This window comes from Metopolophium dirhodum, chromosome 1, assembly GCF_019925205.1.
Source record: "Metopolophium dirhodum isolate CAU chromosome 1, ASM1992520v1, whole genome shotgun sequence".
Classification (NCBI taxonomy): Eukaryota; Metazoa; Arthropoda; class Insecta; order Hemiptera; family Aphididae; genus Metopolophium; species Metopolophium dirhodum.
The window spans coordinates 54,748,705-54,820,793 of record NC_083560.1 but is presented as its reverse complement, the minus strand read 5'-3'; the positions used below and the strand labels follow the sequence as shown (position 1 = coordinate 54,820,793).

Genomic DNA, 72,089 nt, shown 5'->3' with positions numbered 1-72,089 from the left:
AATATCCAGTTCTTTAGCATTTTACAAGCGTCAACTCTGGACGTACAACTTGACAATTCACGATTGTGACAATGGCCAAGGACATGGTTTTTTGTGGAATGAAACAGTAGGAAATAGAGGTGCAAATGATGTAGGATCGTGTGTTTATAAGTATTTATTAAATTTACCTTCAAATATATACTTTGCATGTTGTTAAAAGTTAATATATTATTTTATACTTCAACATTCTGTTTTTGGTGACATAACCCTTTCATCACGTTTAATCACATCGTGAAATCAGTGCAAAAAGAGTTAAGTCAGTTTTTTTTAAGTTTGTACAATATTAGGACTTAAAACAAATTTTAAGCAATACAAAAGTTCATTTTGTAGTACAGAACTTATAGATTTTAATGGTGTCATGAACTACGTTAACTGTTGAATACCTGATCTTGCATATTTAATTTAACTTTGTTTTTGCTCTCCTGAAAAATTTGATTTTAATGACTTAACCCCTTTTTCACACGCAACCGCGAAGTGTTTTGCCATTAAGACAATTGTGTATGCAAATTATTGTTTGTATGGTTTTTTAATACATTTTTTAGATGCTGCGTGTATGACTTTCTTAAATCTGTATATTATATATGTCATATAATAGAAAGAACGGTCGAACTCCGGTTTTCTTGCAATATAAACGGCTCCTTTTATCTATCCCCGGATTGCACTATTTTTTTCCTTTTTCTCAAACTGTATTATATCCGACGAACCTTTCAAAACAAAATCGTTGTTTTTATTCCTTTTTTTTAGACTTTTTATTATTATTATTATTATTCCTCGTCGTATCTTTCATGTTCGTTTGGATTGATTTTACGTACGTAAAGGGGATACTATTCTATATACTATTTCGCGCTCGCCTCATCGCACAACTGATATTTCACCGTCCAACACACGGATAAAAAGTACATGCTTTTTGGTTTAACCGTACTTCCACACATATAATGTTACACTGTCGTCCTATACATCTTTGAAAACGATTTTCCAGTCCGGTGAATCCCGCTTAATTCTCTCGCCAGCTAGTCAAAGGCCAAAGGCGTCAGGTATATATAGTCGCATATACCGCAACGTCTGTGGCTATAACCTACAGCACTGACCGACCATAAATCGTATAGGTAAGGTAAGCGCGTGACAGCAGCCGTGAGGGCTGAACACTAATGATGATGATTAGGGGTGTCTTATTACTCAAACGTGATACAATGTCAATGTAAATATAATTATTACAGGGGATATCTTACATTATTATAATTATTTATGTCTACGACGTCAATGAGGAGCGATACACCATATTATAGTGAGTAACGGGTTAGGTTCTGGTTCTAAATATTTTGACAATTTATTGGCAAGAAAAAAAAATAGAAATCAAAATAGGGGAGTTATGTCAACGCAACCAATTATTATGAAATTTGAAATTCTATTTTAATAAGAAAGTATTAATTTAATAATATGGAATTTATTTTATTCATCATTAAAACTCAAAAAGAGCGTCGTGGTTTTTGTTCAGCACTCCAAAATTTTTTATTATCTTTCATAATCAATACATGTGTGTATTTTTGACTTCTGTACACATTTTAAGATTCGTTAAACAATTACAATCATAGTATTAATATTAGAAATTTGAAAGACGCATCCTCAACAGTGAAACATCAAAATAATCAATTCAATGTCGATCAAAAACTTTTTCCTACGATTCACACAGGTTGTGATGGGGTTTTAGGGTTTTCTGAAATGACTTCCTCAAAAAACCGTTGAAACCATCTAAATTTAAACATTTTATTTAATAGCCACTAATAATGAAATAGATAGATTGTAGTCATTTATTAGAAAGACTTAATTATATCAACCATGCGCGGGGGGTTTGTGGGGGTCTAATCCAACAAACACTAAGTTATTTTAAGAAAACTTACGTTTTAATTACTCAATCGACTCACCATGCAGCAAATATGCAAATGTCATAAGTAAATTATTCTGCTAATTTAAGTATATTAATTATATTAGACAAATATGTGGTTTGATTTTATTTTTTAATGTTCCCAAATTATATAGGTACTGTGTATTGTTATTATTGTTATTATTATTATTATTATTATTAATTATTCTATTTGCTTGTATTATATACAAATTTAATTTATATTTTATATTTTAAACATACCAGATTGCAACTTTCTTCTTATACTGTACACACACATTCATTAATTTATAATGTACCTACAACAGTTATATTTATACACGGTTGTTGTAATTGGAGTATCTTTTCTCCATAAATAAATAAATAAAACGACACTTGAATATAATTTTTATTAGAACTCATTAAAAAAAAATCACATTAATCATAATGTGTTACTGGAAAAATGGATTCAGTTCAACGGTAATACAAAACTAAATCGAAAACTCAAAGTACGATTTGAATATAAAATGCAAATATGCAAGGGATATTATTATGACAATTTAATATAATAATATGTATTAAAAAAAATGAATTATAATGCAACTTTTTGCAGAGCACCTAAAGAAAGCTAACTAAATCATATAACTTTTTTTTCTGGGTGTACATTTATTCAGCGGTCCCAAGTAATATGTATTTGTATATTCATTGTTTATAGGCTTTATTATTTTTTTTACTGTGGTAATCACACCACTTCCGAGTAGGAATGGCCCGCTCAAAGGACATCAAGTTTACCATATCACAGAAAGATTTAACAGTCGTTAACTTTCAATTTAAAATTTAAAAGTTTTTTTTCAGTAACTAATGCACTGTGAATTACTACATATGATTAACTAGTGAAGAAAAATTGATTAAATACCTAACTAGTAATTTTGTCCAAATTTGAACTTGAAATATCTAATAAAAAAACTATATTTATACAATTTTTATATTTTTAATTACAGTATGAAATATTTATGAAAAATCTTGTTTTAAATTGCAATAGCTTAAAAAATTTAACATTTTATACATTTTTAACTACAAAGTAATTTGCACATTTCCGTGATTTTGATGAATTTTGTCAAAGTTTGAACTTTGAATGCTCATACAAATAAAATCATACTTCTAGATTTTTAGAATTATCATACTGCTATTATTTAACTTTCGAGGAACCTAGCTATAAATTTTCAAAATTGTTAACAAACAAAATTTTTTTTAAATAATTATTTTTTTAATAGTTTAAAGAAATCTAATAAAATTATTTTGCCCATAAATATTTAATTGTATGGTGCGTAGAGAATTCCGATATAAATATTCGATGAATCATGACGTATCTACGGTTGTTTTCTTTTTTAAGCAATGAAACAAAAAAAAACTCATAGGTATATTGCGGATCACCAAAATTTAAACATTTTCCAAAATGGGTTGTACCATGAAAAGTTTGAGAACATCTGATTTAGAGTATGTATAATGCAACTAAAATAATTAAATAACAACTATACAAATACCTGAAATTTCCATTTAGAATTTTATTGTTTGAAGTTTATGAACTTCTTTGTAGTTAATTTAATTATATTAATTTGAATGTTAGGTAACATTTTGTTCAATTGAATTGGTAAAACTTAGTTAAACAATACGCTTTTAGAATCATATGTATATTCGCTTTTGACCTGCCCACAATAAAACATTGCAGCACGCAGGCACGCTATTACATATATTTACTGTTATCAAAATGCAATTAATTTAAACAAAAACAAAATGTCATACATTGACATAAATATATAATAGTCATTAGATAATAATAATAGCTTTTTCTGTTTTAATGTTCCAAAAAAAAAAAATTATTAACAATGGTGTGTAACATGTCTGTGATTCGAGTGTTCAAATTATATCGACATATAAATTCAAAAAATAATAAATAACCTAGCTTTAATACTTTTAAGTATAAAATGTTTTATACTTTAACAGTATTATAGTGTACTACAGTGCGCATAGAAACAATGTTAAATAACGATATAAATATCTAATATGAAAAAAAAAACGCAGTTCTTTGAATTACCATTTCAGTATCTAAAGATATCATTCAATGTATAAATTATAAACTTCATTGACTAAGACTTTTATTTTTTATTTATATAAAAGTTTACAAGCTTCCACTGTTAAGGTTATTAGCCAACATTTTAAAAGTTATACCCAACAGCACCATCGACAAAATATCATCCTATGATATTTTCACTAAGACTTTTATTGGAATAATGTAACAACGATATCAATAAACATTCATTTGTTTAAAATATACCTAGGGAGGTACCTATATTATACATATACCTACTGGTAAAATTATTTGAACAAATATTATAATTTATAATATTCTAAAGGTTTATTACCAGAAAAATCTGGTAGCAAATAGCCAGACCGATATTACTTCGTGAATATTATAAATGCTTTATTCGTAATTTAATGTGTTTTTTTTTTTTTATAGGGAATAAAAAAAATAATAATTTATTTCAAGTTAATTTCACAGAGCCGGACATTATGTCCATATGGTACAACAACAATAATAATAATAATAAATTATGCACACAATTCATTTATTATCTGATGCGCGTATAGGTACTTTCATTATTTGATCACCAGTAGGTGGTATTCGATGCGACTTCGCCGGTATCTATCTGTTATTTAAATCGATTCGATTATCGATGTTAATCCATGGGCTTTTTTTTTAATCTTCATGGGCATTCATGTAATATGAACCGTTTAACCGTTTATACAATTTTTGTTCGTGGGTTTTACTACCTACAACCTTCGCATTTTCTATATAAATAAGGCTCGATGTGAAAAGATCAAAGTAAATACTATTATCTCGATACCACATAAACAGTGGAAGAACTTTTAATGTTTAAAAAATAATAAGAAAATCGACGTATTTATTGTGTATTATGACTAGTGTATAATAGGTAGAATATTATTACTTTATCAATACAATTATAAAATTCCCATGATGTTGTAGGTACCTATATGCCTATACCTAAACTCAGCGTGATGGTAACATTACAAACGTAAATATTTAAACAGCCAATAGCACTTTATATTATCACCGATGCCTTGTTAATATAATATAATTATGTACTCGATAGTTGGATATTATGTTAATAAATCAGTGAAAAATATCGATATTCGACGGATACCTATTAGCTCCACCAAGTTATTGAGTTAGAAAGTGTCATGGATTTAATAGTTATTGTAATATTTATATACAAAAAGGGGACGGTTCATTGTTAATTTATCAACTACTTTACACCAACCATAAATATTTAGGTATACTTATTGGTATACTAGTTGTACCTACCATTTAATCAAAAGTTATTTTAATGCCTAAACCATTTTTACGTTGCCTGTTTACAACAATAAATTGTGAATAACACTCAGCTAAGACTTAAACTGTTTTTTTTTTTTTTTTAACAACAATATCAGTAGTTAGCGTTTTTTAATTACCTATATATTATTTATTAATGGTTTTATTATTATTGTCACTAGATATTTGTTTCTTTTGTACCACAAACTTAAAAAAATAATATGCATAATCAATATTGATTCCAAATATGACATAATTATAACACGCACAACAATTTAAATGGATATTTTTCACAATGTATATGATATAATAATAGTACCTATGTTGCATATTATTATAGCACTCATAACATCAAACGACGATTACTAGTCGATAATATATTATGTAAAAAAAAATTTAAATACCGACACGATCGGTTGAACGAGTACCTATTTCGATTGAAAAACATCATTGTAGTGTCGTGTTAAGTACCTATATAATACATGTCATATTATGACGTTGGTAAATCATTATTACTTATTATTGTAGCCTCCGCATATGTGTTATTATTATTATTAATACGAAATAATTTTGAGGCGTTTGGCGGAGTTAGTGACTATCTCCTGGTCACCACCGTTTTCCGTTGCAGATGTAGTTTGAATTTTCGTAATATTACTACAACAGCCCAGTGGCGTAATTAGGAATTTTTCATGGAGGGTCCAGCTAATTTTCTAAACACATTAAGTTGGGGGCTCCGCTACAGAATATATTATTAATATATACGTTAGATGTTTATAGATAGGTATTTACGGGGCCAATGGCTGAGGTCCGAACCCCATATACCCCCCCCCCCCGTAAATACGCCCCTGTGACAGCCGACGGACGATCGGAGTTGTTAGAAACATCATACACGCTGGTGGTTTTCGACTTCAATTGGTTATACAACCCGACACTAATTTTTATACTTCCAAACAATACTCACGTCTGGATATTGATAGTATATCATGAATGATTAAAGACGTATTGATTTGATTTTATCACATATCTTACAGATATATATTATATTTTAGTTGATTGAGAAAAAAAAATAATTTGAAAATGTAGAATCAAGGTATAATTGTTATTGGGGATAAGTGGAGGGAGGGGTGGAAACCACCGACATGCTTAATAAGCTGTGGTAAACTTCTACACACCCTGGGGTGAACTTCTGAATACCAGGGTATGATTGCCCAGTGCCACCTGTATGGATATTATTATATGCCTGCAGAGTTTTTCATCTGAAACTATTGGTAAATAATAACAAATTATCGTCGCATCACTCAACTACAATATAAACATAAATCGTAGGCGTTTCTTTTGTTGTATACAAAAATAACTCTCCATAATATCTGCATATGGTCGAACACGTGAAAAATACTCGAATATATTTCCCCATAATCATATTATTACAATATTACGTAACTATAATACGGTCATCTATGTAGATATATTTTACATTTTATACAACGCCTTATGAGTTATGATATATTATTCGGACGCAGCAGCCGTAAATCCGAGATTCGAGAACGAGAAGACCCGCTGGAGATGTTTCGCGTCGGGTCCAACAATAATTACAATGTATTATAATGTTATGCTGTTATATATAGAAGTACAACACTCGTTTATTATCATCATAACAATACTCGTATGTCAGATTTTCGCAATGTGACACATCGTAACTCGCACGTCCACGCTTCAACAACAGCCGTGGTGTTTGAATGTAAATTAATCGACGCGGGGAGGGCGCTACCGACGTCGTCTAATTCGGTAAGCACAGTATGATAAAATACGCGTGTAAACGTTTAAGTAAGGGTAACGTATATATCCGATCTGCAGTGAACGATTTTCGGAAAACTTCGTTCTCTAAGCATTGTGAGATCTATATATCTATCGGTCAGCGTTACTCAGCCTGTGGTCCGCGTACCACTAGTGGTATGCTCGGAAAGCTCATAGGTAGTACCCGAGGAAAATCTCACTTTATAAAAGAATGGAAGCGATCATTATTTAGATCAAACATTATTTGGGTTATTTGATATTATAATAAGAATATAAATAATAATTGTACATATTTAAATTGCTTTTTGTGCATTAAATCCTTATATTGTCATAATTTTGTAATTCCCAGTAAAACAAAATTACACGCGTGTAAAAATAACGTATACATTTTTGATAATAAAAAAAAATGTTATTTGGTCAAGTGGTGCATGACAATTTTCAAACTGCGTAGTTAATACGTGGATATAAAAAGTTTGAGAGCCGCTATATCTATAGGTACATTGTTATTTGCGCACACGATTATTTTACTACCCGAGATCAGGGGAGCCTTTTGGGACGATGAAAAGCCAGGAAGTCCTAATCACCCCTGTATTTTTCTACGTCTTATTGGCATGTAAACATTATACAAATGCGAGAATGGCCGATGAATAAAAGTTAAAATATACATATTATGAAAACCATAATATAGTTATCATTCCAATACTATAATATGTTTTATTTAATATTTTTTAATTTTTTTATTTAAATTATATATATTATTGGTATGTATGACAAAAGGTTTTTCCAACTTCTAACTTTACAATTTTTTAATTCATTAAAATTTAAAAAATATAAGCCTTCACTCTAAACACACATAAAATGAGTTTAATATGGTATAGTGAGAAAAAATTGGCCTGATTAAATTTTAGCGTCCCTATTCAAAAACTCAAATGGTACCACTGCTAGATCTATAGTGATTTAATAGCAAACAAAATATTTACAATAGACAATATAAATATATTACCAACTAGATCCAATTTTCTACCAGAAAGCAATCTATCAAAGTTAAAATCAAAGTTTTACTACTCCAAAAGGTAATGACAGATAAAATAAAATAAAAGACAAATCATTGTAAACCCAAAACATTCATCGCTCCACTCAGAATTAGAATTAATTTTATTTAGCCATATCACATGGTATTTCAGTATGACAGTATGCATATTTTTTCGTTTTTAAACATATATTAATATTATGGTTTTTTAAGTGCATAACCACTTGCGTATACATTAGGAATTTAGGTATATATTATTAGATATACTAAATTGTTTTCATCTTTGTCGCTTTGAAAATATACTGAGAAATAATAAATCTTAATATAATTACACACAAAGAAAATATTTTAAAAAAATTCACAAACGCCTACCTATTTATAAACTATTTTATATAGGTAAGAACCTTTGTTTTGTGACTTCAATCAGCGTTAAGTATAGTAAAGGGAAGTAAACTGAGGAAAATGGGTAGATACAAACGCCGTAGGTATTAATATTACATATTAATAATGTCAGCTCTCTTTTTTCACGTTCTACCTACTACGAGCAGTGAGCAATCACAATTAACAATAATTCCAATTAAGAGCAGTTATTGCTATAGATTTTCTGAACATTTTCCCAAGATAAAAAAAACGTCTATATGAGCAAACACAAGAACTGCACTAATTGGTGTAATGTAAGTATGTTAATTATACAAAGTACATATTTCTGCGCATTGTACAACAATAAATTATTCATTTTGAAATAATTAAATACTAACAATATAATTTGCTTTTTTAATAGATTACAAGAGCACTTGCTATCAATGTTTATGATAGTAATCAAAAATATATTCTACAGCCAACTCCGAGTACATTATATTACATTATTGAGCTCTCTATATTTATTTTAATCAAATCGTTCAACCATTGTATTATTAAAATTATCGATGAATATTATATTAAAGGAATTGAATGACACAATATTATACTTATTAATTTATTAATTATTAACAGTTACAAAAAAAAATCAATTTTTCTATATTTTTTAATGAAATTCGAGAAACATATATTAACATTATATTTATGATTACATTTCTGCATGCAAGTATGCAACAATAATAATAATTCATACTAAAATCGTCTTTGGACTTTAAATAGGTACTAATTTATACATATTGTCATATCTCAGCCCCATTTTTAGTGTACCTTAACATAAAGTGTATAGTATTATAGTCCAAAATTGGAAATGTGAAGTATGTATCTGAAAGTGTGTACTAGTAAACAAGTATACGTAGAAATTAGATACATACCCATATATGGGTATACCCATAATAAAATGTAGCTATAAAACGACATTGTTATGAACTAGAAGGTATTTTCCTATAGAAGCAAGTCCTAGCTGCAAGACCGATAGAGTTGTTCGCATTGATTTGTATTTAAGTCATGGATCAATTGATAAAATTTGTTCATTATTGTTTGTATTTCACAAGTATGTGTATTATGTGTACATATTTTCTGTGTTGGAATAATACAATAAAGTATTTACTAAACTGCTAATTGATAAAAAATGAAAAGATTTTAATATTCAGTAAAAAATTGTAGGCAATTTTTTCCCATTATAATAATATTTAAAAGTGGTATAATAGGACCTAATGTAATATTATATGGGCCACCATAATATATATTATAATCTCAACGTACAAAAATGAAGTAAGTATAAGAATATTTTCATATAAAAAAAAATAAATAAATAGTGGCTGACGTATACTGTGTATATAGACAACTAGTATAGGACCTGGCTGCTGCTGTAGATATTTTAAGCGTACCTGTAACTAGTGTTGGTGGTCGAAAAGACAGGTGTTAATCTTAATTCAATAAATAAAAGCCTGCAGGCGGGTATATCGAATACCTGCGATATATCAACCGTTTAGGAGGGAAAAGACCGTAAAATAATGATCTACTCCGACTTTTGACGTTATTTATTTATATTTATTCGTTTGTTTCCCGACCTCCCGGGTAAGTCGTTAATCGTCGTTTACCCATCGACCGTTACCTTCACATGTAGGTATACATACACACACACACACACATAGGTATTATATACACGTGTACCAGGGGAGAGGGGAGGGGGGGGGGGTAGTGTCCATGTATATAGGTAGTTTACACACACAGCGTGTTTGTATTTTCACGTCCTTTCTTTTAATTCGAGTATCGGTCCACCCACGCACCGTCGCACACACACACTCTCGCAGTGAAAACTTTTTTCTCTTTGCGGGAACGCGAGAAACAGCGGCGTAAAATATACTGCGGAGAACTTTGTGTCGGCCGCTCCAGTCGATCAGCACCGCGAATCGATCGGCGTGACACAATGCCGCCCGACAAAACTCATGTCGAAACGGTTTTTTGTTTTTTTTTTTTTTTTTTGAGAAGGCAGACGAAATTTTATCAGTCGGTCAGACGACGACGACGACGACGACGAATAATATTATACAAAACACAACGCACATCGCCTGCACAGGTACGAGGAGAGACGAAGGTATAGACGATGATAATACATCGGTAGAGCACGATTGCGCACTGTTTGCCCGAAAACCACGCAGCACTATAAATAAGCCACAAAAATATTTACGCACTTAGAAAATATCGGTTCCGAAAAATTCAAAGCAATAATATAACTTATTAAAAAAATGTAATTCAAAATCAAAAATAGGTAGGTATTTGGTTAAAATATTTTTTCTCACTTCTATAATCTTTTATCCGAAAATATATTCGACGATACCTTTTGGTGGTAAATTAAAAATGCTCCTTCCGATTAGATTTCTCTAAATTAGACATTATTATCAACCTAAATATACCCCAATCTATTGCATATAATGTCCTAATATTTTATTATGATAATTAATAAAGAAGGTAGGCAAGGTGGACAAGGTGGCGCTCTGCTGTACAGTAGGTTACAAGTGGGACGTGGGTCACTGTGATGGATGGTGTTAAATTTGAATTCAATGCTATAATACCATTGGATATGAAAAACGATACATAGCGAAGACTCAAATATTACTAAGTATATTTGATGATATTATTGTGAATAAACTGTATAGTATTTTATTTACCAATTTACGCGGAACCTTCTTTTTAATTGTCAATCCTTAGCTATAAAAGTTGAACATTTTATAAATTTTTAACTATTAGATCATTTGTAAATTTTAAATTTGATAAATTTGATCAAAATTCAAACTTTAAATTCTTATAAAAAAAATCGTGATTATGTATTTTTAATATTCAGTGAACATTTTATGTATCTGCGGTCATTTGTTTTAGAGTTACACAAAAAAATCAAAATCGAATTTGTCAAAAATCTATTTTATTTAAAAATTCCCATTTTTCCTTAATTTTGTTTTTTATTCTTTTTCCTCGCGCGTTTGAAGACGACAGGGAATTTTTTACTTTTGTCCCCCAAAGTACTTACTAGATTCCTGTCAAAAAATATGCTGTTGAAAAAAATCTAAGAGCATTTTTTCTGTCTTAAAAGGTGACGACAGACACAAATAAAAAAAATCACACACATTACAGTAAAACTAATACATTCATCGCTCCGCTCAGAATCTAAAATTGGAATTTTAAATATGCCTAATATATATACATATATATTAATATATAAGACTAAAAAGAGAGGGAAAGTAATTAACTCTGTTGTAGAGTTGGAGTCATGTGTACTTCACATTGAGTGGGTCACTGTAATATCATATGGATTTGTTAAATTTTAATTCAATTATAAATCTTTGCATACGAAAATCGATTCTGAGTGGATTCGGTCTGTCAGACTGTTATCAATATCAATATATTGTTATCATATTAATGATTAGGTGTAGTAATAATGTATTGAACTAAAAGTAATACGGTACCTATAAACTATAAATAGTATAATATCAATCTATAATAGTTTTGAAATTTACAGCTAATGGCCATAGTTGCCGAAGCTTAAGATCAATAAAAAAAAAAAAAAATAAATAGTTTTGAAAATTTCATTGTGAATATAAAATACTAGCTGATCCTGTGCACTTCGTTGCCCGTTAAATGTACCAACTCTATATGACTCAAACTTTGTTCAATTCGTTATTTAATATTCGGTGTACAGTGTTCAAAATTTATCTTAACTTTTCTGATGCCTGGAATAAAAATTCTGATTCGCAGCAGTATATTATCAGGTAGGCAATCTACCTGCGGTAGATTGCGGACCCAGTGCGGTTTACGTAAGTGTATGATTTAACTCTAAAGTATCAAAGTTATACCAAGTTTATTTTGATATAATACGGCAGATTAATGTGATCAATTAATACATAGTCCTAACCTAACCTAAACGTACTAAATTCCGACGAATAAAAACCAAATTTAACTCTTTTTAAATTAGCCTTTCTTCTTCACAGAGATCTGCACACAAACGTATATATTTTAATATAGGCTATAGCTGATCCTGCACACTTTGTGGCCCGTAAAAAATGACAACTCTTAAACAAATTGTGATTGTTCAACTCCTTTTTGGTGTAACTCACTGCAGTAAGTGCATGCTTGTACCTGATCTGCCCGATTAACCAATAGCAACCAATAATAAATAAATACTATTTCTATTAATTATTTCTCCTATAACCAATATCAATCATTTATAAACAAATATTTCTATCATAAATCTCAAAATCTCTGTTTGAGCACTTCTATTAATTGAATGTAGCGTGATTTTATATAGCCTATGACCTTCCTCAATGAATGGACTATCCAACAAAAAAATAATTTTTCAATTCGAACCAATATAGCCCCTTACAGCCCCTTTAAGCCCATTTCAGCCCCTTACAGCCCTTTTTTAGTAATACAAAGTAGCCTATGTTTTTTCTCAGTGTCTAAACTATCTATGTATCAAATTTCATTTAAATCGGTTCTGTAGTTCGGAGCCTATTCAATACAAACAATCAAATCTTTCCTCTTTATAATATTAGTATAGATAATAAAATAATTAAAAGTTTCAAATCCCCCAAAAAATATTTTCGAACTACATCAAAGTTATTACTAAAATCATTATCCTTTGTTTAAAAATCGAGTTTCGTCCAAATCGAACTTTAAATGTCTATAAAAAAAATAAAGTCTATATATTTTTTTAGATCTTATGGTTCCGAATGAACTACTTATAAGGAACATTTTATTAGCATTCCGTCTCTCAACCGCCATATCACACTCATCGGATATTCTGATATTATTAAATTATATTATATTGCGTACCAAATACCAATACAAAACGATGGCATTCTCCTAAAATGCTTAACCTATACAATACGTATCTTACCCTATAGTGGTTCCCAGTCACTGTATACGCACACAAAGTCTGAGTTGTGAATTTTCCGGCTGATTAATTCGCGAAATCGTGTAGGTATACAAGTTAGGTACTTTCAAATAATGTATATATATAATATTATAAAGTGCATTTTCACTGGAAACCCGACAGACCTAAGAGCAGACCGCCCTCGACCCCGGACGACGAACTAAGCGATTTGTTGGTAGACGAGAGAGGAATCAAACCTTAGGGTCATAAATCATTTCGTGACCACAGTTGTTTTAATATACTTATATATACCGTGGACCATCGTCATACGTATATGCCGACGTAGCAACTTTGTTGGGCACGCATCTGACGTCCGTTTACGAGTGGTGGAAGCCCAGATCGGGGGAGGAGGTGCGTCGTCGGTGTGAAAAGAGTGGTCACTGAGAGAAAAGAGTGGTCAAGTGAGGGGTGTGTACTGTGTAGAGGGTGTTTGAAGAGAGGACGGTTGAGAGAGAAAGAGAGAGAACGATAAGCAAGCAAAAATAATATTATATTATATTATGTGTTTATTACAACTTTGTATATATTATATGATACGTACTTTCTCGTAGACTACGAATAATATAATATATACGTGAGTAAGTGGTGTAGGAGGGGATGGCTTAGATGGATGAAAGTCTAACACATTGAAATTTAATAAAGACCGATTATGACACATAACTTGTGTTTTGTAAAAGTATAAAGGTGTAAGGTTTTAATGATTTTATAGTTCGTCTTTCTTCCCTCACTGAAATTTGGAGATTTTCTCCCCAATCAAAGCAATATAATAAAATATGGCCAAACTCGTAGAAGACATAGTAAGTATATAATAAATAAATCGAATTATATTATATGAAAGATTGATATTCTCTGATAAGTTCAAAAATATGTAAATTCTGTTCAAAAATATAATAATGTGCAATAGGTGTACGTCATGGTTTTCAAGGTCCAGAAGTGTCTCATTAAAAGATTAACTACCTACTGAAACTATAGGATTCTAAAATGTCCATTGACGATCGTATAATGAATAACGGATGTGCGTTTCACTAATTATTACTTGCTGTATGCATTTTTTAAGTAAAACATAAATTCATTATTTTGCGATTACTTTATCCACAGCACCATAATATACTGATAAAATGTTGATTAATACAAAAATCAAACAGTTAATTTTGTAATTAAATAATCAATAATTTATAAAATCAAATTAAAACGTCTGGTCTGACTCGAAGACATCACTTGTCAGTAATATAGTGTGGTAAAACTATGGTAAGTAAATTATTGATAGTTGTTAAAATATGACAGTTGCAAGTATATGTACCTACCTACCTATACCTACCTATTTAAATTCTCGATTGACATGACATTAATTTGATTGAACGGTCAATCGAGTTACATGGCGAAAGGTATTTACACTTGAGTTATAACCACATGCGCAGTGAATTGAAATGTATAACAAAAATCTACAAACATCGTTATTTCTCAACAACATTGTATATCAATAATTATCATATATTATTATTATTTTGTTTATTTTTTGATAAGTATCGACGCAATCTTATACTTAAAAAAGTATTTTTTTAAAGCTATATTAATATAATATAGCACATTATACTCGTTATTATTATTTATTAAAGTATTTACAAATTGGCAATAAATATATTATATAATATTATGTACATATTGATTATCTGCAACATTATAGTGACATGCATTTTTAAATCGATATCAATTTAGGCTGAATATAGCACACTAGTTAATCTAAACTCATACAAACATCAAAACCACGTATAGGTAATTAAATCTGTCTATAATTATTAGCTTCTCTTTTTTAATGGACACACTGACATCAGTACAATATTGACAATGTTTGCTACATTTTCCACATAATATCTCCTCTCTGACCTACGTAACCATCGATCTTATTAAATATATTATATATATATATTTATATATATATTTTTTTTAAGTATACAAAGTATTGTGTGTTGGGCACATAATACTACAGATAAAGGGAAAAATTTCCAACGTCATTATTTTTGACATAAAATAGTCAACAGACGAGGACACGGGTTTTGATTTAAGCGTCACACTAATTGCGGACCAGAAGTCAATATAAGTTATATTTTAATCGTTTTTTTTTTCGTTTGATATCGACAATTTATTCAGGCCGTTATTCGAAAACTGTTGCCAAAAATCTATTTATTATTATTTGTTAAAAATATTGTAAAAATGGTTTTCACCAACTACTAACTTAAGTACCTACCTACTGAGGATTAGGACTGCTTTTTTCCGCGAGCCGGTAATATTCTTGACCTAACCCATCAATTCAGTACAATTTAAGTACTACTCGGGCGGGTAGCTTAGCCCTGAAACAGCGGTGAAGACGTGCCCGCAATTCGCATGTCACATTATGTTGGTCACGTCCGCAACTCGCATGGTTTTCATTACCTACTCTGTCCTCGACTAGAAAACATGGTGTTCACTATTCGACGACGAGACTTCAAATCGGATCTATGCCGCAGACAATATGTCGTACAACCCCTAAACTACGTGTTTGCATTCCACTCAAACATGTCCTTTTATCCTATCCGAACGTCTTTGTAAGTGTGCAGTAATCTTACTTGAAAATCATCCAAATAATTTCCGAACGGTTTGATATTAATTAGTTTGGTGGATTCTAAACATACTTTGTTGTATGTAAGTACTGCATTGAACACTTTTTTACATACTTGTTTTTTTTTATATATATATAAATAACCATTAAATAGATAACGTGAATCGTTTTCTTTATTTAAAATTGTGTGCGTCGGTCGGTTTGTGTGAACTATATATCCGGGCCAAACTTAATCGAAGACTTCAGTTAATTTTTTTCGATGAATAATAATTTACGCAATTGATTGACCAACAGTGTTGTAGGCGGTCGATCTATACAAATTACCTAACGTAAAATAACCACTCGTTATGTGTTTTGATTTATTTATGTTTTCGCATTGAAGATGTATAAAAGTATAGGCAAAGATTATGGAAAAAAATACCATGATTTATTTATTTTTTTTTACATTGAAAACTTTTATTTTCAAACTTGTATTATAAAATAGCCATTCAAACGTATGACAGTCACTGTGAAGTTGACTTTTTAACTACAACCATGTCTTCCGCATACTCGTGTCGTCGTGTGTATCGTGTATAATAGCTCTTAACATGAATGACTGAATATTTTAGCTACAAGTAAGTACTATTGTGGTTGTGCGGTGGACGATGGTTGAAACACTAAAATATATTTTAAGAGTGGGAGGAGGAGATAGAGCGATAAAGTTGAACTGTTGAAGAAATATTTTATTTTGCTTTTATGCGGTTTCCGGCGACAATAATATTATCACCAAGAATGAGCGAAATACCTACTCGTTTTATGTGTTATTTATTGAATACTAGGCGGGCAGGTACCTACATTTAGTCGTGAAATATTAATATTACAATATTGTGATGACTCTCCAATTTTAGGAACTGCCTACGTATTTATTTTTTTATCGCTTTATACGCAATTCAAAAACATTTATTGTAATATAAAGTATAAGTGCCTATATTTATCATATTATTTGAATTTTTATCCAGACCGAACGATTGTTCGGATTCACACGTGATGTTGCGTCAAAGACCACAGTATATTATTTAATATTTATATGTCTAGGTTCTAACGCACATCATATTATTATGAAAGTGTGTGTCTATTATTGCGACTTTTGTTACCTACCAACACGGCCATAGTCAATTCAATAAAAATATTATTTAATTTTCGGCCAGCACCCTTGCACAACGTTTCACCAATATCGTTGTTTTTAATACCATCATAATATATGTCATCATATGAAACAAAAAATAACATCGAATTCCTCCATCACTCAGTATTATAGGACAATATATGAGATAACCGAAAAGCAAGTACTAAAACTCATATTAAGAAATTATAGTATAGATCATTTATTGTAATAATATCAAACATGAATAATATCATAATATAATAATAATTGTAGGTATTAAATAGTATATAAAAAAAAAAACATTTTTAACTTTGATATATAAGTAAATAATTATCAGCCTACATTATATAAAAATAAAATAATAAAAAGTGGTCAAGTTATTAACCGCTCTGCTGTACAGTAGGTGGTATGGAACGGACCTCGTCATTGATTGGATCACTGCAATAGATATTTTTTTTTACACTCTGTAAACTCTCGAATTTTTTTCACCAAACCTCAATATATAACTGAAATAATATTTATTGTAATGACATTTTCATTCATTAATTGATAATTTGCTATCAAATCGATAAGAAAAATTAAATTACAGTGTTACAACCAACATGAATGGCAATGTGAATACAGTAAATATTATTTCAGTTTTGTACTAAGGTTTGGAGAAAAAAAATCGAGAGTTTACAGAGGATAAAAAAATTGTTTGCGTACACTGTAAAAATTATCGAGTAAAGCCGTAAGGGGCAAAACCCTTTCCAATCTCCCTGTAATTTTAAAATACGGTAAATATGTGTAAGGGACGAATTCGTGGACCAAAATCGTGAAATCTCCCTGATGATTAATGTAATAGGGTAAATATTTTCGTGTGAGGCATAAATAGGTGGACAACGACTGTGTAAATCTCCCTGTGATGTCTAATAAGGTAAACTCGGTGTCCTCTGAGCGGAACATTCCCCCTTGGACATGGTGTAATTACCGCGGAGAAAAAACGGATTGGCTCAGAATATACAAATATATTAAACTACTATCTGATTTATATGATAAACTCTAACATCCGGACATTTCAAACGAAGTTTTTCATTAGGGTATTAGCGGTGAAAACAAGAGTACCTATATAAAACTAGTTAGGTATAGGTATACATTTTGTACGTTCGATTGGCGCGAATATACCTACCATTTGATTATACGACTACACAACCGAATGGGTTTTACTGTTTGAGTTTGCCACTTTGGACGGAAGTTATTGAACTCGAAACTAAGAAAAGATAACCAAATTAATAACTGTATTATGAGTTTTTCTAATTCAGTTAAAAGTTTGAAGCCATCGACATAGTAACAATATGAAATTAATTAGTTTATGAAACAATTATCCAATGTCAATAAAGGTCAATAAATAACGTACCTAGTGCTGTGGAAAGTGGAGTTCATATTATATTCATTTAATCAAAATTAATTATTCTCATTTAGAAATATTATTATTTATTAATATATACACTCGCCACCAGGACTATACAACCCTAATGTTGTTTTTTAATATGATGAGGGACGTGTGGCCAGCAAGCTGAACCTACAGTGGCCCCTCAGAACATAACTGACCTCCGGGAAGCTGAGCGGCGCGTCTGTAAAAAACTCCAAAACAAAAATCAATTAATAAATTGTGTTTCAGTAGGTTAATGTAGTTCAAATCAATTTTGTGAATACGATTTGCACGGCTGAAACTCAATCCATACGTCTCTATAACCATTCACAAAATCACATCTGCTTAAACTATGCGCTCCTCGATCGACTGACAAAGCTGTTTCAAAACTATACATACGATACTCCAATTCTGATGACGAGAGACATAGACGCAACTAGACTGGAAGTGCTTAGCCTGCATAAATTATATTTTAACTCCTCCCCTCCCCCTCACAATGAAAATAGTAGAAAATAGAATCGTCGTGCCTGCGAAAAACTTAAGTTTAGGTAAGTAGTATAATTATTATCTGATTAAGAAAAAACAATTTTTTCAATATAACAGTTATATTACTATAGGTAGGTTAGGTACCTACTAAAGTTAATTCGTTCTAATGTTATATACCTATTCTTAAAATGTTATCATTAATTTTAAACTTTATAGGGTAAACATTTTAATAAATAAATATTATCTATTAACATTTGCCCAGATACAACCAAACATTGAACAATAGTTTAAGAATGATTTTCTGGCAATAAAAATAATATTAACCATTTGACCATAGAAATAGCGGTCGCTAAAAATTTTTTATACCTACGTGCGATCATTTTAACTGCAGGGTGGGCTAAATTATTATTCCTATACCTACTATAATTAACATTTTCAATAACAATACGCCCGTAAATTTATATCAACTTGTCAAAAGTAGCTTGGGTCTAGTAAAAAAAAAAGCAGCCTATCTTTCAACTATTTTGTTATGATACTTATAGTATGTATTATAATATTATGCTATTGTAATTAGTCCATTGTAAAAGCCCCGAATGATGTTAGCTATTGTGGTATCTCAAAATATACATAGCACAACATTTTGGAATAAGCGTATAATAATAGGTATTTAACATTAGAATAATATATAGTTTTAAAAAATATTTATTTTGAAATATGATGTGTGTAACGAAATTAAATTAAATTAAGGTAAGTACCATGTATTTATAATGGTCTATATTTCAGCCCGGTCACAAATAAAACTCCAGTAGCGCCTATGTCAAAAGCCGGCTATTATTAAAAAACGAAAAACAACTAAAGACTCAGAAACGTACAACCGTAAAAATCTGTTTACAAGCCACGGAGAGAGACAGAATTTTCAAATTTCGAACGCATCGACTATTACTGGAACGGAACAGTCTTCATTTTCCAAGTAATACACAGACTTTAGAATAAAAGTATATGTACAACACCGATGTCTTCCTTATTATTTGTAACCAATTAAGCGATAGTGACGCACAAAGGGACAAGCGTCTTATGATAATGAAATATTTTGTACGTCATTGTATAGTTTGTTGTACATTTACATTATAATGTCATTATATTCATGTTTTGTATAACAAAGTGGTTTTCTTACAAAATGTTTAGTATAATATGTACTATGTACCTATCTGTAGATGCGCAATAATAAGATATTATATTATAATTAATATGAAAGTCATAATGAGTTATATAGCTGCATTGAATATTGTAAATAATAAGTCATAATTTTTAAATTCTACAATGTAGAACAACGACGCACAGACACCAATAATAATGATACAGGTATAATAACTCGTAATTAATATGGGAGTATTTAAGGAGTCGGTTTATTTTCGAATTTTTAACAAAAATTAAATACCTTTACTATTTCATTGCAAGTTGAAGCAAATAAACTATATGAGATTGAAAAACCCTAGATACACCTATAGGTATAACCTATAAGTGAAATGTATTAAATACATACTAAATTTTAATCTCGTCAATATTTCGACAATAGTAATATTATTTTACGAAAAAAACAACGCTGAGACTAAAAGAACACTACTAAAGTGTTAATTAAATTGTCAAAAACATCAATGAGTACACTACTCGTGTATACGAAAACCGTAAAAGTTTATAAAAACGGTCGTTCCCGTAGCTTTCTCCTGCAAGACTCGCTGAGATTGGGTTAATTTTTTTTTTCTACTTGACCTTTGAGAATTGCACAACATTTTAAAAGCCTTTCATTTGAATAAGTTTTAAGTTTTGTTTCGGTCTCCGAGCAAAGTTTTAAGGTCGGTTTTGTAATGGCAGGGCGAGTGAGTTTAGCAGAAATCAGGGCAACGAAAAATTCTAAATACGGGCTTAATCGTAAAATAATCAGTATACGGGGATACGAGAATGGCTTATTATTGATAATAACTCCGAATGGTGAATATAATACCGACTAGGCGAGCGATGATTTCATCTCTGTCCCGAAAGAGGAACGTAAAAGATTATTATAACTTGTGTAAAACTATAAAAAAAAAACTCAAAATATGTCTTGGGCGTTTAAAATACGGCGACGATTGAATTTATCAAATTAATAATATTTTATAGGTACCAGATATAGTAGGTGTATACTATAATCTACTTTCTACACTCTACAGTATAAACCTAAATCTACGTCAATAATAATTCTTCTGAAATGCGACTTATTCTGACCTATGTATATCCTAACCTATGGGCAATAAAGTTGTCAATTCAAAATATATACCGTAATTCATATTTAAATATTAAACCAAAAGGCGTTTTAGATAGCGGAGTGCACGTCCTAAACTTAAACAGCTATTTTTCCGAGCATTTTAGATTTTAATATATTGGTGTTCACAATATGTTCAATCAGTATTTGTTTTAATTTTATTTATTTTTACTTATTGATAATCAACTTTTATACATACATAATATTGCAATATATTTCATATTCACGTTGATACCTATACTCACTATAAGAAAAGCTTGTGGCGGGAGCTGGGAGTCTGTTACATAGTTATTTATTACATTTAAACAAGCATTAACAAGTGTATACTTTATTTATTTTCCAACATGATAATAATGACTTTAACAATAAGAAGTATAATTTATAATAATAAGACACTAGTCAAACGACCGCATGAATATATTTTTTATCATTAATTTAAACTTATTAATATTATAAATTTGTTTAATATCAGCAGGCAAGTGATTAAATAATTTTATATTCCTATTTATATAATAATTTGCCATCAACGTATGGTATTTGGTTTAACTGATCTTAGGTTATCACTATTCTCTCCACGTGTATTATATGTATTTTGGTATTCATATTCAGTTTTATTCATTAACACTTTAGTGGTTGATAATTTGTCATACAATTGTTCTAATGTCAATATTTTTATTTTATTAAATAAATCATTTGTACTACAATTTTTATTAACATTGTCATTTTTCATTAGTACTCCTATTCTATGAGTTATATTTAATGGTTCCAATAAATTTTTATAAGTTGTTCCCCATACAATTAAACTATACATTAATATAGATTGTACTAATGCAAAATACACAATTTTTTTCTTATATTATTTCAATATGAGGTTTACACTTTAAATGCTCATCAAATATTACATTTAAGTATTTAGTTGAACTTACTCTGGATAAATACCTACAATTTAAGTTACATACATCAATTATATTATTTATTTTTTTACAGTTGTCATTATATAATTCTTACTAGTTCTGGTGTGTTAGCACTGGACAAGGCAAGTTCAGTACCTATACATTTTAATTAAGATACGAGTTTATTATAATATCATCACACAAACAGTATTTGAGTACCTACCTACATTAGGTATTTTACCTAATGTATCGAATTGAAAATTGACTTATAAGTTTTATTTTACTAAAATATGTAATAATATATATCAGCTAGGTAACTATATCGTCGGATTTACTCTATTACAATAAAAAAATTGAAAAGCTATCATTTTTCTATATTAAAATAATATATTATGTTCATAACGGCTATACGACAATAATATACCAATCGTGACTTGGCACGGCGCAGTGGCTGAAATTAATCACGCGACGTGATTAAGAGTAAGCAACGGCCGCTGCCACTCGTTCTCGGATGGGTGACCATCTGGGTTCGTTGTGCGCAAAAACCTTGTCACACATACACGTGTTCCTAACCGACCGTACCAACAGTCCCAACCCTACCAACCTTACAGGCTAATGACCTCAGTCGTTAAAGCCTTAAAATCTAATAAAAAAAAAAAAAAAAATATACCAATCCCGTAATTTTGGATTTTCATTACAGTTGTGTAGACGTATGTCTTGTGTTATTAATTATGCTGTTCTATACTACGCACAGGCGCACAGTCGAACACATGTTTATTACGTGTTTACCATTTCATTGATTCCTATTTAACGATCGGTTAAATTCAAATACTTTATAGGACAGACAATTTATTAATATAGTAATGCATTGTGCACATTTTACTCTATTACCCATAAAACATGTGATCGCAGTACACAATGAATTAAATCATTAAATACGCGTGATTTAACCGCTCGGTATCGTGCGGGGTACATAATATACCACCTATCTATACACATTATTAACGGTGTTGTTTTCATTTTCAATTCGATTGTAATAGCGACGCGTGTACCTATGTGTTCTGTAATTATTATACATTCATAATCCTCAATAATGGCCCCGGACTCCAAGACGTGGGTGGCCGACACACAAATAACATTACTGTGAAAACAGACAAATCATATTGAACGGGACATACACTGCGAGCGGTGTGACTTAATAAGTTACCATTGTCGCTTGACCGTGTTAAATTCCGTTTTTTTACGGTCGTTAACCGGTCGACTGTCGAATAAAACCGTTTCAATTACCTACCTGCCTAAATATACTAATTGCTATACAACATTAAACTCGGGTTTTGCGTTCGATTTTATACACGATTTATACGGTGATATTTTCACGTATATATTATTCTCGATGATAATATAATACGGCATATAAAATCGGACATAGACTCGTCATAAATAATCAACAAAATTAGATGTACAAATTCAACGAACGAACACTGCTGAACCGTATAACTAATTAAATCCAAATCGGTATACGTTTTATTGCGACGACTCTATAACGATATGAGTTAAGTGTTATTTTTAATTACCTACATTATTTGTCATTCTAAATTAAACTCATAAAGTAAACAGACACCTACCTATAATAGCAGTAGTCAGGTTAAAATTTAGTAGGCAAGTGTTGCAAAGTATTTGTGTAAAATTAATTAGTACATTATACCTAATATCTACGCATTTAACTATTGATATGTATTGAACACTTTATCTTATTATTTCGTAATTGTTCTGACGATCGTAATAACAAGTTTAAATTTAACAGAAAATGATCGTGTTAATGTGTAATTTATGATGTTGAAACAACGAAATGTAATTCCATAGAATTATTAGTTACCTACCTACCTATATTGTATTTACGAATATATAGCTAATATTATAGAGACGGTTCCTATATATACAGCTGTGTAGTTGCCCATAACATCATTAAATAAAATATATTGTTGCCTGTAAGATGATGGATGAACATTTCAAACAAATAAATATCGTAATTAAAAAAAATAAACATAATAAATTTGAATTTAATTCATTTTCAAATAGGTACGTTGTACTTACATAATATTATAATATATTGATCAAAATAGTATTCATCCAGTATTTTAATTACATTTTAAAATATATTTTACAACCTATATATTATGTTTGTTTTACGTATATTACGTATAATACGATTATAATAGTCTACACGAGTCACACCATCATATTCAAAGTCATAACTACAATGATATGACTTATGTCATATCAAATGTAAGTTGTAATTCATTGTGTCGTATGTATCATGTAAGTCGCATTAAAAATATTATAGCACAAGATACAACCGTCAACAAAATAATAAAATAGCGACTAGACAATTTATACTTGATTTAGGTACCTATCTTCTCGAATATTATTTTCATTAATTATGGCTTTTCAATGTTGTGAAAAATAATTTGTGGTAGGTAATAAAACTAATTGTAAAGAAATATTTACTCTCTCTGATACTGTTATTATAGTCTGTAATCACGATATACAAATACGTAATTATTCACATGACCTATTATTATTTATTATATTATTTTATTTTATTATGAAGTGCTATAATTCTATAACCTATAGGTTTAGAAAGGTCCAAAATAGGTGCCCAATATCATCAATGTTTACATTGTACCAATCAAAGTTTTTCTCTAGTCTACAGGACAGAACCGGTACTACCTACTGTACTTTTTTTAAGGTCTTACTACGTTATGATTTATAAAAGTTAAAATAAAAAAGATTGTACTACATATAATATACTATTACAAGTATAATTTATTTATATTTTGTATCACTTTAGCTGTATAGTTACGCTATATTCACGTTTACTCGTATTTCCTTAAAGTATACCTACTGCAGTGTTATTTAATAACATATTTTGCACCATGGCTAATTCTAAGTAAACCATTCGTGTATGTCTGGGTGACTGCGTATAATTTTGATGGGGATAAACTTGCTCAACAACTTTTTCTAGCGATCCATACGAAATACACTTAAAAATTTAGTCGTGCGCTAAATTATTTTCAATTAATTTATAACTAATTGCATGGTTATATTAAAAATAATCATAATTAAGTGCAATGTATGTCACATAAGTAACAATATTTAAAAAAAGTTTAAAAATTAAATAGGTACAATAAAAATCCATATTTTTTTATAGTTTGTATAGTAGGTAGTATTTAAAAAAAATATTAAACATAACTGTACAGTTTGTGTTAATAATGTATTATAATATGTATTGTATTATGTTATACTACAAATAATAAATAAATAATAAATAAAAATAATAATAATGACTACCTAGTACTAGTGTAGCAGTGCGTAGAGATATCAATACACAAATAATTAATATTCAAACCCATAAATGTGAATGGTTCGCTAAGCACAAATGTGTACCTACATAATTTAATAATAAGTTTATTAGTACTTAGTAGTATCGAATTAAATATTTGTATTTGTTTAAAATCTTTAGGTACATGTTTTTAAAATAAATTATATTTAAGTTATATGTTCAATATTGTTTATGTTGTAATTTATAACCTGCATTTACACAGAAAACGTGTTTAATCTGCTGTTCATAAAATAATATTATTTATTTATTTAGCTGTAATTAAATTTGAATGATACACAAAGTAAGTCAACAACTTAGTGAAAATCGTTTGCAAATAAGACAATATTTTATGAATCCTTATTTCGTAATTTAATATTTAATGGCATGATATTTGTTTGAAGAATGTTAGTGAGGAAACTTAAATAATATTCAAACGATAAATCTATATAATATTTTAAGTTTTTATATCTCTAGGTCATAAATAATAACATTTCTCTATTCCCGAACAACATATAGCTTAAATATTATTAGGTACCTTAAACATAGTGCATATATTGTTTGCAAATCAAAGTTTTGGAAACCAATGACATTAATATATAATAATAACAGGTAGCTAAACCTGGTACCTAACCTACCAATTAATACAAATTTTAAAAAGATAACCTATACATACAGTCTGTAAGGACAATTTTTATTTTTACCTGTACACTTGTTATAAGACTAATAGATTTTATTACTTAAGCTGCTTAACCGTGTGTATATTATGTATCAGGTATTTCGCAGAAGGTATTTATACCAATCGAAACAGTTTTCTAAATGGTTAATTTTACAGAACAAATACGTCATACTTTTTTGTAATGGTTTTTATAATATTTGGATATTTGTTATACGTATATAGGTACTATTGTCTATTTAGCTCCAATGAGTGCGACAATGCCCGTATATAGTCTTTATTCATACATTATATAAATATAGACCTATTGAAGTATAATTTATTACAAGTTCTGTTACTATCACCAAATATGTATAGGTATTAAGATTCTAAACTTTTTTCATCAACATTTTTATAATCATATATATATTTTATTAAAAAAACTTTTCAGATCAAAAACCAAACATAACGAGTTTCCTTATAATTGATTACAAGTTCAATGTGTTATAGTGTGTGGCTACCTATTACAAAATATCGTTCTATGATACAAAATGTATTATTATTATTATTATTATTATTATTATTATTATTATCATCATCATCATCGCCATTCATTGGCATTATATCAACGTTAGGTAATCGACTGTTTTATTGTTTGATATTTATGTGAAAAATAAAATTTAATCTAAACTCAAAACTTAGAACAAAAAAATACTTTTAATCGAACACTTTTAGGCAAATTGCTTTCACAAACTTTTAAACATTTACAGAGGCTATTAACATTTGCTATACCGTTGAAAAAATTAATTCCATTTCTATGTTTTTCCTCTAAAAATCAAATTTATATAATTATAAAGGATAAATACAACTTTTTTACCAGTGTAAGTAGGTACATGATATATAATATCAAGTGCACTCAAACCCGGTGTAAATGTAATTTCTTATAAACAAATTTCTAATAAGCTACGCACAGTTTGAATTTTACCCTACAATTAGCACGCTTTGCTCATTACATTGCATAGTAAAGATAGGACAAAATTACATAAAAAAAACGTATTAGAAGGATTTCTAAAAGGTTACTATATGCAGAAATAGTTTCAGAAATAAATGTTCCCAAATACTTTATACATTCATACAATACCTTACAACTCTTTCATTAATCAACGAGTATCTACCTATCAATACAAATAGGATAAACAAGTAATTATTTATTTTTAGATAAATTATGAATCAATTAACATAAAATGTCCATGTTATCTAATTAATACTGCTACGCGTGTGTGTGTTGCAGTAATAATGTCATGTGTAGTGCTTATACACTAAAAACTAAGAAGTATATTTTATACAAACTAAAAAGTATAAACTATTATATCAATAATCTACAGTGAAAATATTAAGTTAACATTATTTTATACCATCAACCCTACAGATTTTTCTATTGTATAGCAATTTATATCATTAATATGTCATCAAATAAATAATTTAATTAATTGTATATACATACTATAACGTTTTATAATACTATTTTTACGTATTTTATTTTAATTTGGCAATATTTCCGTATTTTCTATATGATAATTTCCAACTATCATTGCAATTTTTAATGACTGTTTCGACGACAATACGTCTTCTGAAAACTTTATTAGTAAAAACGATAATAATATAACAAAATACTCAAACGGCACATATTCTGAAATGTTCTTATGTTTTCACTTGAAAACTTAAAAAATATACACAAATACAACGATATAATACATATTATTATACAGGCGATAAAAGTTAACGAAACAATAAATTCTAAAAGCTTGGCATAACTTTGTCAATTTTATTATTCTATAAGGCGACTATATTCTATATACCTATTACTGTGTGAGATCCCGGAACATTACTCTTCCGACGAAAACGTGAGTTGAATAATATGGGAATCTATGTAATCAACCCATCTCGGGATAAAGGACGTGGATTAAAAAATAAATGAATAGATATTTACAAGAATAATAATTATTATTATTATCATTATCGGTTTAACTCGACTCCAGTGATCTCAACGAGAGCGTACCTATACCTATAATATATATTAAGTTCCCGCGTTTGATCGTATACATAATATTTTAATAGCGTCACCAACATAATAGATATTATTATACATACTGGAAGTTATAGAGATAGATGCCTATATACTTAAAGACAGCGGGGGGTACCATATCGAAAACAAACTTGTGATCGGCAATTATTAAGTATCTACCTATTCAAGTGCAACATTAACGGATTGACGTCATATTATATTATTATTTAGTGGTTCGTATAATATGATATTATTCTATAGGTAACAATAATTTTACGACCCTGCAGCAGCCGTTATGGACCGAACAACCAGCAGGATAACAACGCATACATACCTACAATATAAGTGGGCACATACAATCATTTAAACGCCACCGCGCGCAGTTATTTATCATTTTACGTGAAATGTATAATACACGCAATTTGTTCAGTTGTTCGTAAAATTGAAATACCCATGGCTGTGCATTACCATAATAATGGACGGATCGTTATTTCCATAATATAAGACTATTTATCTGCTTTGCATATTACATCCGATTATCCAAGACAATCAATATTTTCGATTCAGAACACGATAATATTAAAATAATATGATTAAGACATAATACTATCGTTCTATTGTTTGTACCTACATTTATAATACACTTATTATACCTACCTATATAATGATTACTGACCACCTATGTATCTATTTTGGTAGTCATAGAATTAATGTTAATTCAGTTTAGTACCCCTAATTAGGGGCTTCAATATTATATTTAAAACTTCCAATTTTTTCTTTTAACCACTATAGTTATTTAAGGTATGCTTATCACCATTTATGGTGCTAAATTACATTAAAAAGGGTACCTTATATTACCTACCTATAGAACTTACAAGTTATACAATATTCGTTCACGATTTCCTTAAAAAAAAAATTTATTCTTATAGGTACATCTCTAATAGGTAACTATATCATAATATTATATACCTAGCAAACTATGCCTACATTATAATTAACGCTTGAAGTTAAACATAGGTACATGGCTAGCCATTACATCTTATAAGTCAAGTTAAAATAAAAAGTTGGTTTGAATAGATTTCACTTAATTCGGTATTGTTTAGTTTTTTAGTGGTATCGACCTACCTATAATGGTAACATATTTTATTTGATGATTGATTTAAAAACTGTAAAATCAAATATAACATTACCTACAACGACAGTTGCACCCATTGATGTATTATAAAAATCATACATTTATGTCTACCTAAGTATCCTCATAGACTTAAAGTAGTTGAGTTTCACTCCTATTTTTTTAGTTTTTCTACACAGATAAAGATAACACTTATTTGACGATAAGACAATTTTCTATTTATTCAAAATTCAATACACTCATCGTTGACTTTAGATTAGGTATAGTTTAATTATAATATGTATACGAACTTAAAAATAGTATAGCCAATATTATGAAGTCCATAATAACAATTTGTTTTTTGTCGGACTGTTCATTCATTTTTATTCAATACCGACCTACCTAATACAACAAAGTGGAAACACCTAATCAAAATATAAATTCGTTTGAATAACGTCATTATGTGTCTATGTTGGAGAAGTGTTAGTATTATGCGAATGTTAATGCCAAATAATAATAATAATCGAAATAATATCAACTCGGAACTGTTGCCGAAAAATACTCAGCTCACGCACTGCTGCATACATTCAAACGCACCCCCAAAGTTCTATTCGAACCATATCGATCAAACGAGATTCGTGTGCGGACAGTGGTAGGGTGTGTGGATGGGATGGACTTTAAACTTGTTAAAACGCAACAACGAGAGATTGATTGACGGGATGGGCGGCGGCGAGTGTTTTTGAAAATAACCGATTATCTATCAATCGGCGGCGTTATACGTTTCCAACTTCAGAATATTATCCTCTGCGTATACAATAAACAACAACAAAGTAAATTTAAACTTTTTCGGCCACAGCTCTATTAAAAGTTTCGTCCTTTTTTTCCTCTCTGCTTTATCAAATCAGTTTATATTTAATTTTCGAGGAGGCAAGAAAAAAAAATCATTCGACTTCAGCTATATACGCATAATATGCTATTATACACTCACGCATTATTTATGTACACAGAGATTTCGCTCACAGCCTATATAATGTTTTTGTCGTGACAGTGAGTTACCGTTAACGTAAATTCTAAAACCTTTTAAATAGTATTATCAGCTGAGTAGACCTTAATCTCCAAATTGTTGACCGTAAAAATATCAAACTGTAAATTCACAAGTCTGGGATCGACACTATCTAAAAATCATAGACATTGAATTACCTTAGGTATAGGTACTACCCATACGTTTGGGTAAATAAATAAATATGTTTTTACTTTTTACCCTATAATATATAATAATAAAAAATATCGGTACCATCTACCGTGCCTAATATACCGGGCGCAATAATTTCCACTCGAACCACGCTTACACACACACACACACACACACACACACACACGATGCACATAACATGGCAGTAATGATAATAATATATTCATACCGTATTCGAGACGTTTTAAGAATATTATAGTGTGGTGTTTACCTATATTATAATATTATTATTATTATTACGTTTATGCACAAGCCAGGCTTACACTGCGTATTGATGAACGACGAATATCATTATTAAATTCCATTGTCGGATACCGAGGTAGAACCCGCCGAGTCGACATCGCGCATAATATATAATATGCACGGCTGTGTATTGTATAGATGTACAACAGATATGTTCTGCAAGACAACCACCGGGCGCAAACTATAAGAGCGCCAAAATCACGGGACTTGCACGTCAAAAGTTTCAAAATTAATCCGTATAACTAACCTAGAGCCCGTCACACGTGTTTATGCGCTCATGATACAATATGTAAGGCGCACATTGCACACACACACACACACAGACAGACTTGGGGTGTGTGTCGATATGATGGTGTATTGAATAAATCATTTATTGTAAATATGAATACCCCGCCGCAATGTCGGATTAATTTGCGCGTGTATAATTATCATATAATAATGCGTATAAAATACACGACTAAAACTATCTAATACACCATCGCGAACTTTCAATAGGTATACATCGCGCGCGCATCACACACGGTATTATCATAACATATTATAATTAACTGCGTTTTACAATTCATTACCTCTGCTGTGATCGGTACACGCGCAATATGTGCACTGTATATGCGAGCAAACTTTAAGACGCCATTCGTAATATTTCAATTCGTCCTTATTCTGCCTATTGTTGTTTAATGACACTGCACGACCCGCCGGGTTGTTACGTTATATCACCCAAAAAGTGATTAAATGAACGCGCGGGGTTTTAAAACTTTTAAAACGACGGTACGTTCCCGACATGATATATAATATACAATGAAACTTCATGGTATATAATATTATTGTTGTGTACAAACTCGTAAACCGTTTTTAACACAATGGTTTGGGAGTAGGAATAGTTTACATTTAATTTGTTTCCATAAATGCACTAAAATATGTAATAAATAGCGCATAAAAATGATTGGATAGTATGCGTAAAATAAAATAATACAACTGCACCTAACATGTACGTGTAGTTTAATTTATTATACTTTTATCTATATATTATTACACTATACACGCAAATGATGTAAAAAATAAAAAATATACGCACATTGGTGAATTACAAAAATATAAATAAATAGTTATAATATTATAATAATGAAATAGTGGAAAGAAAAGAAATATAATGAAGATAAAATAGTAATAAAAAGAAAAAATAATAATGTAATATGGATGCAACGTTAAAACATTTTTATGGATCTACAAAATATCAAAATGTTATTTTCATGATGTTGTTTTAACACAGAAAATGAACTAAGAGTAGAAGACTGAAGAATACACTAAAACGTTTCTTTGGTAGTGCTACTATACATTTCACGTGAAAATAAATTAATACGAGTATATACATTTTCAATAGTGGTCATACAAATAAGAGGATAATTTGAAAACTCGAATAAATAATGGAAGCAAAAATCCAAACAAGTGTAATGAAACTCAATACGAGATGGAAATGTAAAATACCTACTGAACAAAATTTAATAATAGGTTGGTAAATATTGCTAAATAATTACATAAATAAGTAAAAAAACTAATAAATTAATGAACTACAATACATATTATTATTCATGTATATACATAATGACGGCGCATAGCGTACATCAACAAGTGCAATAACACTAGCCATTTACCTATATAATATTTAATACTTGAAAACTTTTTGTGATCCGGACGATACGTTATGATTAATTTGTTTTGCTTACAATAAATGTAATAATATGACGATCTTTGTTCTATATTAATATTTTATCTCAACTATAAATAATAATAATATCAAATTAACACTAAAATATATACAATTTGAAAACTTTCTTTCAGTAAACCCAAATTATCCTGTAAGAACACTGCTATAATATAATGATAAAAAGTAAATGGTGATTTTTTTTTATAATCTATAATGTTACCATATATTTTTAATTCGACTCTTATAATAATATACTTATTTTAAATTTTAATCGTATCTATAAAAGTAACATAATATTAAACTTTGGTTTTAATACTCAATCCATAGCTATATATTATTTTACTCTCTCATTTCTCAATTATTACAATATAAAAATTAAACAATAATGATGATATGACGCCGGGACAGCATAACAATAAGTAATTTAAAATTAAAATCACAATATCCTATTTTTGAACATTATTTTACGTACCTGTTTAATATAAATATTTGTTAATAATAAATAAAACTACAGTATGACATACAAAACTGAAATATTATTATTCCCTGCAATTGTTACTACCTAGTTAAATTAGTTCATATAGTCATATTAATATAATAGTTAAATCCATATTTAAGCTCTACTTGTGCGGATAGTTATCAATGTTCAATTTTAATGTCGTTTAATCGCTTAGTTTTACTACCTACCACAGGCTACAGTAAAGACAAACAGTTACCTACGCCTAACATGACTTGGGACAAAGTAACAACACATGGTAATAAATTAGCTCCACAATATCAGATATCTCCTACCTATCAACTATCTAAGAGCCCATAGTCCTACAGCGAAACGATATGGATATAATAATATTATAATAAACGTATAATATAAATAATAATACACAAGATTACAAGTCAATATATATTTTAAGAAAAACAATTACTATTTTTTATAAATATTTTAAGACATATTTTATTTTGAAATACATAAAATATTTTGAATGATACTATTTAAAATGTAAGTACCAATCTCATATAATACACCAAATACAACCGCATGCTTATCACGATATTAGTTCACGACAATTTGCACGTTTACCAACGATATACGGCAATGATATTGTTTTTAAAATAAACGACATAAAAAAATAAATCAATATAATACGTTCGAGATACACTCGACCAGAGTGAACTTCAAACCCAATATATTATTATGTTAATTAATCTGGTATACACTACATAATATACCTAGTGTACATTTTTAAGATAATAATTGTTTGCCGTACGAGTCTCGCTGTAATTTATACATTTTCAAACTGATTGCATTAAAAGTGTACCGTTAGGTAGGTACTGAACAAAGTGCAAGCGCGCAAAGGTAAACATGCAAATTTGTCGTATAAATATTAATTGTTATCAAAACAGTTTTATAAAAGTTGTTGCCCTTACATTACACACCAAAGCATTGTACTTTCATCGATCGAAAAATAAACACTGGTGGTCGAACTTTTCGACCCCTGGGAATATTTTCTCCTCGCCAATCACTGTGAACTTTTAGATTAATCACATAGGTAATATTATAATGTATAGAACATAACAAAGTCACATTCTAAATTTGTATTTATTTTTTTAAATAAAATTAAAACAAACATCACTTGAACGAGACCTGTACAATGTCAAATAGGTAATTTCAGCATATTCGAAACACATAGGTACATCCTGCAGAAGTTTGTCACCAATAAAAGCCAAGTAAAACTGTACCTCTCTATATACAATATAAAGAGGTGTTTATAAGATGACACATTCATGATTATTCATCCAAGAACATTCTCCGCTTTGGCTTCTCTACTTCTAAGGTTTTGCTGAGAGTCAATTTAACGTATACGTATACTAAAAGCAATATATGTTTCTAGCATCAATTTTGACGAGGTCTGCAGGAAACGTTTAATTACGTGTGCAATCCTATAAAAACAAGTGAATTGGGACATTTTTTTTTCATAGTCTATTTTCATACAAATACATTTTATATACTTTCTACAAGTACATTACTATCATCAATATTATTATTTAAAAAATATATATATATATAATTTAGTATAATAAACCTCACGGAGCGTATGATTTTTTTAGTCACAAAAAACTTGATAAGCTGCGTCAATTTTCTAACTTTTAGACACATTGGTGGTTTATCAGATCGAACTAATCAGTATTCCGCATGTATTTTTTTTTATATCATAAATATTTGTCCACTTATCATGATTATAGACTTTCATAGAACAATTATTTTACCCCAGTCGTGATAAACATTGATGAGAATATATCTAAAACAAATTTAAAAAAACAAACATTTATAATCATTTATTGTCACTTGTATATCAAATCAGTGGCACCGAACTTTGAACCTGTACAATTTCAAAATACCTATTACATTTTGAATCTCTTTTAAAGTAAATAATAATTTATATAATGAACAGAAATAATACTTGTTTTATGGCAACATGTGTACCATTTATCGTTTTTCGTGGGATCTTCACTAAACCGTAGTAATTAAATTAAAAAATTAAGTTGTAATAGTCTAACATAAAAAATGATTGGTACTTTTATAAAATTATCATAATACTATGCTCCAAGTATCCAATAAATTATTTAAGTAATTTAATTTTAAATCTAAGGCAGAATTCGGCTCCACTGAAAATTATTATTATCTTAATAAAATAATTGTACTAAATATACGATATAAAACATTGCTAGTTATTTAACTAAAAACTAAACAATACATGCCAGTGTATTATATGAGTTGGTAATAATATTGATTGATTGTATGACTAGTATTACATAATTAATAATATGGTGTATTTCAATATTCATAAAATATCTTTTTTTTATAAAAAATAAACCTTAAGTACCTACTTATAAAATAGCTGATTTTTACTAATTGTCTAAAATGCGACGTCCTAAACGTATTCAATAACTGTGTAACGAATATCTAATTATCTAAGAACAAATATAAAATTGTAAATATCTAAATACATAGTAACGAATTAAATGTATTTTTAATATCAATTAAGAATAAATTCTATATATTATAATATCGGTGTCTCCATTTTTATATGTCATTGTAAATATTGTCATCGTTCTTAACGGACTTTAGGTATAACATTTCAGTGATTTCTAAGTAGTCACTATTTATAAACATCCCTAGTTTTTGTTTGTCGGTGAGATAAAAAAAAAACATTTTCCTTCAAAATCGAGACATTGCTTTTTGCACAAAAATAGTTCAATTTTAATTAAAAACTATAATCATTAAATTTAAACCTGTCTGATTGTTTGGAAAAAATATATTATTATTTTTTTTTTTCATTTATATTAATGAAAATTTAATATTTAAATACAATTTAATTTTTATCTCTTATATTAACTCTAATATAAAATACTTTTGTACGAACTTATTTTTGTATTTATTCTTTAAAAAATAATGTGAGCATATAATATCAATAAAAGTAGGTATTTAGTTTCAAAAAATATCATAATATTTTGCATACGTTCCCCATATTATATTAATCGAGTCTTATTCAACCATAAACTCGGTAATTGTTTTACACATTGTAACATATAAAATGTTAAACACAAAAATAAACAGTTAATATCTTATAATTTTCAGTACTTCCTACAAACTTCGTTATAGGTATTCATAATCATAATAATATTACGTGCCTACCTATAATATTGTTTTGATTTTTTTCAATTTGAAAAAAAAAGAATCCTGGCAGCGTGGCCATTGGGAATTGTTTCACCTAAATTGCACATTTTATTTTCTAAATCAAAATCAGTATTATATTATGTAACAACCATTTTTACCAGTTTTACTTATATACATCAGCAAGCATACAATATACTTATTATTTTATCAGTGAACGTAGTTCTGTAAAGAGAAACTCTAAATAATTATTTCAATTGAAAAATAGAATATTTAATAAAAAAAAAAAAATGTTTTAAACATTTCGTTAGATGGGCAATTAGCTTTGATATTTGTATTAGCTAGGTTATAACATTGTTTTTTAAATAAATATATAGTTTAAATGTTTTAAACTACTTTTTAGATTAATACAGATAGAATCTTTATTCACAAAACATATTTTAATATAGGCACTTACGTATTTTTTTTATCTAAAATTTCATTTGATTTATTTGTGTCGTTTTTTTGTTTGTTTATTAAAGAATTTATAAATTTTTTTTTTATAAGTTACATTATTTATAGTACATAATAACCTATTACAGGAAATTATAGTTTACTCATGTTATTTATATTATTTATGTTTTGTTTTTCGTAATTAAAAATAACTTTAATGCATGTTTCTATTAAATTTAAAATTTGAGTAGAAGTTAAATCTCTCATGCCAACTATTTTCAATTGTAATAATAATCCCTCTTTTTTTAATATTGTTGTGGTTGGAATTGTATTCAATAAATAAATGAATAAATAAAACTTAGTCTTTTATTATTAATATTTAAAACTACCTAACAATATACATAATATTTTGTAATCATAGTTAATTAATAGTAGTGTAAGGTATAATTGTATTTTGTATTACCCATCTAAAAACATTTTTTCATAAAAAAATATGCTGTGATCACGAACACAATATAATATAAACCATTGTTCCTTTGTTTATTGACGTGTCAGTCTTCCTTTGAATATATTATAATTATAAGGTAAGTACTAATAGACAATTTAAGTAAAGATTAAAATATATATATTTTATGTTTTATTTGTACACACCAATTATTTATACTTATTCGTCGAACGAGAGTGTCCAAATGATAAATATTTAGACGATCCATATATTTTTAATACGAACTAAATGAGACAATATTTTAATATCAATATTACCTAATATGGAGAAATATTATACTCTTAAAAGTTAAAAGAAGCATCGTTTTATATTTTGTACAGAACAATATTATTTATTTGCGTAACCTCTTTTATTTTGAATTCGTACATTTTTATCATCAGCACAAATCAATCGGTTCTGAGATGTTTTCGCTAAAAACGACGAAACGATTAGTACTGATTTACTTCCTACCTACATGATTATTGTGTGTATATAGTTAACATTTATGACGGAAAATAATATTCATATTAAGTCTATCAAAAAATCTATTAATCGATATCTTAATATAATATTACCTAGTTAACTAAATTAATTTAAAAATATGTACGATAACTTGAAAACAATAACGTGAATAATAAATTATTTTTTATTAATATTATTAATTTTAACTGTCTAAGTAACAAATAATCCATTTATAAATTTAAGCTTATATATTTGTATGGTATATCCTGCGTATCTATTATTTATATCACATGACCATTATTTTTAAATGTATACTAAATATTTAATATTTTTTACTGTCAATTTCGCTTTTATTTAAAGCAATTATATAAATAATTTCTGTCGTTTATAGTAATTTAGGTACATTAACAATTATATCGTGCATAGGTATCTACTATAAAAACTCAACTTTACAGTGTGATTTTTACTAGCGTAAACTCTAAACTTATAAATGTGTAATACCTATGTACCTACCAAATATACATAATTATAAAAAATATCTAACAATCAGTGATATTATGTAAAATCGATTTGATCCTCCTAGAAGTAATACCAATAACTATTATTACACTAATGTGATCATACTCTTGCCCTAATGTTCTGCTTATCACGTCTAAAATAGTCAACTTTTGTTATATATTATATATTTTAAATTATAGTACAATGTTTATTTGTAACATGTTCAAATTGTATGATTTATACCCAGTCATCATGACGTTTGTTAGATACGTATTTCTGCGTTAATATTTCTTATAGAAAATAACCATATTACTACAATATAATAATTGTAAATTATTTTTAAAAATTCAGTTCAATTTAAGTTAAGTCGATGATATAGCCTCGTGATCCAATCAAATAACATATTATAAACTATTTTTTAATAAATAAAATACATTTTGACGTATTGAGTCGGTCTTTTATATAGGTTTATAAAATGTAATATGTACCTACCATATAGCAGGAAATATGAATACCTAGGTATCTTAAAAAGTTAAAATCATATGAATTCTTTCATGTATTTAAATTAAATAGTTATGAATTACTTATGATTTATGAATTACAATATACGATTTATTTTTAAATCTTCAAAGTTAAATCACGAAGAGTCAAAAGGTGAGATACATTATAATATAAGTTGGTTTTGACTTATAGGTATAGGTAAAAGAACAATGAAAACCAAAATGATTAAACATATTTAAAATTGTTAGAAAAATACACCTCAGGTATTTTAGGTTACTTTAAACTTTTCTAAAAAAGATTCGAGAAAAAATAAATTAAAACATAAAACATTATAAAATTCTTAAAATTAAGGCTTATATTATTAAAAACTTTATAATAAACTATTATACGTGGGGTATATATTCTAAATTTCTAAAAACTATTAAATTAATGTTATAGAAGTTTTTTTTAATTAAATAATAATAATTGGCAGATTGTCAAAAATAATTAATATTTCGTCAAGTTAATTAATATCATACATCATTATATTTTACAAGTTATGTATAAAATACATAATAATTAAATACATACAGCTATAGCGCAAGATATCGCATCTCTAGCAAAAAGCTACCTACATTAATAAAGACCTTTTCAAATAACTATACTTGACAAAGTTTTCTCATTATCCCACGTCTATTCTGTGTGAGCGATGTTTTTGTATTTGTTTAATGTTTGATATTTTAACTTATATGGTAGGTAATACTAAGCTTTAATCTTTATGAATATATCTTTTATAAAATGTCTGGTATATTAAAGACAAAAACACACATTAATAATATAGTTTTTACATAAACATTTTATGGCAATTAGATTAATTGCAAAAACAAGCCTACCTACTTCACGTCAATTTAAGACAATATTTGCGTTTATAGATAAATCAAAAATTCAAATAAATCGATGTTTCATCACTTTCGACATTAATTAATTATAACTATAATCTATATGCACAATGTAAACACTAAACATTAACACAATAACTAATAATTTATAGGTCTAATAACATAAGGTCTTAACATATTATAATTAGATTTATATCTTGGGTATTTTTTTGTGCTTTAACTTATTCATTTTTTCATATTTAACAATACAAACATATTTCATTAAAAAATATTCAATCGACTTTCAACTAAGTATCTATAATATATATTATTATTTTTAATTTTATGGTTAGTCAAATCTACAATTCGTTACCAATTTATAGTACGACTTACGCCTTGTGTTACCAACTGCCATACTATTATAGGTAGTATATACCGTTAATTGGTACCTACTTACAATCATCACGGTATACTTCTATGACGTAATAAATAATAAGCATAAATCTTTCTCAAACCACAACTATTAAAACATTATCAAGCAACTACCTATTATGCAAAATCGTGTTCATTATCTTAGACATACAATATGCATTAAACGGTATCAAAATTATTACAAAGTAAAGAGTTGAGAATACCATAATATACGAAATAAGAAGTTTTCATATTAATTCTTATGCAATAATGATATCTGGTAACCTTCCTATACCAAACTGCATCTCGAAATAAATTAACTGCCTAAAATATTTATGAAGTGATACTATATAATAATTAATAGTGTACCTAGGTGGTGATGTCTACGTACAAGGAGTTGAAAAATTTAGACTCCGTTATTTTACGTTTTTATACTACCATTGATTCATTAAATTTTTTTCCGTAACATACCACGTCAGTTTCAGAAAAACTGTAGTAGAGTTAAATTAATAAAAACCATTTAATAGAAAGTTATAGTATTCAACAAAACATAAACTATAAAACTATTTAACGCCGCAAACAAATCTAAAACAGTACATCGAGACAAATATTTACCAGTGAAATTATTTAAACGAACAAATAATAATATATCAATAAGTTTGCTTTTTTAAGAACCAAAACTATTTCAATAATGATTATTTTGTGTTTTTTTTTCCTTTCCTAAAATGCAATTACTCAGCTAAGTAGGCGTAATGTGGACGTCATTCGACGGTCACAAGACTAACGGCGGTCCATTAAAAGGAAAGCGACAATTATTATTTAATAATGACGGCGGCCGTTTAATTTATGGTTATTGTTTTACAGAATCTTATACCACTGGTGGTCGCACGTGGTGTATAAAATAATAATTTTTGGTTGTTTTAAAATTCGTTTTGGTGTTCGGGAAACATTATACTTGCGTGGTAATACCGTCGTTTCAGGTGTTAAATTTATTAGACAGGATATAGTGAAATTCGACTGTCACGGTACACGCGTTTCAAGTGTACAAAGATGATAATACAAAACACTCTAAAGACCCAAAACGTACAAATATATCATACATCCGTGAATAAATTACAACTCTTATAGGTAATATTATTATTGGAATTAATTTTGAATCACATAAATCTACGCAAATTTTACCTATTTTAATCGATTACAGTAATGTAAAATAATAACTAAATCATTATTTAAGCACACTTATTACTAATAATGCTACATCATTCTCGAACCTATTATTAATTGTAAATAAATATAACTTTACATATCGTAGACTCCAATATTACATACTCCAAACACGCAAAACAGCGAATCAGCTAAACTAGTTATCTTTTAATCTTAGATTTTGTTATTTAAATCATATAAATATATTCCTACGCCATAAAATAGTCATCTCAAACTACAATTTTGTCAATTAAATATATTAACTATATTAATTATTTGATTAACAGTAATTAACTTTCAATGTGAAAAATACAAGCCATCCATCATTTTTATTATTTAATATTCGTTACAATTTATCAGTGTTTAAATTGTATTAAAAAATACAGGTATCAAAACTTAAATGTACCTACCAATTGCATATACGAACAAGACGGACATTCTTAAATGATTTGAAATAACGTTACACAATTATCGTTAAAAATGCATACCTATACGTACTATTGAAAACATATTTTCGTAATGGAACTTTTATCAAAAAAGTATTGGATAAATAAAAACCATAATACACAATAATAAACCTATAATATAGATAAATTAATAACTTAAAAGAAGTTCGTCTCTGTTGAAAGTCATTATTAACGTTTAGCTTACACAACAGCACACCAGAGAGGTGTTTAACAAATGTAAATATATATTTCCAGCCCGAGATCTATCTTCGTCTATCTTTCTCGAATGTTTCTTAATTTCGTGTGTAATTTAAATTCTCGCCCGGTACCAAGCCCTGACAAATGTCTGTCAGGGTCACAATGTGACGTTTTGGAGTAATAAAATACGGTTTATGTTAGAAAATACCTACCAGCATCTCATTACAACACACACTGACGAGCAGTACAAGCGGAATATCGCATGTTAATATGTTGTTTTGTAGTCCGTAAAAGGTTCAACGAAAAGTATACGGACCGAAATCGTTACCCAAGTGATTCTTATCCACCGCTAAGCGTTAATATAGACAAGTGAGCAAAAGCTCTAAAGTTACGTAATTCGGAGTTTTAAATTAAATTTGGCCAACATTAATTAACGTAATATTGCTAAAAAATAAAATAGTGAACTTGTCGAAACCACACAAGATAAATATGATATTATGTTACAAATTATGGCCGTTGTTAAACATACGAAATTATTGATTGAAGCAGTTTAACGTGGATGAAACAATGTAGTTACTTAACATAATAGTAGGTATATGAATTTGAGAATTTGGACCACAAAATATTGTTTTATAATATATTAATTTGATAAAACTGACAGTATCTTATTAATATGCAGTTAATATAATAGCAATAACAAAAATCACAATGTACACAAATAGACAAAACAGAGTTCAAAAATATATTCTTAACATATTATTACAAAAATGAAATACAAATTGAAATATTTACACTAAAAAAGCGAGTAAATGGATAACGCTATGCTGTACATTGGGTATCTAGAGATTCACTGTAGAATTTGAATTCAATAACCATTATCGTATACGAAAAACAATTTTGAACGAATACGGCATGTCAGCCTATAATATCATTAAGTAAATTGTATAATATTATTATGATCAAAGAAATTAATTTTACTATTAGGCAATAGTACTACCGTAGGTTAAATTATATTTTGCCAAAAGAATTTCATTTGAAAATTGTATCATTTGTATAATACTTTATACAATATAATAATGTACCTACTCTAAAAGTCTCAAGTACTTATGAATAATATTTTTATATAACAAAAAAAGAACTAAATCCGTTATTCTTGGTTTTAATATATAATTTCGTGCAAATTCTAACTTAAAATGTCTGTAAAAAATAACTGTGTTTATACATATTTTAGATTTTTTGATTACAGCATGAACTATTTAGTAATTTAATTTGTTTTTCCTGACGCTTTTGAAAACTATTGGGAATTTTTTACTTTTGGGTCAAAAGTAGGTACCAACTAGATACACTTTCCTACAGTCCTGTCAGAAAAGATGCTGTTGAAGAAAATTGAAGTGTTTTTAATTTCGCCAAAGGTGATGACAGACACAAAAAAATCAAAAACACACATACATTGTAAAATCAATAAGTGCATTCATCGCAGAGATTTGTAGAATTTAGAATAAGCCTAATCACCTAGAATTTTGTATCGTATACGATACAGAACATCCATGAAAAAGTGATCAATTGTAGGCCAAACATAAAAATAAAGTTTGATTCTATACTTTCAATGACATTGAACAGTAATAATATTTATCAGAGTATATTATTCAAATGTCAAAGAAATTTTAAAATTAGAAAAAACGATAATAAAACACAACACCCACTTTCATAGTTGTTCATAAATATTGCTGTTGCAATGTTTTTATTATTTTTTAACGACTTAGAACAAGCTAATAGTACCTATGCGAAGCGTACGTTTAACGCGTTGCTTACAAAATTTGGTGGGCATAATACTAGGATGCGAGCAGAATGAAATAAAAAGCATATAAATTTAACGAAAAAAAAATCGCTGAAAATAATAATAGTTGCTAGATGTGTTTCTAAAAACATGGTTCCCGTTGAGTATATTATTTCCTGTAACTTAAATAGAAACACTGCTAGTGACTATATAGTTGTAAACGGAGTTTCTCTAAACTAAAACTAATTAAAACATTTATGCCGTCAATTATGCGCAGCAGCTGTTCAACATAAAGTCAAATATAATATATTCCACTATATATCTATGTGGAGAACGATCGATGGGACTATGTGAATGCGTCGACCGATTTCTCAAGAGTTAGAAGACGCCGTTTTCGAATAAAAGAATGTCTGAGAGTTTATACAAAAAAAGCTAACAGAAAATCTAAAGCTGCAACTTTACGTTTGAGGAGCAATTAGAGACAACATATTACATTTATTTAACATTCCGTAGAACTATTCACACATACTGTTTAATACGATTAACGAGTAACGACGCAGTGAAGAGGACCTATAGTACTATTATACCAATGACGATAATATACCTACGGTTCGAATTGTGCTTATTTGGATAACGCGTTAATCCTTAATCAAAAAATGGCGATGAAGCAGTGCTATGCATGTGAAAGTGAAATCACATATAAACAAGCACAGTCTCATGAATTTCACAAACTCGATCATGGCGTACGTATACGACTTCAAACGTACATCAGAAATACTAGGAAAACACCATTTCAGAAACGAAAGCCATCAACAACACACTAAAATTAATCTACATATACCCAACCTGTTTGAACTTTTGCAAAAGTAAAATCATCATATTATGTTATATAATATAAACTGTTTCCCTACATATAAGTCCTTTATACGCCCGATTAAAACTCGAAGTGTCATGATTGTAACAACAATACAATATTAATTTCCTTATGTTACATTTTGTTTGTACACGTGACTACCTATACCTATATTTAATATTATATACCTACTTAATTTATATATTTTTATGATTGAATACGTTTTTATTTGTCTTATGTGTAAAATAATTTCTTGTCATAACAGTATATACTATATAATATTATAATATATTTTAAAATACGATCAAACTGAAAAAAATTAGAAATGTTGGCGGTCTTACATTTACACATCACTCCACGTCCGGCATGCGTGCCCCTGCAGTACTATACTACCAGGTCTCGCACAAGGTAAACATACAATTTTCTGGACAAATTAGTGACGGACAATTTTTAAATTAGTGCAGCTCTCGCTTTAATAAGTAATAGTGTAAGGGAAATATTCCGAATATTCTATTCGTGTCAGTCAAAACTTTCAAAAACCAACTAAGGGGAAAACGACAACTTAAACGTAGATACATACCGTCGTACCCGGTAGTCGTCTGCACACGCCACGAGCCGAACTTATAAGGATAAAATGATTTCGTAGTAATAATATTATTTACCTAAACCTACCAACATTGCACGCACGTGGCACGTGCATTGGTCGTACGCGGCAAATACGCTCTAGTACACAAATTTATCTTGTCGGAGAGTTTTAAGGTGATGGAATCGGATACATAACATGGATGTCGGTTGGCTAAGCACTTTTTAGACCTTCTTCGGTTATCTGAAGACTGAAACTAATCAAAACAGCCCGTGCAAAACCGACGTACTTACATAAACTGTAAGGCAGGTTTCTCGGTAAATATACGCTGTACACGGTGAAACTACCAATATTATGACTTACACCATCGTATACTATATAACGGGACGATACTGGTCTTGACCCAACGAGAACACCTACGCTGACCAAATATTGTACCTATAACATTTACAGCGTACACACAATATAATATTGTTTAATTTTATACATTTTTGTATGTAGAACCGACGCCAATACTATCGAAATGCCAATTGCACTTGTTCATATAAATTATTACAGTTACCTTCAACGCGGTTCTGAACGGGACACGTATAGCTTATTAGTAGGTGCAATACATTTTTATTTTATTTCACACGCTTTAATACGATTTTCCATATAGGTAATATCTTTGCACACATATTATTATGTAATTCAAACATCTTGCACGATATCACGATAATAGGTTTTAGTTAAGTTATAATGACAGGCGACAGCGTTTAGTTTTTAACTTAAAAGTAAAAAATAATTTTCTTAAAATATAAAACTTTCTTCTTAAAATATTTCCATTTCCATTTTATTTTATTTTCATACAACCAACTATTCAATTAAAAATCCGAATTATTATATTAACATTATGTTTTAGCAAATTTATGTAACTAGGTTGAATAACTGCAAGCTATATAGCTAATCGCATAATGATATGTTAACTTCAATTGTATGATTTAAAAAGTAAACTTAAAATACTGCTAAGTGTTAAGAACACATAAATATCAATCTACCGATAACCATATATAACCTAAATAGTACCTAACCTATATACAACAAGTTAAGAAAGCTCCCTCTGCGAGCATACTAAATTCCCGGTTTTTAAACGCATTTTAATACAACGCAATAAACTATAACTCCATATTATACAATTTAAAAATAATTATTTGGTAATATTTATATTTTGGTAACTATTTCCTAATATTGGCTACTGTGAATCTATATTAGTCATATTATTTTGATATTTTTTTAATACTGGCTATATAGAATAAATTTACTTTGAATAGAACCACGTCTATAAAATTTTGATATAAACAATAGTAACTAGGTATGTGCTTACTGCAGGTAAGTATGACGAATGTAGGACAAAGGGACGGACACAGCGGGAATATAAGGTTTTTCAAACTTATGTTTAGAAACCTAATAAACGATGAATTAATATATAAATAATAATAACGTTTTAGCATTAGTCGACCATATTTTAATCAATAGCGGTACCACTAATAGAGTCAGTCTAGAAATTAAATTATGAAATACGTTATAATTAATAGACTCACTAGACATTATTATATCTAAAATTTGAAATGAATACAAAACAAAATTATACTGACAAACGCAATAGTATCTATTTGAAACAAACAACTTAAAATCATAATTTTATTCATTCCTGCCTACTTAATAATTCAACAAACTTCGGGTGTACAAGATGTTTGAGATTCATAGAAAATTTCCAACGCACAAAATTTTATAATGTTATGTTAATATATTGTATTAGTATATTTTATAGACACTTATGGTTACAAAACTATTAGGTTAAGCCTATAAAAAATATACTACAAGTTGTGATTCTGTATAATATATACACTGAATTAATGGATAATAACAATTAACAATATTATGAATATAAAATATAGATGTAATTTACTGAACTTGACCGACTTGTTCAGTAAATAATAAATATGGTTTAATATAGTTTTACTAAATTTTTGTAAAATCATCAAGTTACTTTTATGTAAGTACGGTATTAACACAAAAAATGTCATTTAGTTATATACATAATATATATGTAATATATTTCGTGTGTGTGTGTGTATGAGTATTTGTATTAAAATCGCATAACTCTTGCAAGCTTTAATATTATTAACTGTCAAAACGTTTAAATAGGACAGATGTATAAATTAGTTAAATATTAATGTCATACTTTTAGTTAGGATTATGTATTATTGACTACCTATACTTGATGCCATCGACTCATGCCATTTAAATTTTTTATTTCCCTATTTTTGATATGGAAATTAATGTGCTAATGAACTACATTTCCTACATAACATATTAGTACCTATATTTTTGTACCTAAGTACCAAACTATCAGTCTATCAGAATTTATAGTATTACCAATTACCACTATAATATAAATGCCTTGTCGTGATAATGTAACAACGGCAATATAATATACAATCTCATATAGTTACAACTTACATACAACCACATTCAACTTTTTATTTTTCGATCAACATACTACAGATGAATATTCTAGCATTAATCATTGTTCACGTGGAATTATGTGAGTTGGTAAGTACTTAATACGACAATAAACCTTGCGTACATCTGATTAAATGCAAAACACGAATTCTGATGCAATAGGTGTTATACTATTATATTACGTACACAATATAATATTATAATCGTTCACGCAACAGTATTAATAAGTACCTATTATATATTAATGTATTTAAAGACTGCCATGCATAGACGCAGTGCTAAGTGGAGATTAAACCCCATCGAGCGGCAAATCTACCATATCAATATGACAATATTGTACAAATTGATGACAGGGTGATGTCGCGTACGATTAGTGACAGTAGTACAGTACTATATAATGATTACCAGCTATCATCACTGGATTTACCAAGCAATAAAAACGGCAATTAATTATTTTTATAATTATATATATTTTATCTTATAAGATGACCAACATTTTTTATGAACCAAATAAATAAAAATAATGCAATGCTACGTTAAGGAGATACCTATATAATATATGCGCCAAATTATACTGTAATTACAGACTATTATGCATCTAATAAATTTATACTAAAGTCATAAAGATAACAATCTTATTTTTATAATTTCTTATTCACTAAAATATTTTTTCCCTGAACAATTTCCGTAACACAATAAAACCAAAAGTCCAAAAGTTATATTATTTTTAAATAAACTGCACATAATATCATATTGTGAATAATTGTAAGAATTTAAGTCTGTAGATTTATTTATTTATTTATTTATTTATTTTAATTCCAATAAAATGATCAGTAGTTATAACGGTTTTAAAATATTTTAAACCACATTAAAATTCAATACCAATATGAATACGTTTTATACTAGGTACCATAATATATTATATAACAGTACATATATTTACGCTGACATGTGCCTAAATATTATTATAATATAATTAGGGTATTATAAACCTTGGTCGATTATACTAAAAAAATAATCAAAATAATTTTTAAAAAATATATAGTAATTAAAATAATTTAACCGGGACTCGGAAAGCAGAAAGTTATCAAAAAATGTATATACCTACTACTCAGTTAAAATTGTATACGACCTAATCATGGTTTAAAACTGGTACCTACAACAGGCAGCTATAATTCCCACACTGAAAACCATTAGCACAGTAACATTATTGTAGTATTATTGAGAAAATTAACATCAAATTATATTTTGATGGGACCGTTCTTCTGATTTATGGTAAATTCTATTCACCTGCTACAGTATTGCCATGTTTGGCTTAGGAAAACATTAATTTGCATTCGAATGGAAAGCGGGTACCAAACTCGTTTCATCGGGTTGTATATAACAAAACATAGAATTTCATTTACGTAATGCATATATATACCCACACAAATGAAGGGGAGTATGGCTAATAAATATTGAATAACCCAGCATGTACCTATCTATCTAAATCACAATGTTACAAATCATTTGAAATCTGAATATTACGTTATAATTCATTATAATTAATTAGGTAAAATTCTTTTAGTTATATTATCACTAATATGTCTAATATTGTTATGTCGATTTAAAAAGACAAAATGATTGATGGGACATTTTGCTACTCTTCATAACAATTAAATAGACGCAAATTGAATATATTCAGACAAAAATAAAAATTGTGTTTATTGAAATGCATATTATTATATTTAATGTTTATAGTAAAATCATTAAACAATACTAAATGTAATAAAACCAAAAGTAGAATATTATGGAAAATATAAAATATATAATATTGCGTATGTCTGAATATTATCACCTACACATTTAAACATTTGCTATTTAGTATTTATTGTTATGTAAACTTCTTTTATGCTTATGTATGTATCACTCAGTAGTATAAGAATATAACAAACATGAACAAATATGGTTTTTTGTGAATAGTAATTTATGCATAAAAATTGTTTTAATAAAAATAGTATTTAAATTTTGAAGTAACAGAACTAGTAATGAGAATTTTAGTTTAAATTATTAATAATTACCTTCGATCTCTACTATAATTTGCGGTCTTATTACAGTACTACCGATTATGAGGAGACGCAGTCGACTTAGTGATGACAAAGCCCAGTATAATTTGGCTAGTTATGCCTACCGCGTGCGTGTTTTTTGCGATGACAAGTTAAAAGACATTCCTGTCTTCTGGGAAACATTGAAACCAATGCCTTGAAACCAATTTATGAGGACAAACTTCCCATAAAAAAATCGAAGCATAAAGATTTACTTCATTTAAAACAATTCTTAATGAAAGAAGAATCACGCAAGTTCTACGAAAATCTGAAGACAGACGAAGATAATATTCAAGACAGTGAAGACGAATACATCGACAACATTCCTATGGATGAAGCTGAAGATTGAAAAAAAAAATTGTTTTAATAATTTAATGTTTTTGTATAACTTGAAATGAAATTGTATTATTAATGTATGTATAATATATTGTATTATTTTATATTCTTATTAACAATTATCCAGATTAACCGGTGAAAAAAGATTGAAGTCCATGCTTTTTATTTTGATATATTTTTTTTTAATAATAATCATTACAATTTTAAATTTATTTCAATAACTTTTCGAAGTTTATACATTTTAATAAAATATAAGTTCATAAGGCATATTTTTTGTTTAATAATTAGATAGGTAGAAGTCTGTAAACTTTGTTTTTGCTCTGCTGAAAAATTTATAGAAATGGACTACTACCGTTTTTGCCCTGTACCCTTCATATAGATATAATTGACTACATTTCTAAAAGTTGTAAATAAGTAATTTAACTCTATATTACGCTTTGATAGTTCAAACTGTTTAAATAAAACGTAATGTGAATATTTAATAATTACAAAGGAATCCTTTGTACGAAATATGTACCTAATGTATATCCAATATTGTTGTTATAGTTCAGTCTGCAATATGTTTTTGTAAGTATTGAATTAAATCAAATAAAGCGTTAAAAAAATATGGTTTTGAGAATTCCATCTACAGAATTTATAAAATTAATAATATAAGTTTAATAATAATTTAACATGTACTATCCATATAGCTAAGTAACTTATAAGTCAATTATACCGATTTACCATAAAAAAGTATAGTCTAAATGTTTTGAAAAATTTAACTGTAAATATTATAGAATATTAATGAACTTTTAGGTGAATAGCTTCAAGTATCTGTGATTAATATTTTTCAAAAATATAATAATAACTAAAATAATAAGATGAAAACTCTTATTTTTCATTTAAACATCCAATTTTCTAAAAATTAAAATTTTAAATGATTCAAAAAAAAAAATATTGCGGAACTATTTTTGGTACTTTTAAATAATTACAATAAGAAGACAATTGAGAAACTTTGTGTTACATTTTTAACCTTTTTGACAAAGCATTGCAAATTGTATCAACGTCAATAGATAAAACTAAAAATGTTTAAATATCTATAAATAGCTTAAAATTAGTACAAACATTTTAAAAACGTCATATGACTGTATAAAAAATAATAACATATGTTTGTGTGAAATATTTCGAGACTCTGCGACCAATGTTTTTTTAATTACAGGAAAATAAATAATAAGTTTGAAAAAAAATTGTTATTTTGTTTGAACTTTGAATACACAATTCGTTAACATTTTGGTTACAAACGATAATAAAAACAAAAAATAATGAATGGATTTTAATTTTTTTTTAATTGTACGAAACCTTCTACCTTGGGCTATATTTTTAAGCCTCGGAAATTAAAATTGAAAATGTTCTGCATTTTTAAGAGTAAAAAAACGTCAACATTTGATCTTCAAATAGGTTAAGTTACCCGATAAAAATCTAAAAAAAAATATTCCTTTTGTGTACTTGACAGCTAATGTATATGTGTGTACGGTAGGTAAGGTAAAATAACAACTACGTAACGTAAGTATGTGTTCAACACAGGCTTCGGATGATAAAATATATTTAGGGAGGAGGGGGCTAAAGTCCCATCATTATCAATTCTCAATGTGACGTTTCATGGCATTTTCATTTAAAAAAAAATCATGCCTATGTATTTAATATTTTTAGTTGCTATAATAAACTTATGAAGAACCTTTTACTAAATTGTTTAAGCCTTTTCAATCAACGAATAAAGTTGTATAAACAGTCATAGAATTAAACTAAATAAAATTGAAAATTGAAAATGTCTAAATGTATATATATAATATATATATATATATATATAAGGTATAAGGCTTATATAGCTCAAAAGGCGGCTAAATATTTTTTAAATATTAAGTACCATGTACGTATTGAAAATGCTAATAATATAATATAAGCATTTTGTGAAAATTTCAAGTATCTACGGTAATTCGTTTTTGAATTACAACAAAATATCAAAAATCGATCGATAGTTAATTTAAGGGTGAACATCCAATGTTAAAAAAACTTCAAATGCTTATAAAAAATTAATGTGATTTTCCGGTGAACTTTTTTTCACTGTAGGTAGAAAAACTTATGAGGAATCTTTTATTTAAATTGTAAATCTTAGATAATATATATAAAGAAAATTTTTTATAAATTTTTAACTCAAAATAATATGCAAATGTTCGTGATTTATGAATTTTGTAAAAATTCTAACTTTAAACGCTTATTAAAATATATTGTGACTTTGTATTTTCGATATTTTTAAATTGTATAGTATGAACAACTCATGAGCAACCATGTATTCAATTTTCCAACTTTTTGACCAAGCAAAAATATTGACATTAAAGTAAAAAAATCTACATAAAATTAAAAATGTCATAATATGTGTTTAAAATAGCTCAAGAAGCGTAAGAAAAATTTAGTGAAAATTTCAAGTATTGACTGTTATTTGTTTTCGAGTTACCTACATCAAAAAAACAATATCGATATTGTCAAAAACTAGTATGGCGTAAAAATCCTCTTTTTTCCATAGATTTTATTTATTTTTCCCGATTATTACTAAAAAAAAAATGCTGAGAGTTTTGAATTTTTACCTCTGACAAATTCCAATTCACTCTACTTAGAATCTAAAATTACATTGTTTATTATGTAGTTCTGATGTGAAACGCAATTATAATAAATAATTACAAAAGTGATAATATTAGTGGGTATTATATTGTCATTCAACACGTCAAGTTGAATATGATAAAACACAATATTATATTTACCTGAACGAAATAGACAACAATTATATTATTAGATACGCATATGGTATTCAAACACTTTCCCAAATAAACAAAGACATAATCCATGTACGAAGTATAACTATTAAGTTTATCAGCATAAATGCAGCAATGCATATAAACATTTTACACAAAGCCAGCTTTTAAATTTTAGATTTCACGAAAAAAATACATACTTGTTATTAGTTATTAGATACCAAACAGACATTTTTGACTCCACGTTTCTCGGTCAATAGTCTCGAGTACAGAGTTCTTACGCAAAACAAAACACAATTTTTGTGACAAATAGCGATTTTTCCAACTCTTCTGTCTTTTATGACAAATTTGTATTTTACAATTTTTTCTAAACATAAAGCAAGCCTAAGCGCATTTGTGTAGTATTCCGAGTCATCAAAGCCTGTCGATTTTTTTTTGACTATTTTCCTCGAGTTATGTGTTTATATTTATTATTACCTAACAAATTCGTTTAGATAATATTATATAATTGCAATAAAATTGATATCATAGTATACAACGTTATTTACAGTTGTGTTAGAATAACGAGCTTTTTTACAACAAAAACAGCTAACATTATGTAATGGACCAAAAAATCACAAGACACATCAATATTAATAAGTAAGTAATCTAGTCACAAATCAGTCCTGCCACATTTTATATTCAATAACTCAGGTGCATTTATATGATTTTAGTAAGTTTTCACTCAATTAATACCTATTTAAAATACTAAACCTTATTTTTATTTTAACATTATTAGTAAAAATAAAATAAAACTTAACTATTAAACATGTATTAGTTTAGAATTGAATAATAATTAGTAGTTTATTAAAATTAATTAAAATGTAAGTAACATGTAATAGCACCATGTTTTTAAACAACCTACATTCATATGAAATAAGTCTAAATGTTTAAATTGGTCATAATAACATTTATATAAATATAGCTATAAAACTATTTAAAATTTAAATGATATTTTCCAACACATATTTTACGATTTTTAAAAATGTTTTATGCTTTGTAATATTACCTACCTATTCGATTAAATAATACATTCCTATATATTTTTATTTTTGCTACATTATTTTTAGTACCTATATACGAGTAGTATTCTATGTTCATATTTTTTCTTATCATTAATAGTTTTAAGGAACGTTTACAAACAAATAGTCTAGTGACTGAATCCCTAGTGAATATCCGCTTAGGTCACTCAGTTTATCTTGTTTAACTTCATACAAGTATTATTACAATAACGTATTATTAATAAGTATACTACTCAAATACTCAATTTAATTTAACCTATACTCGAAAAAATTATTCTTATTTGTATACTGCAGGGATATTAATTTTATGAAGTGTTTTATAAAAATATTTATAGGTTATTTATGTTTATTTTTATTGTTATAATTATTAATTGACGTATTGCAATAATATAATTTCATGTCGATTTTGTTTACAAATATAAATGTGTTCATAGTTATAATTTTCATGATAAAACAATATAATAGACATTTGTGCCATACCACATAATTGACCTGATTTAAGTATTATTTACACTATAATATATAGGTACATTAAACCTATTGTTGTTAATGTTCCTAAAAGAAACCACAAAAACGAGCAAAAATTATAATTTATAAATTTTTAATTAACTATACATATTGTAACCTGTAGTATCCATAAAAGCATATGGACACTAATACATATAAATTAATTTAAAATAATAAACCAATATTAATAAGTACGCTAAATAAATGTCTTTATTTTATAATAATGTTTGGTTTGCTTTTTAACTGTGATTTTATCAATACACTTAATATGGTAAAAAACATATACTTATTTTAACTAGTAAGTAATTAGGAGGTGATTAACAAAGTATAAAAAATTTTAAATTAAGTAATACTAGGTATAGCTTACCTAAAATTTACTATAATTATTAGCAATTATTACGTTAAAAATTGGTACTATAATATCAAATGAATCGTGAATATAATATATTAGTATATACTTTAAATATATATATATTATATGTTTTAATTGTACAGCAATCTCTACTTGGACAACTTTCAAGTCAAACAATTCAAACATAGATACGATACAAGTCATAGAAACCCACAAATAATAATATGTTATCACACGTCATCTAAGGCAATACCTACATCAACAAATTGTTAACAAATTATATTGTCTTAGCTTTGAGTAAGAAGAAATTAAAATAGAATAAAAACCAAAAATATGCAGTTAGAAATTTAATCACGTATTACAAACCAAATAGTCAAATTATTTTTCATGTTCCCAAAGCTCAACTTTTTAATACTCACACATCGTTTAATGACGATAACACCACAAAGTTTAAATTGTACACAACTTAAATAATGTTATTTCACTTATTTTTAAACTAAATATTATACAGATTTCTATATACAAAATTAATACAACATTACCAGAAACAAATAACAACAAAAGCAAATACAGACACTAGGTCTTAGACTGATATATATTTTGAAATTGACACAGCAAGGAACAATTTGCGGACTCGAACTTAGCATCCTTAGGTACGCTATTATTATTTTTATATGTAAAATACTGTGGAGTCTAAAATATAAAGTATAGACTATAGAGTATAGACCATGACCTTATTCACCCCTGTCTTGGTTATGTAAGTTTTAACCATACCTCACATATTATTTCACTAATACAAATTCACAAAGTCAAAACAACATTTATTAATATTACAATTGCATTTGTTACGCACATTAATACAATTAATTCTTGTTATAAAATTAACATTAACATCAAATAAATTTAACAACAGAACACAATTTAGAAATACTATAGACTTCAATGATACTTTACTCTTCTATATATTATTATCTACCAATTACAATAAATGTTTTCAAAATCTTGAATTAATTAATTATTATTTTTATGAGAAACTAAAAAAAAAACGATAAATTGTACTATAGAGTAGACTATAATAATGATAAAGAACTCAAATCGGAAACATTTCCAAGTGATTGGTATCAATTCATCATTGCACTCATATTTGTAACAATAATACAGCTATAAAAATAAAACGAATACCAAACCTAGTCTCAGACTTGCTGTATCTATATTCAAAAATATTACCTAAACAACATTTTATCGAAACAAATAATCGACTTCAAAGATAAACTAAAAATCCTAAATTAAAAATAATAAAAATACTATTTTTATATTTTACATATTATTATAAAGTTATATCATCATCAAAAACTATATTTCGTTTTAAATTTTAATACCCGAGTTTAGTAGCTCAATAAAAGTCACATAATATATTACTTTCATTACCTATGGATAAATTATATTATTTACTTTTTTCATTTATATTCATGTATTATTTTAGCATTTAAATTATATTATTCAGAGAAAAATGTCTAGTGTGTATTACCACAATATACTTTTATATAGGTATTGTATACGAGGGTGTGGAGTATATACCAGCTATATGAGACTATATTATAATCTATTTCCACTATTATTTTTATCCACAAACACGCGTAAACATTTATTTTTCTTGTACCAACCAATTTTAAATTACATATACATCAATACTATTATTATTTATTAGTAAGTACCTACAAATGATTTTAAATTATGTCGTAATTAAAAATATACCTATACATTGTAGTGAATATCAACTTGAACTAATTTATTTAATACATTTTTACCATTGTAATTTTTTTTTATTAAATTTGTTTCCGTTTGCGTACAAATATCATTATTCACACTGATTACCTACTGAATACTTAATAAATAATAACTATTTATTTTTATCGTAAAAAATATGTACCTACCTCAAAATATATTAACATGTACACTATTCCTAATGAATTCCTTGAAAGAATAAAGAAATTAACTAACTAAAAATCACCAACAGAGTCCCAACAAATACAATAATACATCTTTTTTATTCAAAGTTCTATCAAATAAAGTTTAATTTTCGAACAAATAGACAGAAAACTTAATTATTAATACTGATGGAAAAAACCTGGTTAAATAAACCTACCTATGTACTAATTCAAACAAAATAATTACCGTTTTAGAAATCCCTACATTTTTAAAAATAATTTACACTACATTAACGTTTTAGTTTGGAGAATAAGGCTTTCTTTTTGACCAATTTTGTTATGCACGATATCAAAACACTCTACTTTTTCGCTCAACAAATGCATCTAGTAGCATAATTTTAAGTAAAAAACTAGTAGAGAGGAGAGACAAATTCATTTATAATCAATGGAGTAAATGAACACGTAAATTGATATTTGATAATATTCAATAGTTTTTCATTATTATTATTTGAGAATCACCTACAGAATTATTAGCTTATATTACAAACATTACCATACCTACCTAGTAGATACCTGATTTTCATCGAAATTTATCAAATCTTCCATACTATCTTTACATTTATTTAATTTTTTCACCACCTATAATAATTATACCACCTAAATTTTCTATTTATTTAAGAATTAACTGTATACACTAAATATAAATATTACACCATATTACACATTTATAACACCTATACAGTAAGTACCTGTTTCTATAGACAAAATATGTCTTTTAATTAATTTTAATTAACTTGAAAAAAATCCTTTCGTATGCTAATTACTATAATAACTATACATGTATAAATCATAATATTATTTGGTATTCTATTTCTATTCAAGACAATTCAAATAACTTTGACAATTTAACTATAGACGTAATAGTACTTACGTCTATAAAAGTAACATAACGAGTGGTAAATTTATTTAAGGTATAATTGAATCATTAATCTCAAGACTTTTACAGTTATTTAAATAAATATATTATTTTATAAAAGTAATATCCGTTAGAACCTAAGTAGATTCTAAGATTACTTAAAGGTAAAACTAGTTCAGAGTTTCATACATTCGGGGCAACACATTCTAAGGGGGTGGAGAAAATGGATAGTTTTGTCTCTAAAAGTAAAATATCTGAGGAGAAAATGCCTTGCTCCCCCCTTGCCCATCAAAACGACATAACTCTGGGTTAGATTATAAGTTAGGTATAAATTTAACCCTGGCAAGCAGTTGACATTTTGAATATACATAATTTAAATCATCAACTAAATCTTAGAAGAAACCAAATGTTTAAAGTAAACTATTCCGATTTAACTTAAAAAGCTATTAATCACTAGTTGTACTACAGTAGAACCTCGATAAGTCTAAAACCTTAATAAGTCGAAATAAATGCTGTTCCCTTCTAATCTAACCTTAGTAAGTCGAAAACCTCAGTAGTTTATTATGACTTTTATAGATTTTTAAATACAGCGTACCTACATAACTTAGATCTTACAAATTATTAAATCTTCATAATCTTCCTAAATTCAATCAAATGCCTCAATAAGAAAAAGTCACAAGACAGTAAATTTCATAGATTGTTATCATTTCAATAAAAATAAAGTACCTACGAGTACATTTTAAAATATAATTATAATAATCAAATAAGAGGTACTTTTAAAACAATAACCTAACCTCAATCATATTTTAATGATACCTAAATTTTTTTAAACAAGGCACGATTTTTATGAAAAAAAATATGATTAACGTTGTTATTTAATTCAGTTGCAAAATATCACTCGGCATATAATAGCTACCTATGTAGATATTCACATTTAAATCATAAACTCATAATATTTAACATAGTTACTGATACAATTTATATACCTAACAGAACTTTAAACAAAATAGACTCATTATATTTAAGTTAGCCAAAATAATTTTCCGAATAAAGAACAATAATATTTACACTTAAAAAAGGTTTTGTTATGATGGTTTTATTTTTAAATATTTAATAATCAATAATATATGTGTACGATACGTTATTTTTGGTTAGCCTAAATTTGGTAAAAGACTTAAATATAAAAAAGATCATCAAAATTACAATTTAATTATTAAAAATAATTATTATTAATATTAAAAAGTTATTAAATACCTACTAAGATTTTACAACAAATTATAAAAATAATAGGAAACTAAATGAAACCACTTAATTCCAATGCAATGCACGGTACACACTACACACAAACAGTAGCAACGTTTTTTATATTAATTAATATTTTACGATAAATGACTATAAATTGATAATAGACATAATATTCCGATTATTAGATATCGTAAATCACATCAAAAGTCTATAGGTACTTATCGCAATAAACCAGTGGGTAACACTAATCACATTATAAAATGGTAAGGTTCAATAATTAAGAATACTGGGGAAATAACAATGTTTACTATATACCCAGGTTATGTTAGTCAATATTTCAAGTTACACCAGTGAACTTTTTTTGTATATTTTTAGTTTTTTATGAGCTTTTATGATGACAATTAATGAAATGAAAAATACAAACAAATAAATTATAAAGTATTTAGTCCAAATAGGATGACAATTCTTTTTAAACGTCTACCAAAGTATTATAGAGTAAAAGTTAACGAGCCAATGTAACATATCAAATTTCTGGATTAAAAAGCACTTACACAGAACACGTATCGGCACGTCAAATCGACATATTTATTTACTATAAGCGGAAAGAAGCTTATACCTCTAACAATATAGGTGGGTTACCTTGATTACTTATGTCTGTTGTTAATAATACTGAAATATGTACCTACATGACAGTTGAAAAGATTTTTGATAAAATATTCATACGACTCATTTCATTGTTGGACAGTGGACAGAATAAATGTGTTCTGAATTAAAAACCTAGTAACACTTGAAACTATATTATAATATACTTGAAACTTATTGTTCTCATTGTTAGAAAAAATTCTCTGGATCGAAAAAGAAGTTTAATTTCAAAGCATAAGTATACACATGGAATTGCAAATAGATATGGTCAATATGTAATCGATGATAATGTTTCAATGATTATCATTTTATTTTAGTATCAAAATCATTCGACAAGTTCGTAATATTAAGACTTTTTTTGTTTTATCGACGACACTGTTGGAACTACTAACGTATTACTTCAAAACATACTGTTAAAAACCAAACGTACAGAGTATATAACATTCACCTTAGATACCTACTTGAAATGTACAAATTATTTGGTGCGTTACCACTTTGGTAATTTTTCACTCGAATAATGGCCCTAAATTTGTTAATTCAATTATAGATAAGAGAACTTTGTACCACGTGGAATGATATAAAAATACAATATGGAAAACCTATGTCTAGTAAAAGCCAAGGGTTTATGAAGCAAGTTGACTTGTGGAGCACATGCTAAGAATTTAGATATCTGAAATAAGTTTTAACTTCATCGTCTGGTTTGAATTTTATTAAATTTCAAAATAATAAATCACTTTATTCCGATATATTTTATAGAATTAACTCAAAAACAATAATAATAATAATATTTTTAGGTACCTACCTATCTATTAAGAGACCACCATATAAGAACCATGTTTGGTTGTATAGCTGAAAGAAATGGAAGATCGACAGTGGGGGAAGGGTCCATCACAACAAACTGTCTGATTTAAATATATACCCAGTTAACTTTCAAACAACCAAATGAACATGAAGAATGTATAACTTGGAGGAAGATAAGTTTGGTGAAATTGAGAACTGAAAAGTAGTAGGTACATGAACAATTAGATAAGTTTGATAATTAATGCACCAAATCTAATTTAATTTAATATTATTGTTTTAATATGTAGATGTTTCTATTCGAAATTGTGTGAAGTATTTTCAACAGTTAAGCATAATTAATAATGAAGACCAGTACCTGATTCCACTGCACTCGATGAGTACCTACAACAAATAAAGGATCTAACACGAAAGGAGACGAAAAATTGTCTTGAAATACAATCAAAAAAAATATTAATAAATTTGAATCAGATATTTGAACCATTTCCAAAAAAAAAATAACAATCAGGACGTCTATTCCTAATGTTGATAGAGCCAGAGGATCTCCATGCAATTTATTAGCAGTATGATTATTGCAGTTGACGATGATTTGTGCAAACTAAATATTATTTATTCAAAGGTAATAATTTTTCATAATTATTAAATATTGATGTAGGTACAGGAAATCACATACTAAATCACAAGTATACAAAAACACAAATATTTCCATGCCAAGAGGAACTTATTCCTATGGAAAACTTTGATAAAACCAAGGAAATTATGTCAAAGAAGACAGCGGGAGATGGTAGTATTGCAGCGCATCAAGATTACCAACGGTGTCAGTATAAAACCAAAGCTAAACCAAAAATAAGCTGAGAAATTGTGCAACTCTAAATGCCATGCTAGTTTAGTCTGACAGAATAAATAATAATCAACAATAATAAAGGCAAATTAATAATCACATTTGGAAATTGTTATTAATATCCAAGTCACATTGTTGATAATGTAAATCATCGCCCCCCTCCATTAGTACCTGGAAAGTGCACTGAATAATTGCATTATACACACCTAACCTAAGTATTTACTTAAAATCAGCATAACACCTTTTGTATAGCCACTCTTGCTACAGGAGCAGGACAATATTTAAAGGGGTCTGTTGAAGGATCTCACCAGAAAGTATTCTCAGTCGGACTTAACAAATGTTTTAGATGGTGTTCTAGCTGTGAAAATAAGCCAGACACTTTAAAAATAGGTCGGAACACCACTCATATAGCTCTTGGTTATGGTTTGAAGGCTGGTCGTAAGACCATTCAAAAATCCTAAAAACCATTAAGGTTTTAAATTGTGCAATTATTATTAAGTTTAATAAATAGGTATAGGTAACTAAATTACACTAGTCTTTAGGTTCATGACAGTCAAATGCCAGTTTTCATATCACGGTCCACGAAATAATATATGTGTATCATAATTTATAACAAACAACCAGTGTTCATATAAATTATAAACCAATAGGTACATAAAAATCAATTTCTAAATCTTGAAATGTTTACATTATTTAGTATAATATCTATTAGACAAAATTATAAAAAACAGTAAAAATAATGTAATATAGGTATCTGATATATTTATATCATATATAAATAAATATATATGATGTACCTAAAATACACAATTCTTATCATTAAAATATCTCAAAATAGGATTTCCGTTCATTATAATAACCTATATGATAGGTATCTATGAACTTAACTGTAACTGCAATACGTTTCATTATCAACTACCAAACAGAAACTTTAAAATAAATTAGGAACATACCTACAACTGTATAATCGTAAAAATTAAAAATATGACTTAACATTTTTCTAACTAGGTACGTTTATATACGCATATAATATATTTCATTAACCGCGGTACTTAACGTACCTACAACACATAAACTAGTTTACCTAAATAACTTATATCATAAAATCATTATTTTCTTTGTTTGCCCTTTTGAATTAAAAATAATAAATGTTAAGCCATAGAAGGCTAAATTGGATGTAAAGATAATGTGGACACCTACACGTTTAAAGTCATAATAACAATACAAACAAATAACTTACTATACTTACCTACAAATACGTTAACAATAACCTGACAGATAGGTACAACTTAAATACCTACACAAAAGAACACCTAGTGATATTAAACTATCAAATAGTTACCACGAATTAACCATAAATAATATAATATAACGACTACAATATAAAGATAACTGGGTAACAACTTACTAATTACCTTCAGAAATTTTAGCAATGTGGTTACTGGCTAAGCTCAACCACAAAACTTGAAGTTTCGTGAGTGAACCTTATCAAATAACACTATATTCAAATTTTATAATTCTTATTTCTTATATATACACTACCTATAGTATTTGTGCCATTGATATATCATAGTTTTAATGTTATATTAGTTTATATTTATACTTTGAAACTTCAATCGTTTATCAATATGCTTAAGATGTATTTTACATATTATACCATTTATATTTCACTTCTTATTTATTACTATTATAAGTACCTATTCACTTGAAAAAGCCAAAACCAATGTAATTAAGTATTACTTAAAAACTATTTAATAGGTGTACTCTCGGCATACTTAAGGATCTGTGCATTTTAAGTAGGTACACTAAATAATATTTTTTTAATAATATGATAATATACTTCTATAGATACTAGTGTATTACTATCACTTTACAATAGGATACAAAGTTTAAATGAGTCCATATAGATCAGTACAAGTCATTCTTATAAGTACAATAGTATTTATTGTTTACTAAGCAATTTGTATTATCCCTATAAAAACTAATTAAACAAACATTAAGCCACACAGCTTACCTATATATTTTATGAAAACTAAAAATCATGACATTTTGATAAAAAAAACCTATAATAACCTAATAAAGCCTTGTAATTACCTACTAATAATACACAACTAACCAAGAATATTGACAGCATATACACTTCAAATTACCTAAAATACCAAATTTAAATAGGTAGGTATGGATAAAAAATATATTCTTTTAAATAGACAAACTTATTTATACGTATTCCAAAGCCAGCCTTATAAAAAATAGGAAATTTGAATCAATAAAATAAATGACAAGTCATATTTCGTTTGGCATTTTCAAAAGAATTACTTAAATTGAAGTATGTTGTATTACTGTCATAAAATTGATTTTAAGCTTAAAGACTACAAACATTTTTTTGACCATTACGTTAAAATAAATATACCTACTAATGTGCACTATTTAGAAAAACATCAAGGTTTACAAGTGGAAATCCGATTGGAGCAGTCTCTCGACACGTATATGCATTATAGGTTTTGACATAGACCAGATTCATTTATAAATGACTTTGACAAACTTTAATAAAAACTACTTCTAAGGTTCGAATACTCAGTAAGTTTCACCGAATATACTGTCAATGGCACGTGCGAAATAACCGTTTCCCGGCATTATAAGACGCCAGTTACTTGGATGTAAAGTACATCAAACTAGTACAAACGCGTACGTTATTACGCGATCAAACACCACTGCCTCCCCAACCGGGATTTAGGCTCTAAGAAAGAGTAAAGACGCCAACTCACTACTATTGCGGTTAAAAAATATTTACCAGCGACGAACATCAGTTACATCGTTTTCGTGTGTATAATCACAAAATGATCCGATAGATGAACATTTACATAAAGTCTATATGTATATATGCTTGGTGTAAATAGATATGGTTTTTATTGTTGCGACTTGTAAAAACTAAGTGTAATATAAAATTTAAACAAACGACAGCGTTCTTACTTCTTACATTTTTAATGAAGTCTTTCAGTTAAAAAAAAAATGTAGAACTCTACGACAAAAAAGCTAAATTCATATGGGCGTATTACACAAACCAGAGGTTGCGGCATTTCACTAATTAAATTACAATTTTCATTTTTCAAAAATATGTTAAAAATAATTTACCAATATAGGTGTTATAGCAATTAGCGGGTATTACATATGACGATATAACAGCAGTGCATAATATAATATCAAATAATATTAGGTACCTAAGTGGTACGTGGGTACCTATACCTACTTAATTTATAATTTGTTTATTTTATGTAAGTGTACGAAAAAAAGACGCAATTTTCTAAATTACAGCAATGACAGCGAGTTTAGCGACACCTTCTCATTAATAAGAAACGACGAAAAACAACTATAACATCACAGTGACACAGACACACAGTACTTACGTCCTACCTATATAGTATCTACCTACTATCCAGCAACGTATGAGGTTGTATAGGTTAGGTTAGGTAAGGTATTATATTATATATATGGTCGTGCCAATATCGATATAACATCTTCTATTATTATTCACTTAAATCATATACTAATAATATATAAGCTTTGCGCTCACCGCTAAAGTAGAACAACTTTTTGATTACCTATAGGTATATAGGTATATATATATATAAATAAATGTTACATATTAAAATGTAAAATGCCGTTTTAATTAGTTACAAGCCTAATATAACTAAAGCCAATAGCTTATATAAGATGCACAAGCATAATAAATGTACTACCAAAACAAATTTTAATACCTACCTAATAATAAAAATGTCGATTCGATGAAATTAAATGAAGTTAAATATAATTCTAACATCTAAATAATTCAACATTAATATAAATGTATAATATTAATTATATAAAAGTTGCAAAAGAAACGATTTAAAGAACTTTTATTACAAAAATATAAGTTCAACAAGAGTTTGTGTATTACCTAAATAAATAATGATAAAAACAAGAAATTTAAATGATTTACCTATTACTTGTATCCGCTTATTAATTTTGGTTTGACAAGAACGACACAAACATAATTATAATAAGAATAATTATAATAAATATAATATAGTGCCTACCTATATATTAGTATAGCCAGTTATAGGTATTTCTATCAATGTTAAAATATATTTCATTCATTATTACAGACTTCATATAAACTATCCATTAATATTTTCACTGCAGATCAATTAAGTACCTATCTACACGAAATTGAAAAACTTTTTGTTTGTTAAAAATATATTTATTTGGTTTGACTACCAAAGATTAAGTTAAATAATTGTTAAACCTTTTTAATGCGTTAAAATGTTACAATAACATAAAATAAATACAAACATAATTTTCTACTTTTCTACTTTAAGTAAATAAAAATGAATTTCGACATTTGGTTTTCAATAATACTTTGTAAGAACATAAACAATTATTGTAATTTGATATTTATGAAGCAAAGGGTTTTCGCTTTGTCACTTTAGTCAACACCATTTAACAAATAAATTCTTATATTATATTATATACTTTTAAAATAATTAAAAATAAAAATATGTCAATCTTAGAAACTTTTTAGCATAAAAAAAACCTATAGGTAAATACCTACAAGAAAAAATTAAGAATTAGCGAATCAATTAAAATTATTTATGGCCTAAGGCCCACTAAAGCCAGGATTATATACAATAGCATGTTTTTATATAATTAACCTAGACTAATTCTGATTACTGATTAGAAATCTAGAAAATTCAAAACGGATATATTGCATATTCATTGCATAAGTTGGATATTTTTTTAAATATTAAACAAAATAATTGAAATTTTTAAAAGTTATTGGCTGGTACCTACTGTTTTTTTAACAATCGTTAGTTGATCCTAAATTAACTAGGTAGGTACCTATCTGCCTAATGCCAAATAATGTTTAATATCTAAAAATAAAACTATGATCGAAACGTTTAAATTTTAGATATAGGTACTTGTAAAATACGTCACAAATATGTGTATAATTTTTATTTAGCCGTAAATTTCGATTAGAAAACACAGAATTTAGTATATACTCTAAACTTATTATAGTTGTTAATTATTATATAACATTATAATTTACCTAGGTAACTAAATTTTAACTTGTCACGTAACCTAACTTTATACAACTTATTTTTAATGAAACTGTATTGCCATGGATTCGTGTTAGGTGATAATTGATAAATAAAATAACAACAATATAATATAATTATAATACCTGATTAGAGCGTATTATTATAAAGTTTAATTTGGTGACGATTTCCAACGATGGATATGACGGTACCAAATACGCAATGAAAAGAACGTTGCATAATTCAAAATAATTTAAAATTTTGCCAATTTAGATACTTAAAAAATGTAGATAAATAGTATTAAATACCTAATCATTTTCGGACTACCTACTAACAAAAGTTATTGAGACGTGTAGTTATGAACAGTGATCGAGTTGTTGATCAGACAATCTAATAGACCGATGTTATATTATTATTATACTATTAATCACGATATTTACTAACACAAAATTATTTCAAGATAAATTATGAGAGCACATTTAAACGAAAATCCTAAAATTATCTATACATGAATTAAAACAAATTAACACGCCACAAGTTAGGGCAAAAATTGATGTAGTCGTGACTTGGTATATGAAGTGAACGAATTCACTTCAGATTAAAAAATACATTATGCATTAGCCACTATTATTTATTTATTTTTATATGAATACCTGGAAATGTGGGTTAACTACTTTAAAAATTGTAACTATTGTTAGAAAAAATTGTGCGAAAATAAATATTGTCTTTAAGATAAATGTGCCCTAAGTGTTTGTAGCAAAGTTTAGCACTATATATGAATGACTAAAAGTGCAGTTCACTTAACGAATATGAGCAATAATAATATGTCCTTTTCATTTCAAACATTATCATAGTCCCACACTAGACATCCAAATATTGTATCAAAATAATATGGAATATATTTTTGTTCAATTTTAAAACTACCTACCTCAACCTACAACCCTTTAGCAGATTATCAAACATGAATATTGTATTCAACATCCTATTTTTGCTGCAGGCAACGGAGAAATATCCTTAGAATATGCGGCCTGTGATGAGGTATTAGATACAGTATAGTGTGAACCAAATATGTACTTAACTAATACATACCTATATACAGGACACGCGTGTTAATGAATCGGTTACGAACGCACACACGCAATTATCAAGAAACAGTATAATTGTTTAATATTATATTATCGCCCTCACCCTGCGCGACGGTGAATTGAACGCGCGCTCACACGGACTACAAAACGTTCCTAAGCCCGACACAAACCCGGCCCGAGCCGCCGACCTATTATACACGCGGCTGTATACCACCTATATTATACCACCAAGGAATTGGAGTTGTGGTGGACCACCCTGCCGCCTTTTGTCACTTTTAATTAATCGATGGCGATAGATTGATGGATCGATCGATTAAACAGCATTATTATATTATATCAAAGAAAAACTATAATGTGCACCGCCGCCGTTTGAACAAACATAATTAATTACGCGTCCCGTAGACGCGCGTTCGTTGGCTGACTCGAAATCAAGAAACTTATATAAAAAACCATACCTACCAAACCTTTAGACAACGAATTCCTATTCAACGGCTGCTTATTCATTTAAAACACGCTGTGTTACAAACACTTATAGTGCAGCATTGCTGTAAGTTTTACTTATTTTATTTGCGTTCCCCTCTACCATTTGCATTTACAGTCGACTACAATAATATAAATCAAATTCAACAGATATATGTTTTATAACGGACAGTGGTAATTAAAATAATTGTTATTATTACAAGTTATCGCCCTTGATTGTAAATATTAATATTTTAATTCCATTTTATTATATAAAATAATTATATATAATTTTTTTAAATCTCATAACTATCAGTTTTAAAATTTTTATTTTTTTGGGTTGATTCTTATGATAATTATCTTTACTATATACAATTTTTATATAATAGAGAGATTATAATATTATATAAGGTACCTATTACGTACAATTAATATATACCTATAAATACATAACTACATAACATATTATAATTTTTTTATGCCAAACTTTTATCATTTTCTGACGAGCTAAATTGCATTATGACTATGACTATAACTTATCCTAATACGTTCTTAATATATTATAATGTATAATTATTTTTAGTAAGGGTCTCGTGACTCGTGTGATTAAAGATGATAGATATAAAATATAAATACATTTGTCCTCGCCAAAACACAAAATAATGTTGAGTATAATAATTATATTTTACTTTATTTTCTTATTTTATATTATACTTTACTTATTTACTTATATATATTTCATTAAAAATTTAAAATAATATATCATTATATTTGACTTATATAAGTTTATATCTGTGAGACTGCATATTTAATAAGCATATTTTCATTCAAGTTTAAACACTCATAACTAATTTAAATAAATACAATAATTTCATACTAAAATAATTTTCAAAAAATGAGTTTGACAAAAAGTTATTGTTGCAAACAAAATAATGGATGAATATTACATATTTAAAAACCAGTAGACTATGAACGCTAAACAAGTCCAACCCATTTTTAATAATTACAATTTTAATGATAGGTAATGACTTAAATGTTAAAGGATTCAAATTTAAATGAGGAAGAAATCTCTAATAATTTTTAAAAGGTTACCCAAAATAAGAAACAATATAGATTCTATAGTCAAATTTACAAGCCTAACAGTTTTGTATAGATTCTAATCACAGATCTATCATAAAAAATGAAGTGATCCAATAATGTATCACTGGTCAATATTTTTAGTTACCATATCTAATATATTATTTATTTTATCCAATATTATCGATATACTATACTATACTACCGTAAGTACATATTAAAAGTCAATCTCCACGGAAATTATTATTTTCACCATAACATAGTACCTAATAAACTATTCCCAATGAATCAAAATATATTTTTACTTAGTAGTTCAAAATTATGTTAACAATATTATAATAATAGCAAATTTGAACAAAAAGATTACCTACTAGTTTTATTTTTTTATTTCATTTGAAATTAAGGCTTCGACAACTGAGGTCATAAAACTGTACTAGATTTATATGTATTCCTTTTATTTAGGTCATTTATTTATTATAATTATTATCAATTTATAATAGGAATTCGGTATAATATGAAATATCATATTCTAATAATGAGTAACTTTGTTGACCTTAAAATTGACATGTCGACGTGATGATAACCTCAAAAAGTACGTTAATTTATCAAAAAATCACAGCTAAACCTAACTTTTTTTTAAATACTAGGTAATGATTCTGTCCACACATAAACCAATCTACAACACCATGTTCAGTTTAAAAGTTACGACATAATATCCATATTCCTACCTAATAAAATTAAAATAATTGATTCAATAAATGCACAAAATAAAAAAAATGGTCCCGGCCACGTCAATTAATATAGAAGGTAGATAATAAAAAACCAGATAAATCTATATGAAAATAAATACAGAAAAAATTATTATACAAACAAACGCTAATATAAAAACGGATAAATAATATTCCTGCGTATTAGAATGGGACAAATTGTAACAAAAACCCTGGAAGAACTGTGAGAAATTAAAAGAACCATCTACAATCGCCCTATAAATTACAATAGAAAATGTGAAACGTTAATTAAAACCGATTGAAAATTGGCCACAACAAGCCAATGTATGACAAAGTACCTACTGAGGAAACATTAGATACAACCTACCAAACTAATAAACATAGGACCACAAATCGAAGCGACAAACAAAATAATAGGTAGGTGGTACTTAAAAAAAACTAATTTGTATGAATAAATCTATACATAAAGAACAACTTTTGCAAAAAAAATGTAAGTATAGTAATTACAGCATCACTGAAATTGTGTGTATTGCGTACCTACAAGTTCAAATGTAATAAATAGCGTTAATAGATGTAATTAATAACCTAAAGCTATTGATCCGGTTGCTGAAGCAAAATAAAAATAAACACAATTTTTGATGAGATCGGAATCAAAAAAAAAAAAAAAAAGCGGTACCTATATAAACTTTACCGGTGCACACACCTAGGAATATGTATAAATGTATTATGTATATATAATTATAAAATGATACATTATAGGTCGATATTTAATTTATTATAGATCATTGAGCCATTAAGATTGAACAATTTTACATAACCAGCAACCATATTACTTGCAAAAAATACCTACAGATCTCAGAATAATATGAAACATATAACGATAGATTGTAAATATTTGTTTAGTAAACATAAAATTGTATACTTTTAAATTTGTATACCCTCATTTTTTATTATACCGAAGTATCTATATTTTTAATCTTTAAATAAGATCTTCAAGGAAAATACGGTATATTTAGGAACTTAAATTTTAATGCATTTAAATCTTGGAATTTTGAAGAAAACATGGTCTCGAGTTATGAAAGTACCTATGTACCTACCGAGTTATGAGAGATACAGTTCTATCACAAATAATAACGAATCAAATCACAAATGGAAATAATAAATATGTAGGTAGGTATACTAGAACGTGATTTTTTTCCATCATAAAAAATAAATACCTACTAATATTTACTTATTTTGGGATAAAGGCATAAAAATCATAATAAAGTACCTATCTTTGTTGATTCTACGATATTAGCAAAAAGCATGAGAAATAATATTTATAAGGCGAGAGCATCTTTCGTTTCTTTTTAGAGAAGCGTACGTACTTCAAGTCAAATTTTATTTGTTACATATAGGTAGCTAGGTACACACAAATGCTATTTTTATGTTAAAAACGAACCTCGGACCTTTCAAACCACTTGAACAGACACAACACTATTTAGTATTTACATTACAATTTCGTTATACTCATACACGAACCATCAATTCAACTTGGTGTTTTCTTAATAGAAAGCTATAAATGAATTATCTCTATTATCTATACTTCCTTCTTTATAAAAGTGGAAGGAATTTTTGGTCCCTGAAATAACAATTTTATCGGTCGTTCTAGTTCACATATAAATTGAATTGTAGCCGAAACTTGAAAATAACTTTTTGTGTACAGCCTTTCAGTGTATTTTACACGCACTAAATGCTCAAAAAATAGTAAAAAGATTCTGAACGAAAATTAGATTGTCACGAAAGATGTATGGAACCTGCAGTTACGTCGAACCTTAATCCAAATGTTAGGTACTGCCGAAACGTATGTTTTAGGTGAGTGGTGGTGATATCCGTGGAAAGCACATTAATTAATAATTTATTTTTGTTTTTCAATTTGATACTTTCAGGAGGTAATGAATGTTGGTATAAGACGAGTATACTAGTTAGCATTTTGTAATGATAATATTATAATAGTGTTATAATAACGTTATACTAATATTATTCGTTATTATAATGTTATAATAATATTATTAAAAAAAAAAATTGCTGTCTGTCTTTATGATTATAAAGCGTAATGTATAATAACCATTAATAGATAGTAATACTATAAACAAGATAGTACCTACCTACCCTGTTTATACAGAGATAGTTTAGGTTAGTAGTAGGTATGTACCTACCTACTATTTTCTGAGTAATACTCTGCAGTATATAGGTGAGCCTTAGTTACAAAATATAGGTTATAGGTACCAGGTATGCAGTCTTAGTGGTACCTATGTCTATTCTCAAATATTACGCTACGGACAACAAATAAATGTTTAACTAAATATATTAAAATACATTTATTTAAACTAATTATTTTCAAATATTTTTATTTTTTTACCAATTCCATTTTCCTACTTATTGAATTCTAACAAATCAAAACAATTCAATCCAACTCATATATTAGTCTACATTTTAGTTTTTCCGTAAATAATGTACCTATCCAATTAGACTAAATAATAATTTAATTTAACTTAGATATTAATATAGTATTCAACTAATGTAAAACC

The 72,089-nt window shown here is 27.8% G+C and overlaps 1 long non-coding RNA gene across 1 annotated transcript; it reads right to left on the bottom strand.

Moving 5' to 3' along the window:
• Positions 1-17,416: 17,416 nt before the first annotated feature.
• Positions 17,417-49,986, bottom strand: LOC132937422 (uncharacterized). The gene is made up of 2 exons (XR_009663672.1): positions 18,617-49,986; positions 17,417-18,469 (listed from the first exon to the last, which is right to left on the bottom strand). It is a non-coding gene; the product is annotated as an uncharacterized LOC132937422 (long non-coding RNA).
• Between the last annotated feature and the right edge of the window lie 22,103 nt (positions 49,987-72,089).